The sequence below is a fragment of the Puntigrus tetrazona genome, chromosome 7, assembly GCF_018831695.1.
Source record: "Puntigrus tetrazona isolate hp1 chromosome 7, ASM1883169v1, whole genome shotgun sequence".
NCBI lineage: Eukaryota > Metazoa > Chordata > Actinopteri > Cypriniformes > Cyprinidae > Puntigrus > Puntigrus tetrazona.
In genome coordinates, this window is record NC_056705.1 from 25902063 (window position 1) to 25963010 (window position 60948).

Below are 60948 nucleotides of genomic sequence, written 5' to 3' on the forward strand. Positions count from 1 at the left end.
CACATGTCCAAGTCATCCAGCTGCTTGGTTGACTGACAGATACATGCTGAAAGTCCCATGACCCCGGAAAAAGGCCAGAGCAGCAAAAGAGGAATAGATTTCTCACCTTGTTGGACCTGCACATGGTTGTAGAATGTATGTGAGATACGGAGAAGAGACGAAATAAAGAAGACTGCTAATGACTACGAGAGTGAGAATGGCTGTGGTGTCTGGCACAGGAAACTGCGCGTGTGGCAAGGTTTTAATGATGCATCTGCTCATGTCAAATGATTCTGGACACATGGCAAACCCTTGACTGCTGGAAGCTTTGATGTCATCACACACACATATACACAAATGCATGCTGGCACACCCCCCACCCCCACCCCCACATAGACACACACACTCTCACTCACGCATACACACGCATGCTCAGCTATGTACCGGGCACTGGTTCACTTTGGCCCCCTCTGGTGCTGCGGTGGCTGATTTTAATGTCCCTGCCTAATGATCTGGCAGCCCTCGAAAGGTAAATGATAATTTGCCTTAAGTGGAGCCTTTAGGCGGAAAAGCCGTATAATACTTTTTCATTTTTTGAGAAAAACTTGAAAATTTGGACCTTTTCAAGATTAAGTTATCATTGTGCCATGACAGATTCGAATACTCATTATTTACAAGAAAGCATCCTACTCTGTTCAGATGATCCAGATGATCCATCATGAAAGAAGGCAATGGCGACTGAAGAAGGTTCAGCTGAAGCAGGACTGATTGAGACCACAGTAGGAATAGAGGGACTAAACACTGATTTTAGATAAGTCGTCCCCTCTGAAGACTCAATGTGCACTGGCTTTGTGAAACACAGCTCATTGGAGGCTTTATACAGAATATCTGACAGGAATTAACTGGGGTTTCATCAGTCATAAGAACTGTTGCTGCTGCTCTCTGTTCAGCTGTCCTTAGAAGTAGAAAGTAGTTTTCTATATGCCACTTCTGGCAATTTTTCAGCTTGAGATATCAGATGGTCACTGGATAACTCGTTTTTTTATTGATGTCAGTGGATACAGCTGTTTCTTTAGGAATGTTAGCCGCAAACAGTTAAACTGACACAATACATTACAGTTTCTACAGCAGGTGCAATAGTTGCAGCAGCAGCAAGCTCTGATCCGCTGCAACAGCACAGGACAGAGATGAAAAGAGTCGGGTTGGCTCGGAGCGGTCGGGGCTTGTCCCTTGGGGCTGGTAATTGGTTAGGGTGAAGGGGAGTTCAGGGCCTGCTTTTGTCTCCCCAGTAATGGGAGATGAGAGCTAAGGAGCCGGGCCTTTGGCAGTGGCCTATTGCCACTGATCAGTCGGAAGGTTGTAGGCACGTGGGCGCCCTCTTGCTTTTACAGGATCTTCCTCCTTTTCTCCGTTTCTGTCCTCTCTGAGGGTATTAAAAACAGCCAGATGCTCCGGTATCTGTCCTGAGGGGATGGAGGTTAACCGCTGGCTTGAGTGTTTTTCGCCCAAGGCGCGAGAACGAGAGGTATCCTTACTCCGCTCATCTAACTCGTATCCGCGTCTCTCGTGCCTTTCTATCACTTTCCTCATCTTTACATGGGCAAACAGCGTGCCGTTAAATATCTCTTACTCTTTCCCTGGGTAATGACCAAATTCGCCACTTAAAAGATGATGTTTCTCCTTTTTTTCCCACCTTTTTATTTCTCTTAAGGTTGGAGCTTTAAAGATAATGCAGCTTTTTAGTGATGATGGCATAAAGTGAGAGCGGAAATGTGATTCTGAGACATTAGGTGGTAATGCAGTGGTTTCGCTACAGCAAAGAATATTAGCCGTTTGATCTTTGAGTGATTCTTCGATAGGGGAGCCCCAGGTGCTATGCCTTAGGAAACATCTGAAATGGTTAAGAGCACTCTCTCTTTACTGTAATGGAGTGAAAAGACTGGATATCGTATGTGCATTTGGAATCTAAAATTCCTCCAGGAGCACAGACTAACTGGAATGTAACATTAACTCGTAGCTTGCACTCAAGAAGGCTTGACTGGTAAAGGCATTTTCAGTTGGGAAAACAGAGGTCTTGTAGTCAAGGCGCCATGGTGTTTGTCTGGACAGAAGGTGGACTATCCCTCATATCATCTCTTTTACTTCTTTAGCTCTTGCTGCACTATTTCTTTCAGATCTCAGTGGGTTTGCGCCCATCTGCTAGCCTGCTAACTCATCCTATCTTTCATCTGCATGTCCTGATCAAAGCTCATTAACACTTCTGAATGAGGGGGAGTTGTCCCGCTAAAGCTAACCCTGAGCGGTCTCTCAAGATGATCTGGACACTGGGTTCTCTCATGGCCTGTGATTGTGTCTCTTTGTTTCCAGACTTTGACTAACGGCAATAAAGAGGGCCACTTCTTTGAAATGTTGTTTTTCTTTCTTCGGCGGCAATCTTTGATTCCTCGGGCAAGCCATCCCACTAGTGCACAGCTGCTTGCTTGGCTTGTTGTTCTTGGCACAGCTCTGGTGTTAGCACGCCCGCTACCGGCTTTGTGTAGCACACTCCGAGGCCCTGGCACTTAAAAAAAAACTCAACGAGCAGCCGTCGAACCACCATTTTAAAACCAGGACACTTGACGAGATAAATGTATGTGGGTGTTGTGCAGAACTGGGTGTCCTCTTTCTAAGAGCACAAAGACCCCAAGGTTACCTGGAGGAGCCACTGATCCTGTTCCAGGATCTGAATTCCTGTTTCATGCCATTCCATTCCTCAACACTTCATGTCTGCCAGGTGCAGTTTGCCTGACCTTGGCAGTTTACTGAGATTATATGTTTACCAGCTCCTCTTGATAAATGCTGTCTTGTCTCCTCTTCCCTATCTTCCACATTCCCACAACAATGCCGCATTATTCCCCAGCCGTGCGTCTCTCCTTCACTGGATTACCCTGAGGATGGATACGCCAGAAGTGGAGTAAGCTAATAGCTTTGAGTAAAACACAGCCAGTGGATGTGTGTGTGTGTTTGTGTAGTGCATGAGGGAGTGAGAGAACATGTTTGTGCTCAGCCCATGGCTGGTCCAACAGATGTCAGTCATGTGTTTTTGATGGGATCTCAGTGAGAGTTCACCCAGTATGGCAAGATTGTTGATTAATTTGCTGCCTCACAAGTTTTGAGCTTGGAAAAGGTTTTGGCAGAGGCTAGTCATAGTCAAGGTGCTACTAAATGGCATTTTTACTGATTAGGAGGAGTACGTTGTGTTTTAGATTCTGCATTAATTGATCATTAAATGGCGAAACTAAAAAAGCAAACAGGTTCAGTGTTTTAGACTGTGGTACTGCCTGTATTTTATAAGGTGCTGTCGGTGCTAACATTACATCATGTCTTTCCTTTCTGTTAAGTGTAGATCGGTCAATACAGTTAAAAAAGCTGAGCTAACACCTAAATGCTTTAGAATTGACATTTGGGTGTAGCTTCCTGTCTTAAGCTTTTCTGCTCTGAACCAAATTTGAATTTAATGTTTTTGCCTTTTCCTTCCTGACACTCGAATAACTCAGCTGGAGACAAACATGATGTATTTTAACTTCAACATGGTGTTGGTTTGTTCTCATCAGAGCCTTAAAGTCACCTGTGTGTACGGGAGGCAGTATTTAGCTGTGTTCTGCCCCTGTGCCGTGATATTGTTGCTGGCAAATATGTGATGTGGGGGGTGGGAGTTAGATTTTGTGTGTGTTTGTATTTGTGTGTGTGTGTGCGTGTGTGTGTGTGTGTACGTTGGCGAGGACAGGGGGAGAGGGGCACGGTTACCACGGAAATGGATGTGTTGGCCTCATCAGAGGGCTCCCAGCTGGTGTGGGTTCGGAAGCTCGTCTTGGCAAGCGCACGGTCAGGGGGGAGTTTGCATCTGTGCAGCCTTGGCGCTCAGCTGGAGGGGGTTGGGGAGGTTTGGGGCTTCTTCCCCCCCACACGTCAGGTTTTAAAGGGGACCCACCCACTGCCACCACACAATCCCACTGGTCTTTACACTGGGAGCAAAAATCCATAGAGTTGTCCACTGCTGTTCTTCTTAGCAGTGTCATTGTGTCTCGTTTTCTTTCTTTGCCTGTTTGAGGATCAGCACACTTTTTCTCTCCTCCTTTCCCTGCTTTCTCTCCCTTATTCTTGTATTCTCAATCCTTGCACCTTTCTTCTTATTCTGTCTTTTTTCTGTATCTGGAGTTCTGGCTTCATTTAATTTGTGTTTAATATACTGTAATGCTTAGGTGCATATGCTTCCTATTTAGAAGGATTTAAGCACTCTCTCGCTGTCTTTCGCCTTCTCGTGTGACTTGCAGACTCTGGCTTGTATACAGTTTTAAAGTTTCTGTTTTTTGCTGTGCAGTACATTTGGAAACAGCAGTCATTCTACAGGTGTTTAGGAAGTTGACCTGTGACCTCTTGAAGTGTGTCGTGCATTTGTGTAAAGCTTGTGTAAACATGCTTAGGGTTGTTGAGACATGTGACCTCTGACCTCTCAATGGCCAAGAGTGTGTGAACTGGGGCAAAGGTCACTGATCTAATTATCTATTGTCCCTTGTTCTTCTAAATGAATATTCAGTATGTGGTATTGACAGTGAAAAATGTACTATGTGGGTAATTATAATTGGTAGTATCCCAACTGTACAACAACAACAATAATAATAATATTACAAACAATTATAGTAATAATAATAATTAATAATAATAATTTAAAATGTAATTAATTTAAAATATATTGCATGGTGTGATTTAATTTGGCTAATTAATCCTCATAATTCATCCCTATATAAATATTGATATATCTGTCAATTTTTTTCATGTTTAATATATTTCTTAAGGGAAACATGAAGGTGACAATTCCTTATGCAGTTTATTTGTGTTACTTACTTGCATGATTAATTGTTACTTTTTAGGTTATTTTCTGATAATTAATCACACTAAATTAACATGAATTTGACAGCTCTAATTATTACACATTTTTACATTCAAATTTTGTCTTGCACAGCTGCTTCTTGTGACATCCACTTCCTCCCTTTCACATCTCCTTGTCCATCCATGCTTTTTGTGTGCTCTAGAAAGAGACAACAGGCAACATGCAATCTTTTACCTGATGAGGGCTCAAAATAGCTGAACATGGCAAAGATGAACAGACATGGAATGCTTGAAGAACCTGTCTGTCTTTCCTGTCCACAGTCCTGTGGCTGGTTCCAGCGGTGCTGCCTGACTGCCAGTCTGACACGCTGTGAGTCTTTCTCACACAGTGACACTGGAGGGGACAAGGGTAGCTTTTGTTCATTTTCTGCTTGCCCGCATCTGCCTGCAATAGACAAGACCACTTCTGTGTCCTGGCATCTGCTGGCTTTGATATAGCGTTTAGATTCAGTTAAGTCCAGAGCAAAATGAGACGGGCAAGGGTCACGCAGGCCACAACTCTCTTAATGCAGTGCTTTAAATGAGTATTTTTCCTTGATGCTACATGCGTGACACCTTTGTGTTGAACAAATATGTTTTAATGGGGGTTTTTTTAGTAATAAAATATATATCAAATTCAAACTACGCAATTCCCAGATCAGTGTCCATGTCATTTCCTTGTTTGTCATTTTCATGTCTTATTTGACGGTCTCTTTCTATAAAATGGCAAAAAGTCAAAGCGGTTTACTTGAGTGTATGTTTGTATATTATGTATTAAAAACGTGTACGTATGTAGGTACCGATATGTGCTGTTTTGTTGTCGTCTCCTGCAGTCTCACACACGTTGACCTTTGCTTACAGTGCCCTTAGTGGCTTGCAACAGCCCGGCACAACTCTACATGAAAGACTGGCACTGCCTCAGAAATGCTGTATGATAGTTCAATGAAGAGCAGGAAAAGGCAAGGACATTTAACAGTCAGCCACACTGTCTCAGATGTCAATTTTTTTCCACTTCCTTTGTATGCCTCTTTCTTTCCTTCTTACTTACTTGCTTTCTTTCGATTTCTATTTTGCTTACTCTTTCTGTTGCCCGTCCTGTTCTTACAATCATTCATGGTTTCTTTTACTTTTTTGCTCTCTTTTTCTGTCTATTTTTCCTCTGTGTATCCCTTGTTTTTAGAAAGACAGACGTGTACTACTCTTCTTTCACACCCCTCTGCCCTGTCTCTGATATTGCTGTCCTGGGGCATTATAACATGTTCAACAGCATGTTACTGCTCTGTTTTATGCTCGCCCCCCACCAGCACAGCCAGCGCTCAGGATGGGATAGCATTGCCTGCTTAAACGCTACAGATATAAAAAACAGTTACATATGTAGCAACCTAGTGATCTCCATTTGTGTTGAGTTACAATAAAATGAGACCCAAGCTCCATTCCCTCATATGTCAAATATACACCATTCATTCGATTTTTTTTTTCTAGTTTTGAAATGCTCAGCTGCTTGGAAGCTTATTTGCATGCAATATGTCTGCCTTCTTTTTTCATCTTTCGTTACCTTTGCAGACCGGTTTGGTCTATCTCTCCCCCTCTTTTTTCTCTCTCTCTCTCTACCTCCGAGCTGATCTAATGATTCATGGAGCTACATCGAGCTGCTTGTCGGAGATCAATCATCTTGGTCGGAGCGTTCTGCCGATTGTTTGAGTAGGGGGCCATTAGAGAGAACTGTTTGGAAGTGTTTTGTGAACCTAAGCTGCTTCAAAGGTCAGAGAATCAGAAAAAAACAGAGTCTTTCTGAAAAGTGCTGTGTGTGTGTGTGTGTGTGTGAGAGAGAGAGAGAGAGAGAGAGAGAGAGGCCTTGTCAGCCTCGTTGTGACTCCGCTGCCCTTTGTTAGTATGAATGCTTAAACAGCTCGCCACGAGCTCAGAACCCGGGATAAATAATTTCCACTGTCTGTCATGCCGATCTGAAATATGCACGGCTACAGCTCGGGCGGAAAGATGAGACAAAAGGAGAGGAGAGGAGAGGTGAGCCGAAAAAGCTGGCATGGAGAACGGGTGCACATAAGAAGGCTGTTTTATGTGGCTTGTCAATACCTACTAATGAGAATCTCCACTGTGATTTGCATTGTACAGTTCGAATCCAACATATTGCTAACATGCCGTAAACTTCTGTGAACGGAGGCTCTTGAAAGTCTCAGAGTTCCGTTTTCGGGAACTTGTCAAAGCTGTTATAATTTTTCCAACTCACTTTTGTTGTGTAGGAGCAGCAGTTTCATTGTTTGACATCTGAAAGTTTTGTTGTGGGAGAACTTTCTGTGCATTTTTATGCACAAAAGTCAACTTTAAAGATCAAATGCCTGACAGCCTTGATGACCTTGCGAATGTGCAATTTGAAACCGATGTGCATTCATGGCAGAGCCACAATTGGCATTAAAGTGCAGCATGCACTTTTTGAGACAAGTGGAAGAAACTTGTTCATGATTCACATGAAGTTAATGGGTGAAAATGACACAAGACTCCTAACTGATTAAATACAGTCAGATGTTTTTGTGATGCACAGAGCCACTTGTTCCCTCTCTCTCTCTCTCTGAGCAAAATAAGTGGTGTTTGTCAGCTCGGTACTCTAGAAATTAAAAAAGAATTAACTTTTTTTTTGTTTTTTTTACTCTGCCTCTGTGGGCGCCAAACCTCAGCATAGTGTGTTTGATTGAGGAAGGCATGGCAGAGCAGACGTCCCCCCCACCCCTGAACTCACAGTGCCCTGGTAAAAACCGAGGGGGTGGTGGCTGCAGGAAATGTTTACATGTGATAGCTGGTTTAAGACCCAGCAGTTTGCCAGTAATTGGGTAAGCTGGCACAGCGGTGAAGACCTTTTGTTGCACATTCGTCTTGAATCAAAACCACTTTTCCACACCACAAAAGGGGAGCTGAATTGAAATCAGCTGTATTTGGTTGATTTAAGACAGTTTCTATTTCATGGAACCGCATTTAAGGCAGCTGTAGCCTCACCATCGTGCGTCTGCTTGCCAGGCATCTCCACGCTGTCCAAGTCCCATTCACTAAATCATTTTAAGAGACCGAAATGTTTAAACGTCCCCTCAACAATGGAGGAGCTGTCTCAATGTCTATCAGGATTGGACGGTGTGCACAGTTTATTGAAGTTCTGTATGAAACGAAGACAATCCATGCTGATAATTATCTTATTTCCTGTTTGGCTGGTTGCTTGAAAACTTAATGATGCTGCTATTTTGGACTTTTTTTTTTTTTTTTTTTTTTTAGTTTATATTTTTTATTTATTTATTTTTTGCCTCCCAGTTCTTGGGAAGAGAGAAAAGTAGGACGCTCACTTTGCAAGTATTGCACAACCCCACTTTCTTGTTTGTTTTTTTTTTTTTTTTTCTTAAAGGCACAAATTATTTTAAAAATAAACAAACAAAAAAGCATTTCTCAACTGGAAGAATATTTAATTGTTTTTTGATTACTTAGGATATGGCCAAGGGAATTCCTAGTTTTAAATATTTAAAGACATGCAATCCTGCATGAAGCCATATTTCAATTGGCGGTTAACTGCATTTTTTCCGCGCTCAATAATTATTCTCTGAAAACAGTCTAAAAACATCAAATACATAAATATTTGAATTTCTGTTCAGCGGAGAGCATAAATTAGAAGGAACTCTCAGGGTATCTTCGGTTCTCTCTCACACAGACAGCAGGGACGGAGAACGGCGGAGAGCCTTTGGCCAGAGGGTGGCAGCAGTGAGTAGCCCTCGCCACAGAGGTCTGCCAGTCTGATTATAATTTATGATCCATTTCTATTATAGGTGGGGTGTGCAGAGATAGTTACAGTAATAATTATCAGAGTGAAGCGTTTCCTAGGCAACTAGAATCTTTTTTTCTACTCCATTCATGCGGGCGTAGCAAAAAGTGAGTGTCTGTGTGTAGCATGACATGGCTAGTAGGCCTGTGCTACTGATATCGACACTTCAGCTGCTGCATGTGACAATTTTACCGAGTTCTTCTACTGCAGACTTCTCCTGGCTGTGTACAGTCCCCGCAGGCTGGACCACACACGCACTGGCTTTTTTCCTCTTCCCTCTTCTTACATATTTGCGAAGATTAACATTTAATATGCTCGTCATTCTATTTTGAAGTACTAAACGGCAATCTCGGCCAACTACCCTTTTTTTTCTTTTTCCTTTTTTAAACAACAAACCGATTAAGGGAATTACGTTTCTTACATCCTTTACGACTGACAATATTGCTGTAATTTTTCTGTACTTCTCTGTCTCCTTCATGTTGGCAGCGGCACCGCGAGTGTTATCCCTGTCTTCACCTCGGCAGCCACATCCTCTTGGGTCCTACACAAGCCCCCTGCACAATTACAGGACAGCCCTAATTCCTTATCATAAAAATCCAATGGTGTAATGTTGGAGGAATTGCTGTGTTGAGGCTAAACAATAGGCCTCACACACTACGCTTTGTGTCATTAAACTCAGCATGTAAGCTTTGAAGTGTCCCTTAATTCGGCCATGCTGCGCCTCTTCCGTATGAAGATATTGCAACAATATGAAGAAAACCAAATGAGAGAGTCAGAGAGACAAATAGAGATGTAGCCATCACCTTCACTGTGAACCGCTTTTATTTTCACTCCTGTTAGGTGTACTACAGAGATTACTTAGACCCATTACCACGGTTATGGTTAGGCGGAGCACCAGAGCAATAGAGAAACAGTGTTCTCCTGGTACCTCGTAGGCAAGTCAGATGTCTGGCTTCGAACCTGTGCAGTAATCCCACAGGGGCTCTAGTGTTCACATTTACCACAAAAACAATGCACACTTGAAAAGTTTGCATCACCAGAGAGCCGCTGCTGAGGACGTACGCTTAATTTCAGTCACATCATTTGAGTGGGAGGGAATAAAACTCTTACTGGAGAGGAAACATTATTTGAGATAAGATTAGTTCAGAGGACTTTTTTTGCTGATTGCTTTGATTTTGAAGAGAATTAAAGAGATAGTTCACCCCAAAATATATTTGTTGTAGTAGTTATTTATTTATTTACTTTTATTCATCCTGATATCCTTCTAAGCATATGGATTACTCACTGTTGCTCAGGTAAAGAAAAAACAAAAACAAAAAAAATGTATATAATGTACTTAAAGTGCTTTGATCTTGTACTAAAAATGATTAATAGATACATTTAAGATCAACTAAGTGGAATACTACATTTTTTAATGGCGCGATGATGTGTTAAAAACACATTTTAGTTTATATTCACATCGTCCCAAAATAGGATAGTTGAGTACACTTGGTATTAAGATGCATTAAAAAATTATTTTTAGTATATTAAGTACAAAATCATCCTGGGTGTCCATTAGAAAAATGCTTGAACATTCTGCTAAGTATCTCCTTTGAGGTGTACAGAGGAAAGAAAAAGCCATACAGGTTTGGAATAACATGAGGGTGAGTAATTGATGACAAAATTGTTATTGTTTTGTCCTATTAAAGGAAAGCTGGAAAGTCCAGCTTAATCGGCAAACTGTTTTGGAACATGGTTGCCGGTTTCTAGCTGGTCTAAGATGGTCATTAGGCGGCACAAGCTGCTGGACCAGCTGCTAGACCAACAAACAAACCAGCTACCCACTAGTCATGCCAGGTTAAGGTAATTTTTGGAACATTGTTGTCAACCCTTTAATCACTAGGGTTGTAATGATAGCGGAGATAAATGAGATAAATGAGATTTTCAGTTATATATATAAATCCGAAAATATATTTATATGCGTATGTACGTATATAAAAATATGCTATCAGTGAGATTTACTTTTAACTTATTTTTAGCTTATTTTATTAGTTTATTTTGTAAATAATAAATAAGTAAATAACAATGAGTAAATAATTACTCTATTAATCTATCTATCTATCTATATATCTATATCTATCTATCTATCTAAATCTAATAAATTAACAATCAACAGTTTGTTAATTTATATATATATATATATATATATATATATATATATATATATATATATATATATATATATATATATATATATAATTTATAAATGAATAAATTAACAAACTGTTGATTGGCACTTTCTACAAACTTTTTTTGTGGCAGCCCCCATTAAGGTACAATACCGGACTATTTACAATATTACTGTATGTATGCTATCAGCATGACATTATACATTTTAAAATATAGCGATTATCAACACTCATACTAATGAAGTACTTGGACCAACTAATAACGACTGCATTTTTACATACAGGGCTCAAACTCGTGTCACTGTAACTAAATGTGCCTTATGACATGTGCTAACCTAACACACACGTTTGGACATTGTCTTAGGTAATACAGTAGTTGACCTTGGCTTCCAAAGTTAGCGCTAAAAGAGAGACGTCATTGCCACGGTCTCCCTGAGTCGCAGCAGGGTACGTAATGGATACGTGGAGATCTTCTCGCGGAGATCTGTTGGGGACTGGAGAGGTGTGGGGTCTGTTTCACCTCCTGCCCCAGAGCAGATTTTGTGGTGATGCTGATGGTGGCTGGCATCAGTACCGCTGGGAGTTTGAAAGCGGATCCGTTACTCGCAAGGGGTTAAAAAGCTGACGGGGCGGGCTCTCAGTACCCCCAGAGTGTGTCATTGATTGAGGCACTTGGCTGATATGTCACCACCAGGCACACAGATGGATGAAAACACAAACAGTGCAGCCGCGAACACCTTATCCGAGCCGCCGCATATGCGCGTGTACGTGTCGTTTGTGTTTGTAGGATTGCCCGCGAGTGGTGATAGTGTGAAAATCTCTGGATACGACGGCGTAGTGTGTTTTGTCCACACGCTTCCAGTAATCTGTTCCACACAATCCTCAAGTGTCTTCCCTTCTCGTTCTCCCTCGTCCCTCCTCCCTCTCTCTGTTTTGCTCTCTCTCGTTCCCTTTTCTTTTGCCTCTCTCCACCCTGAAGTGCCCTTTTTAATTGAACAGTCATCTGTCGGCTGTTTTCCCTTCTCCCCTCCTCCCTTCTCCAACATCAGTCCATCCGATGGCTTCAGCCACTCTCTCTTCCCTTCTTTCTCTCTCTCTCTCTCTCCTCCATCATGCCATCTGCTTACAGCCCAGTGACTGGCAAGTACTATGCCATCTCTCCCTACCTCCTTTCATCTGTCCCTCCCTCCCTCTCTGCTGGCATTGTTTGTTTGCATGGGTTGCTGTGCCTTTAAGACCGCTGCCTGCGACTCGGGCCTAATATCATTAATCTGTACAAACTTGGTGTGACAGAAGCAGGAGGCACCGCAGATTGATGACATTTTATTGTTATTGCAGTGCTACTATTAACTGTTCTGCGGTTCTGCTCGCATTTTTTCCCTCTACCTCCACACACGCCTGGCAGAGAGAGACCAGGGAAAGAGAGAGATTTGCAAATTGAACACACTGCTGGTTTGATACAGAGAAAAACTGATTAATTTAAGTGTAAAATTGCTGTTTTGATGTTATATTTCAGCGCTTTTTTTGCCAATAAATGCAGCTGAATCATTGGTCTTGTTTTCTCTTAAGGCCTGTTGAAGATTACAGAGACGAGTGAGGAGCACTTAATTTGCAAACAATGGGGATTCTGTTGTTTGTCTTGTAATATAAACCTTTTATATACTTTTGAGAAATATGTATATTAATGCTGGATGTTTATTATCATGGACTGTATAACGCTTGATGCACAGTGCAGTTTTATTGATCCACAATACCTCTTACATTTGTACTGGCTCGAGTATTACAGCCTAAATATTACATCAACAGCTATATCTATTTATCAATGATGTTTAAAACTGAAAATATTGCTGTTACTATATTACCATTATTACAGCTGCTGTCACTACCATCACTGAGTTAAGTGCAACTGCCAGCACTGCTAAAATTGTGAAAACAACTGCGTAAAAAACACCCTGTTGGGTCTTTTAAATACCCATATGCTCACACTTAAGCCAAATATCTAAGCGTTTTATATATTTTTTAATGCTATTTAATTTGTATTGTTATTTTTATTTATTTATTATCTCCACAGATTTGAAGTTGAGTTTACAAAAAAAATTGCTGGAAATTGTACAATTTATACATTTTTAAAATCCATAAATATTATAATGGAAAAGCATTACTGACTGGTTTAAAATTTTTGACCGTTCTGAAGTCTTATAGTCTACTTTTATTAACTTTCACGGTATTGCTTGGCAATATGAATCACTATCCGCTTAGACATTCTGGCCATTTTCTTTGTTTCATTAAAGAAAAAAAAGTAATAATACAGTTCTGGAATGACATGCTAAATGAGTAAATGATGTCTAAACAAGATTCTAGTTGTTGGGTGTTGTGTATCTGCTGAAGTTGTGAGCATGACAGAACAACTCTTGTTTAGGGAAAGTTCAATTAGTAAAAAAAGGCTGGGCATATGTGTGTGCGTGCTTCACTGATACGCTCAGGGTTGTGCCAGGGAGTGTTGGCTGTACAAGGTCAGACCCAGAGCTCATTAAGAACAGAGGAGGGGGATGGGGGTCCCAATTCTCCCATTCTCACTAACCTTATTCTGTAATTAGCCATTGTTTCCTCTTAACACTCTGATCAGGGAGGGGAAGGACATGAAACCTATTAAAGAACAGAACCCAAGACATACAGTTACAGTACAGCGATCTCATATAGTATTTAATTTCACTTTTAGAGAAAGGTATTTGTTATTTTCAACATCAGGACCACGTTCTGGAGCTCCTAGTCCACAGTTGGGTGATCATGTTGCAGGCACTTTCCAAGACAAACATGTCATGTATGGCCCCCTCCATATGGCCTGTTGTGGTAGGTTTTAAGAGCCCATAAGATCCAGAGGCTTTAGTAAAAGTCAGGCCTGCTTAATGATGATTGATGGGTGCACACTTTTCTTCTTCTTCATCATGCTCTCACCTTTTTTAGATTCAGGTTTAGATACAGCTGACCTGCAAAAAGAGCTGAGGGTAGAAAGTAAATATGTGCATGGTGCATGGGACATTTATGTGTCCTATCATTTCATTTATGTAAAAAAAAAATTGTTTTATTATTTATCTTTTTGTTAATAAATAATTTAATATTTTTTGACACTGCAGCTTTAATGATTAGTGTGACAGGTTTAAACTTTTACTGTTTTTTTTAAATCATACTGAGGCAACATAATTAAAAATAATGATAACAACATTAACACAACAACAACAGTAATAATAATAATAATAATAATAATAATAATAATAATAATAATATAATATTATTATTATTATTAAAATAATGCACAAATTATTATATGCAAAAAATAAGATTATTATTATTATTATTATTATTAAGTAATTATATATTATAAATACTAATAAGAACAAGCACTAATTGCACCATGTAATAATAATAATAATAATAATAATACATTTGTGCTATTTTCATATGATTTTTTTTTCTTCACAAGAGAAAAACTGTAATTACATGAGTTTTCAACAACCATTAATTCATAACTCATAAACATTTTTTGTTGGAAAAAGATATATGGCAACGCATTACTGATTGATGCATTGCCTGATACAAGTCTGTTGTGTTGGTATATTAAGCAACTGATAATGTGAATGTGTTTGACAGCATTGCAACTTAGTTTCTCAGTCTCCTCCCTGCCTTAATCTTTCTCCTACTGCAGGCTGGCAGTGGTCCATCCATCTGATGAGAACTTCCCTCCTGTCCAAATCAACCTGCCACCTGCCCATCAATCAGTTCCCAGCAGCTACAGCTACTTTCATTTTGAGACTTGACAATTATACAAGTTGGACAACATCACTCATGTCTATCCCAGCATCAATGAGCTACAATCTCCGCTCATGAGCCACCTTTAAACCCCTCAGCAGATACGCAGCCTAATGTCATCTTGGCTGATGTCGAGACAACAACATTTACCAACACGTCAGCCTGGCATCCAAAAGCGTTCGCAATGTTTCTGAAACTGTGTGACCAAATTGCTGCTAAATTGCAGCCTTCACGAGCCCTATTGCATTGTGTGTCGCTGTCTACGCATGTCTGTTAGACGAAGAAGACTTTATGAGGCCGAAACGGATGAGGAAATGGACAAGAACAGTCAGTCATGTGGGATCGGAGATGCGCTGAGAACAACGAGAGGGGGACAGACTTGATAGGATTTCCGAAATCCATGCGGGCCATGATGAATGTCTGAAATTGGTTTGTCTGGAGCTTGATAAGTCATTTGTTTTCATTAGCCTGATGGTAGCCTAAGTCCATAGTGGTAGACTGATTGGTGTGTGGTTGAGGGGGCTTGGATGGAGATGAGGCCTCTCTCCTGTCCTACTCTTCATCCCGCTCTAAGAGAATTATCCCGGCTCAAGGGCCTGCACCCCTGTGGACAGCTCCTGATCAGATAGGCCTCTGACAGCAAAATATCATTCACTCCCTGTCGCCGCCATGCTCTCGTTGGAGCATGTCCATTAAATATTGACGAGCCGTTATCTCCGGGCACTGAGGGAGACGTAAAAATAACGCAAAGAATGGAAAGAGGGGACAGGGAGCAGGAGATAAAGTCAGACGTGAGCATCTCACCTTACAAATCCAAAACGCTGATCCCTCGTGCTACATGCCGCCGGACTGTTCTACTCTTAATAATTAGTCGCGTATAAAACCGATCTCTGACTAGTTAAGCACTCTTGGCTCGCATTTACCTTTAAATGTCAGGTGCTGGTTAAAACAGACATGTCGCGTGAACCTAATGGAAGGGATTGTGCATGGAACAATAAGGCAGACGCTCTGTTGCTAGGCATATTCGGTTAATAGGCTTGCAGGTGGCACTTAAATGCTTCTTTCAGCTGCGGAGTGGATGCTTTTTCCGCTATTGTCCCTGAAAAGGAAAAGTCACAAACCCTCCTCTTTTTTTGTTTTGTTTTGTAGAGCCTGAAGTCACCTTTCATAAGGCCTTGTCACCGCTCACTCACTATAAACACACGCTCGCCCTGCAGTCAAATCAGGCGCTGACATACTGCCGCTGTCACACCAAACATCGCCCACAGCATCAGGAAATAATCCAGCAGAAGAGACACTTAAAATAAGCCCGTGGCGCTACTGAGAGTAGGAGCGAGGGAATGTGTATTAGAAAGAGGGTTAAGTTGCCTGTAAACCACTTGATTCTGCGAACACAGCGTGTTGTGTGTTTGTCTGTTCGAGACGACGTTTGGGGGATGGGTTCACGGTTGCACATGTGACACAAACACATACAGATAGAGAGGGAAGAGCCACATGGCAGCGATGCTGGGGGGCCATATGAGGCTTTCAGGCCTTGGTTAATTGGGAGCCTTCACTATTGATTAGGAGATTAGGAGTGAGCGAGCATGGCTCCTATAAGCCAGCACACACTCAGCGGGAGGGAAAGGGTGCTGTGTGTGTGTGTGTGTGTTCAATGAAATGAAACATGTCTGAAATATGCCGCTCTGTCTGTAGTACAAACACAAAGCAGGAGGAAAGGGTTAATGTTTACCTGATCAGAAGCAAGCTGATTGATTTGGACTGCGTTCTGGTCCTGTTTAAACTGGAAATTTGTCAGGTTGATTGAATTGATCTGCGGGTGCCAACTAGTCCACCAATTAAAAGGTCATTCATCGGTTTCTGTTGGTTCCAAGTAGCTGGCTTGCCCGGCGAAGAATGGGTTAACCTCTCTGGCCATGACAGTATAAAAGCAAGCAAAATCAATAGGAGGAAAAATAGGAAAATGACATGCCCCTCCAGTTGGGAGATCTAATCTCCAATATCCATTTACAACACTAGGACTCGCTTTAGCAATTATAGGCCATCTCCACTGGCGGCCTCTCCTTTGGAGCCCTGTGGAAATGCCTTTAAAAATCTGCATTCAATACAGAAACAGTTTGTTTAATTCTCAAAAAGCACGTTCTCATATCACGGAATGATTTTGATTGAACATTTTTCTTTTTTTCTGAAAGTACATGTTCGCTTATTATTTTATTTTCACAGCTATTAGCTGTTCTTTTGCTTGATATTATATTCAAATATTGCCCTCTACTAGTTTAACCCCTTGCGTTAATACACATTGACATGACTGCATTAAAACCGTGACATATTCCAATTGGAGAATGCAGACCCTTCTTTTTTCCCCTTTTCCTTTTTTCCTTTCTGCTTCTCTCTTTCCTTCCCTCCTTTTCAAAGTCCTCTTAAGGAGCGCTTTGTAGTCGCCCGTCCCGTCTTATCAGCGCTGGCACGAAGCACTTGCCTCTCTGACTGTCCTTATGTTCTGAGTGAGCTCCTGCTTTTGTGCTTTCTAATGAACTTTGACCAAAATTAGACATACTCTTCAACTTTTTAAAGCGGGGCCCCCCTGAATGGCTCTTTTGTTGTGGCAGCGGCGCAGCGCTGGGCTGCTGAAGGAATGCTGGGTTTCTCACTCTCTTTCCTTCTGTTTCTCCTTCTCATAGACATGAGGAATTTGGGTCTTAGTCTCAGAGAGAGAGGCAGACAGAGAGCAGAAGGACCAAACTCCCTCAGGCACTTTAGTGGACGCCTCTGCTCTCACAGATTCAGCAGTGAGACAAACCACTCTTCATTTCTCTCAATCTCCCTCTGTCCAACACTCGCTCTGTCCTCACTTCTTATGTTTCATATCAAGTTTCTAAGCTTTCCTCTCATTTTTTTTGCTACAGTTTATATGTATTTGGGTCAATGATGTGCTGTTTACTTTTTCCCCTTCAGATCTATTAAGTAATTTAATAATGCAGTTTGTAAGATCTTACATACCACGATAAGCACACATTCATTTTGTAAAAAATCAAATTGCCTAACATTGTGGTCACCCTTTTATTTTAAGGTCAAATTCTCACGATTAACAAGCCCTCCCTCTTGCCTCCCAAAAAAATTCATAAAACTGAAAATTTTTGAAAATATTTTCAACCAGGCTGTTTTGGGTCACCATTGACTTCCAAAGTATTTTTTTTTCAACTGTGGAAGTCACTGGTGACCCAGAACAGCCTGGTTACAAATGTCTCAAAACCTCTTTCATTATAGCCTAATCATAATTTGTAAAAATAACTTCTCTGTAAAGACATGTCGTTATTCATCTTTACGACACAAACTCACAGAAAAACACTAATTTATTAGTAAATAATTAAAATATCTTCTTACTTCCCTCCCGATTCATTTGCTGCAGTTGTAATAATAATAAATAATGATAATGATAATAATGTAACAGTTGTTGAATATTGGTAGGTGCTTAACTTGTCATTTTGGCATTCTGAACTTATCCTTAAAAACACACACACACACACATATGTTTATGTGCTTGTGGTTGGGTGTGTGAGTGTATGTGTAAGTATTTATTTATTTTTTTAATGTTTTTTTTCTTTACAACTTTGTACTGTTTAATCTAGATTTTTACAAATATTTCTCCTTTTCATCTTCGCACACATCCTTATTAACCAGTGCCCCATTGACTCTCCCTCTTTCTCTCTGACACTGCTGGAGGTTTATAAATCAAGGTAATCGGGGCCTGTTTAACCTCCGTTAGGATGTCGTCACCAGCCGAGTCCTCATGCTGTTTTACGTTTCCGCTCTCCTCTCATCTGCCTACCCGCGTCACTACGCTGCTTTATTGCCCCTCACGCTGCGCCGTGTGTGTGTGTGTGTGTGTGTGCGTGCGTGCCTGTCTCACATGCTCACTGTCACACTCCTGATCTTTACAACGCTCCCAATGCGCTTGACACAAGACTGTTAGGCAAGGTGGCAAGGGAGTGAGGGCTTACAGCATTTAAACCACATTTTCACTTACACACACACCCTCCCCCATCAAACACACACTCATACCCACACACTCATCGTTGTTTGTGCTCCAATTACATATTTATGTTAGTCAAGCTGAGCAGAAGGCAAAGCGGAGGCACGTCAGTAAGTTTAGCAGGTGGGGGCCGATTGGTATCAACTCCCAGAGGCTGAGACAAGATAGACACATAGACTGAACCTTTTCCTCGCGCTACAACACACACACACCTCTCATCTTACACCTCCAGCGCTTCCGACAGCAGAAAGGGGAAGGAGACAAGCCGAAGCGGCCTAGTCTTTTCAGAGGCAGAGCGAATGTGTACATTGAGTGCCGAAAGTGGAATGAGATAGATGATGAATTTGCTTGATTCATTAGCATGATGAATGAGCGAGTGTTATCAGGCAGAGAGCAGAATCAGAGGCTGACTGATGTGTGTGTTAGGGATGCTAGAAAGAGAGTCAGGCCCTCAGGTCGTTGACATTTAGAAACCCCAGAGACCGGGCTGCCCTAGAGCCCAAAACACAGCGCGGGGAGTCAAACGCACATGCACACACATCAGCCTGCAACTTTATCAGGGGATCCAGTTTTTAACATGGTTCACGCAAAATTTAATAGGAACAAAAATATGCTCCTAAATTAGGGGCTTTCAAACTGGGGTTTGAAGGCTCCCAGGGGCCCGCAAGGGAGAGCTAGGGGTCTTTGGTAAGAAAAAAACAAGGTTAGTTGAAATTAAATACTGAGGTTAAAAAAACGGTATAATATTGTGGAATTATGTATAATTATAGATATCATTAATTATTATTAAATATAGACGTATGATATGATTTACACAAAATTTCTTCATTTTCACCTATTTACACACCGATGTATATAAATAAATTAGTTGAAAATAACAAAAACTAATTTGAAGTAAATATTACATCAATAGTACTATAGTGGGTAGGAAAAAACAATCATGGATTTTTTTAGATTTTAATTTGATATTTTATACATTCCGATGCTTTACATATGAAAACATACAGTTGCTTTTTAAAGTATAGGATGAGGTCCCTCGCACAGTGACGATTTTATTTGGGCCTCCCTGGAATAAAAAGGTTGAAAACTCCTGTCCTGAATAACAATGAGAAATCTTTAAAAATGGCATAAGCAGTTATAAATGAGCGTAATGTGCTGTTTATGGCCTGGTGCCATTTTTTGAGAGCACTGAATACAATTAAGAGAAAAATAATCTATGCTTCAATGACTCTTGGCTTTTCACATTGTCGTTATTAGTGTCAGATTTATTGTTTTCTCATTTGAAAAAAAAAAAAAAAAAGTCTTGAGTTGCTTGTGGCCACTGGCTACTAATATAAAAAAATGATAAGATGTGTGTCTATCCTCCATTAAGTGTTGAAGCTCTGTTGTTGCGTATGTCTCTTTCTCCTCCTCGTGCAGCTGATCGCTGCTCTAAAGTAAAGCACAGGGTTTTTTTGACTGTCGCTTGTCATCTTTACCGCTAATTATATAGAGAAGTATGGAGATTTGGATCATTAGCAATGCTAATAGTAGCATCCAGTGAAACAGACACACCTGGATTGGGGCGAGACAGCTGGGGTAGGTATGGATTATAGACACAGGTGCACTATTCAACAAGCCTGCCAGCATTAGATGAATGTTAAAGCATGCACTTTAAACTAAACAAAGATGCTAAAACTGGCCATTTTTTTCACATCGGGGTGAAGTTCAAAGTTCTCAGATGGTGTATCTCTGATTTTTATACATGTTTAGTAGTTTTCTTTACTGTTCTGGGCAAGTTTGAGAATTTATTTATTTATTTTTTAATCTGTTATTTTGTCTTAGATCATGCGTGTGTGTAAACGGCAAAAATATGTAACATGCAATTGTCTTTGCATCTGTTTTGATGCATTTTCAAACGTAGTTCTAATTTTTATACATACGCTACCAGTTAAAGGTTTGAGCGCAGTAAGATGTTGATGATATTATTTTATTTTTATTCAGTAAAGACACATTAAAATGATCAAAAGTCACGTTAAAGCCTTTTATAATGTTACAAATTGGTTTCTTTTGATGCATATTTAGAAGCACCATTTTTTTGATTGATACTAATAAGAAATGTTCCTTAATATCAAAGTCAGCATGTTCAAATGATCTCTGGAAAATCTAATATTAAAACTAAATGTTTCTTAGTATCATAGTCAGCACATTAGAATGATTTCTGGAGAATGATGTGACATTAAATACTGTTGAATGTGCACGTAACTCACATTCAACAGCATGTTGAAAGTTCATGTGACATTTGGTCTGATCTAAACACTCATATTGGATTCTATTTATTTATTTATTTTCCTGTCGCGGGACAAATAAACTAGATCTGGTCAAACATCATCAGTCTGAGGCTAGCAGGAATTCATATGTGAATCATGGAGGAATGCAAAGATGAACATTGTAAGTATATTACATGCATTTTTCTTTTAAAATAAAAATTCCCAGTTAGTTAGTTAATTAGTTTAATCATTTAATTTGTTTATTTATTAAAATAATATATATATATATATATATATATATATATATATATATATATATATATATATATATATATATATATATATATATTTATTTTTTTTTTTTTTGCATAACGTTCTTAGAAATATCATAAGAATGAAATCGCACAATTATACCTCTGTCTTCAGCAGCATTACTCTTAGGTGTTAAACGCGAATGTCACAAAGTATTACATCTCTTTAAATTTTCTTGTTCTCACGAATATCTCAAGATGCCAGCAAAACAAGAACATGCAAAATAATTCAATATTCGGTGATGTTCATGTTAAACACTTGCTACAAAGCAGCTAACTAATGACGCTACGTAGTGCTGTTGTCAGGCTAGTGCGTCTAGGCGGGATATTAATGCAAGCACAGTCGGTTATGTCTTAAGTGAACGTACACAGTCTGGAAATGAAATCGCACACATGTCAAAATGTATGATCTGTACATTAGGCCTTTGCGCAAATGCAGGCAAAGTGAATTGTGACGGTTCCTTACGTCTCGCGGAAAGGCAGTGTGACTAACAGCAGGTCTCAGAGGAGTGTGCCGAGCTGCGGCATGCAGGCCGTACCTGTACAAGTGAATGGGTAGAGACTCCTTTGACTTGGAGGAGGGCACATCCAGTGTCTGTTTACAGTAATGGCTCTTTTATGGTGGCAGGATGCTGGCTGCAGCAGTCAGGGCCAGGGGCACTACTCTCTCTCTCTCTCTCTCTCTCTCTCTCTCTCTCTTTCTCTCCCTCTCTCTTTTTCTCTTTTCTCCTTCAATGATAAATGGTCCTATCGCTGGTTTAAATTATTTCCTACAGATCTCATTTAGGGCCTTGAAGAAGAGATCCACCCTGTTTATTCATTTCACATTTGCACCCAGCTTCAATATCTTTGTCTATGCCTGCAAAGAATCACCCCTCGTCTCCCCCCCCACCCCCATTCTCAAGAAAAGGAGGGGAAAAAAGCAATTTGCCCAATGTACATAAAATGATGCTCTCACAGTTTTGATAACCTGCATAAATTATAAAGCGTAATTAAATATTATACCCTGTGAGTTGCCAAGGAGAAAGACGGAACGAGGGAGAGACAGATAGAACGGAGAAAAAACAGGAGGTTAGGAAAGAAAGAAAGGGAATAAGATGGAGGAGAGAGAGACAGCTGTGTGTAGTGTCTTCTTCTAATAATTGTTCTTATTGATTCTTCCTTAAGGTGAAATGGTTTAAAGATAACAATAGCAGGGAAGGTAAGAGCAGATATCAGAGCGTGGCGCCGTGGCTTTGTTTGGCTCACATAAATCAGAGGGGCTTTTGGCATTGTGAGATTGCCGCAGAGGTGGCCCATATATTTAAATGGAGTATTAAAAATTTAAATTGTTCGGCACATGGAAGGCGTGGATGTGTCTCTTGCGAGTGCACGATTGACCCAAAAATATATTCAAATTACCACAGCTAAACAGCATCTGCTCCACCCAGTGTTAGCGGGTGTGTGTTTGTTTTCTCTCTCTGTGTGTGTGTGTGTGTGTGTGTGGGAAAGAGAGCGTGAATGAACACTTTAAGCGTAAAAAACATATTCTGAGCTCAGCAAAGAAGAATTACTGATTCAGAGATATGTTCTGGTGACTTTTCAGTCTTGGCGGAGATTACAGGCTGTAGAGAAGCGACCTAGAAGTTGTTTCGTGGTAGATAACACCTAACGAAGGAAAATGGTGAGTTCGTTGAAAAATGCACATTAAATAACCTGTTTTAGTCACTGTGTTAGCTCAGCGGATACAGCTCGGCAGTAACAACACAGAAGCCATGGGTTCGATTTGTAGGGAACACAGTGTGCTTAAAAAGTGTGTAGCTTGTAAGCTGCTTTACGTTACAATTCAAAAGTTATATTAAATGAATGCTTTTGTAAATTAAGGGAAAACACTTATTTTGGAAAAGTTGAGTTTTACAGTTTTTGGATCCATTCAGCCGATCTCTGGGTCTGGCGATAGCACTTTTAGCATAGCTTAGCACAGATCATTGAATCTGATTAGACCAGAAGCACCTTGTCGAAAAATGTTTTCTGTAGGTTTAAATATTTTCTGTAGTTACATCGTCTACTAAGCCTGATGGACAGTGAAAAGTTGCGATTTTCTAGGCCGATATGATTAGGAACTATACTCTCATTCTGGCGTAATAATCAAGGAACTGTGCTGCCGTACCATGGCCTCAGCAGGCGCAGTGATATCACGCAGAGCTTGAAAACAGCCAGACTCTCTTGCTTGCACAAGGAGCGTGTCTCGCAAGCTGGGGACTATTTTCCAAAGGAGCTGCGTGATATCGTATCATTGCACCTGCTGCGGCCATGCTACGGAAGCAAAGTTCCTTGATTATTAAGCCGGAATGAGAGTATTTTTAACTCTGGGGTAGTTGGAGAATGAGCCTATTTTCAAAAAAGTGGAGTGTTCCTTTAATGCTTTAAAAAAAAAACATATATGACAATAAAGACCTTTCTAATGTTCAGAGGCACATTTTGAGCGGCAGAAATAGAGGTTGATACAGTAACGGCTGTACATAAAGCAATGCTCCGCTCACATATGCTGCTTTATCAGGCAAGATAAAAAAAATAAAAGATATAAAAATGACATATAAAAGTTTCTGAAACCAGTTGGTTTTCTTCAGTAACAGATCACTATATATATATATATATATATATATATATATATATATATATATATATATATATATATATATATATATATATATATATATATATGTATAAATATATTATATTTTTGTAATAATGCACAGTATTTTTAGACAAATAAATTCAGCCTTTTATTTAACTTAAATGGTTAAATAAAATAGTTAAATAGCTCCAGTAGTCTTTTTTTTTTTTGAAAAATGAAAAAATGTGTAGAAACCAAAACACAGCATTGGCGAGCATAAGAAATGTATTTCTGAACATCTTACCGTCCCCCAGTGAAAGTGCTTGCCAACTGGTAAATGTAAACGTATCATCCTGCCTCATGAATATTAATTAGGTGATGTAACATTAGCTTAATAGTTGTAACTGATTTGCAGAAACGCAGGTACAGTTAGTGGCTATATTAGGATTACCACTAACTTTGACTGCTGTTGCCAATGGTTGGCAGATGCCTCTGACTGGCTCTCATTTTAAGGTTATTTGTATCTAGACTGTAGCATAACCAATTACTAATTATTGCCCAAAAATGAAGTCATGAATATATAAACATTAACATCTAGGACCCATAGCACTGCACAGATCAGAGGTGGCAGTAATAGCTTTTTGGAGTAAAGAAAACATGACACGGTTCTCTCTCTGTGGATCGTCCTCGACTCCTGCCAGCGATCTCCTGCCATCGCGGTTTCCCACATTTAACACCCGGCTCACAAGCCAGGATGTGTGGGTGTCCATCCACGTCACTGTGTGAGAGTGTGAGTGTGTGTTTTCTGTAAGGGTGATGTAGGGAAAAGCAGTGAGTAACAGTGTGTAATATGGTTTTGTAGATGCATGAATCTGCTCCGTGGGTGTGTGTGACAAAAGATGTCCAGACGTGTTTACAGTGTGCCTCAAAAAATATGTTTGCCATTAGAGGACGCTTTATCTTTGCGTTAAAAACTGTAAGCCAGTGAAATGAAAATGACTTGAATGAAAATGACATAAATGAAATCATCATTTACTCACCCTCACGTCTTTTCAAATGTATATATATATATATATATATATATATATATATATATATATATATATATATATATATATATATATATATATATATATATATATATATAACAAGAATAGAGAAATATATCAGAATGTATCCAGTTCTTTTTTCCAGTCAGTGAAAAACTCAGGTACAAAACCTTTCAAAAGATACTAAAATGTACACCTTAGGTACTAATATGTATTTTTAAAGAACTAAATTTGGGTAACTAATATGTACTATTTATAAGTAAATAAGGCACAAAGATGAAGGTCTATCTTTAGGTTTTTACGGCAGCACCCCAGTGGCAGCTTTGTGCTTTTTCCCCTGGAAGCTTATGAAAGAGTGTGTATGCAAAAACAAAAAAACATAGATGTTTCAAGTTTTCCCATATGATTTCCGTACTGTATTCAAAGATGTTGCTTTAATAAGGAAATGTTTCAAATGTAAGTTATTCGGTAATAAATACAGCATTTTTATGAGACACAGAAAATTATGGTTTAGGTAAACATGAAGATTAGTAAATGATGTCATGCGCCAACTGCTCGGCCTTCGTTCCAACACTGTGTTTGATTTTTAACTCATAGAGTTGAATTACAGACAGCTACATCAGTGTAGTGTGTAACCATTCAACTAGAAAAGCACTAAGGCGCTTTTGAAAGGGTTTTATTACTGTGTACATTAAGCCTCACTGTGGCCCATAGTTCTTGGTTACAATATTATGCGTTTACATACTCAATTACTGGAATACACCACGAGCGTTCTTGTTGAGAGTTTTTACTGAGTTCTCATTCAGGTGTTGCACAGGACATTAAGTCTATAATTTTTAGCTAAATGTGCTCAAAACAGTACTCAGTATTCAGTATTCTGTACTCTGACAGATGGTCATTTTTTAAATGTAAAGAGGTAATCCTAATAAAAAATATTCCTGACATTATAGTAATATGCATGCTAATAAGCAACTAATAGGTGTAAAATTATTATATATATATATATATATATATATATATATATATATATATATATATATATATATAAAAATTAAAATATATATATTATATTGTAAACTTTTATTTATTTAAAAAAATAAATAAATAAAATATATATCTATATATATTTATGTGTGTGTGTGTATGTATAATATGTATGTATAATGTGTCTATACATTTACAATACAATTTTTATTTTTCACAATAAATATCACCGTACTGAACTTAAGATACTTTCAAGTTACACTTAAATAATAAAAAAGGAAAAAAGAACGGTAATGTTGTTTTTCTGTTCCCCAGTTTTGATGCTATTTTTGTTACGTAAGTGCTCTGGGCTTCTTTAAGCTAAAACAAACTGACACAAGCTGATGCCATAAAAAGATCTGGTTAATAAGAATTGTATTAACTAAATAAAAATGTATACCTAAACCAAAATAAAATAAAATAATGAAAAAACATGTATGAGCCTCTGCCACAGAGCTGATGATATTCTCCTGTCTTCTGTGCGTTTATTCAAATTTTACAGACGGGGGACTTTTTCCAGTTCAGCACCTCAAAACACTTCAGTGTGAGAAAAACACATTATGCCCGTGTTATTATACAATTCATCACCAATAATAGATTTGTTTACGGGGCCCTGACGCAATACGCTCACAGCGCTGCTTTTCCAAAATAATAATGATAATAGTAATAATAACCCAAATGCTGGGGAGAGGCTTGGGAGAGGATGTGCGTTCACAGAGGGGGGGAGGAGTGGGAGGGTGGAGAGAAGAGGGTACTGGGACATTTTCAAAGAGTGTTTAATGCGAGAGCAGCTCTAGTGAGGCCTGACAGGCCCCAGAAACACTGTTTGGATTGAGTAGCGTAATGATTAAATGATCTAGGCCGGTAAAGGTTGTAGATTCAAACCCCGCTGGACTATGACTATAATGCTCTCGAGAAGGCAGCATGCAGGCCGTTTCTGGAATATGCGCATTATTCATTTTTACACAGCTTTAATCATAGTTTTTGTCTTTTGACGAAAATGTGTTTTTTTTTTTTTTAATGAACGCACAATTATGGGCTTATAAATATACTTTTGGTTCGCCAAACATTTTAATCGGCAATTTTGTTGACAAGGTTACCAGTAAATGTGTGTGTTGTAAATTGCTTCTGCTAAATGATACTTCCTAGTTGGTCATTTGGTTTGTTTTGAAAGTTGATTGTCAGAAGTGGGCAGAGACGCGCACACACGCTGCTGCTTTTTGCTTCTAAGCATTAAATACAGTTTCTCTCGCATGCTTTCGGTTGTGTAAAAAAAAAAAAAAAAAAAAAAAAAAAAGACCAGTCAAACCACATGCGCGCGTGCGCACACACACACACTTCCACACAAAGCTCCTTGGAGGAGACTCTGGCAGTGATATGAATCTCTTAAAACCCTCCCTTGGTCTTTTGTCTCTGTTGAATAAATCAGCGCTTTAGCCTGACTTTAGCAGTTTAGCGGCGGGTAATTTCAGCACATTCGCCCCTCCCGCTCTCCTCCGAGGCCTTAAATGAGTTCTCAAGCTGCCGTTGAACATAGCATAGCGTGTTTAAAAGATCACAGGGCGATTAGCTACTCCTCTGTGCTCATGTCTAAGAGCGCTCGCCCGTGCTTTTAAACAGACTCCACTCATTCCTGAAATCCTGCAGCACTGTACCACTCTAACTGCCCTGGACCGCCTCACAGGGAAGATATAGCTTTTCCCATGAGCCTCTGTGTGTGTGAGATTGTTAAAACAGCCTGTCTCCACTGTGTGTTGACAGACGTGTAAGAGCTCTTGTAGCTCTGCCGTCAGTTTTGAAGGCTAGCCCCACAGTGACATAATCAGCTATGACAAGCTCATCAACTCAGAACTCCACCTGCTGCTCACACACACACACACACACACACACACACACACACACACACACACACACACACACACACACACAGAGACACACACTGCACAGACAGACCACATGTGCATGTGGATGGATTGGCCGGCAGTATCTTCATGTGCAGTGTGAAAATATGGAATTATAGATGTGACAGTGAAGTTTAAATACAGGACTGGGCATATATTTATATGCTGTTGTATAAAAGGCTTTTTTTTACTAGGGGTTAGATGTATTGGTCTAATAGAGCAATCAGATATATATTTATATGTGTGTCAGTATTTATAGGTATCATATTAAAAATAAATAATAATAATAATTATTATTATCTATTATTGTTATTATTATTACTATTATTATACTCTGTATGTACAGTCAATTTTTATGTATTTCATAATTAACCCTCAATGTTTTTGTAATATACCAGTATACCAGTATTTACTGGTATTTTTTCTTGTATGGAAAAGAGCAACTTTTACATTTTGATATTTTGTGTTTCAGGGGAAAAAAATACTTTTGAGTGACATGAGGGTGGGAAGATGATTTTCTATATAAAGCAAATGTTCTACAGAAGGTGTGACTCAAGTGGATGATCCAAATTTAGACATGTGAATATTCTGCCACAGTAGGAAAAATATATATATTTATTAAAGATATGATTATTTATTAATTTATAAAATGTATAATAGTCACATTCAAAATCCACTTGGCACAAAAGTCAGAGAAGGCTGTTTAACTGTGTACCTGTTGACTGTTTTATTAACTAGTTAACACGGCACATTAAAGAGTTTTTAAATGGCGTACACTCACTGTACATGAGATGAAGACCTACCTATCTAGAGTGGGTCACCTAATTGGTGGTGACATGTTCAGATCACATGACCAGCTAAATACTGTTTGGTTTCTCTCCACTTTCGCTTACTGAATAAACGAATCATGGCTCACTGCAAACAGAGCATTTTGACAGTGCCATCGAGATCATGATTTAAAATTCAATTCGCTAGGTGTCAGTATAAGACCAACACAACTATCATATCGGCCAGCGCAACATAAACAAAAATTACAGAATGCACCTTTCCAATATATCCGAGGACTATTTTAAATGAGGAGGGATGCTTGCTGAAATACTGTCCAATATTTCCCCCCTTATCTCATTGAGTCTGCATTCAAAAGCCATTATATCTAAGTGAAGGTCTTTTGATACCATCGCTTTTCTCTCAGTGACACATTTACTGTAGTTTGATGTACATATAGGACACCATTTGTATTATATTATTACTTCCTCCGCGTTATTACCGTCCCATTCATAAATGTTTGCTCGGTAAGTCAGAGGGAAGCGCGCTTGTCTCTTGGTGTGTTTTACCGTGTTTGACAGTCACACTCAGCTCATTCACTCTCTGTAACCTGATTTCACGGCTGCAAGTACACCATGCCCTGCGGCCTGAAGGGAGCTCTCACCTGAAAGAGAAAGAGAGAGAGAGATGAGTCCACACATTTGATGTGGTGTAATGACAGCAGTGGGCAGGAGTGTGTGTGTGTGTGTGTGTGTGTGTGTGTGTGCGTGTGCGGCCACCATATGCGGCCAGGTGCTGTTCCCGATCCCACCTGCCCTCGGCATTACCATAATCAATTTAACAGGACAGATTAATAATCAAATATTCAGATGATGATTGCTTTTGGACTTAAGCTAATCTCTTAATGCCAGTGACCGTCCTATTCTGTGTTTTATCAGCCTGTTGCTGCGGCCGTGTACGTACAAACGGCTTTTGAGGTGCTTGTGCGTTTATTTTTCGGCAGTATACTACACGTCGAATTGCTTTCCTTTTCCTTTTTCACAGCCCTTAGGTGCGTGCGTGCGTGTTTTGTGCGATTTTGTATAAATCTCTCAGAGCACATCAGTTATGCTTATGAATGCAAAAACAGCTCATTGACTCTGAATTGTTTTCTTAGCAGTTTGGTTAGGAATATAAATAGCGGTGCATCCATAGCAGAACCCAAACCGCTATTCATTTGGACTTGCGTGTTTTTTTGTTTGCACGAACGGAGGAACTAAGAGAGAGACATCTCTAACCGAGGCATTATCAAATGTTTTCACTCGAAAAATCCAATGCGCCTTTCAGTATTGAGAGGAAAAGAACATGTTCTGACTCTCACCCTGCCCGCTGGAATTAGTCAAAAGACCATTTTTAGTAATAAATTATGCATTGAAACAAAGAGATAGCCTCTTTTTTTGTTCCCCGCGCGCACGGGCCGTCTTGGCAAATGCCTTTAAAAAAATCTTTAAAATTGTCCATTCAACTCAAACTTACTGAGTGTAGCAAAAATGTCAAAGGCATAAAGTCAGCGAAGATTGAATAAAATAATGGGAGGAGACAGATTAGTCATGCAGAGAGCCCACACAGTCTTTCAGGCCGGCACAATACCACTTTTTATAAGCGCTCTATCTACACAATGGCGCCGTTCAATATATCGAGGATGATACATGGTCAGACGTGTAATCTCCCTTTGATTCCTCGCACTCATTCATTCCGGAACCTTTTCAGGACTGACACTGATGAGCTCCAGGCTCCCGCGGCTCTCCTCGCAGCCGGCAACCTTCTTTAAGAGTTCATTATGTAGGAACATGGAGGATAGGTGTCTTCCGCCGGGCCGCTATCTGATGTCGCGCCGTTCCCCCGTCATCCGTCGCTGGCGTTAACGACAGGCCCGTCTGAGGATCGACGGCGCTTTCGGGAACATTAGTCGGCTTTTGGGTGAAGATGGAGTAAGCCAACACGCCACTCAGAATAACACGAATCAATCAATCCAGCCCGGGCTCCCAAATATTTCAAGATGGAGTCATTTCATACATGACGGAGCTCAGACGGAAGACCGGCGGGCGCATTGATCACATATGGGGGATCGTTGTCGTCCTATACGTACCCGTTCCGGCTAAGCGTTTGGCGTGTGTGTGTGCGTGCGTGTGTGTCTCGTGGCGTTTGGATGATGGAGGAGGGGGAGGAGTGAATCAGTTTCCCTGGGAGACAGTGGGCTGAATTACTGACGGGTTTGTGCACCACTTAACCTAATCTAGCATATGATTATGAGACTCAGTCAGGGGCGCCTCCCTCATACGCTTCAGTGCCAGCCTCCTTCTGCCTGCCGGGCGTGGCATACACACTAACACACACACACACACACACACACACACACACACTCTTCCTAAAAATAAACCTCACCTCCTGTACAAGCGGCAGTGTTTGAGCCTACCTGAGCAGAGTGAATGAGGGCCGCTAAATATTATGACTGCCTTGTGTCCTGCAATAATTGATTCCCCCACCCCGCACACGCATATATATACACACACGCACACACACGCTGCCATTTACTTCCTCCTCGCTGTTCATTTTACAAATTCTATAACCTTTTAGAATTTCTTTCTGTGGAGAAGATTGCTGCCTGGCCTCAGATTCATTATGGTGATTGAATCCTCTTCAATAGAAAACTGTTTAAAGAAGAGAGAGGGAGAGAGCGAGCGAGGGAGAGAGAGAATGAAGGTAACATGGGTTAAAAGCTTGTCTGGGTGACATAATTCACCTCCACTGAGGCAAACAATCACATCGCATTGTGACCTTCATATGATAGAAAAAAGGCTGCTTTTTTCCACCGCCTTCTATCATCTCTCATCCGTCCCTTCATCTTCCTTCATCTTTTTTTTTTTTTTTTTTTGTCTTTGGCATCACGGGCTATTTTGGATTACAGATTAAATATCTAATTACGATCACTTTGCGGTGAGGAATATACTGTAACTTAAGCCCTCGCTTTAATCATGAACGCAGTTTAAAATCACCCTTGTGTACAATGGGAGATGATATACATATATAATTCTCTCTCATCCTCTACCCTCCCTCTCTTTCCCTCCACTTTCCTTTTTTACACTCATAGCACCTGGACCTACACTATTCATCATGTGGATGACTCCGAACATGAATTAGTTTTCTTTTTTTATGTCAGAGATGAGAGGGCCAGATGGTATAAAATAAAAAAGGCGAAAAAGGAAAAAAAAAAAAAAAAATGGGGAGAGCGAGAAAGAGGAAGAATCGAGGACATAGTCTGCACTCTATGTTATCATAGAGGCACATGCTAGCGTGGGATTAGGCTGGATTTTTAATGCTGTTTCGCTCTGAATTATAGCTTTTCACTTGCCCTCCTTTGTCATTTCTTTATACTTCAAACAAGAAATTGTCCAATTCTAATTAGTCGATATAATTGCTGCTGGATGAAGCGCCGCCAATCGGACCCCGAACTCCTGCAAGGTGGAGTGGTTTTGTTCTTCTCTCGTCTTTTCACTGACAGCCTGTTTTTGGCTCCCCCCTCCTCTCCTCTCTCTTTTTTCCCCTCTTTTTGGTGTTCTTTTTTCCTTCTTTTTTGAAAACAAGAAAAAAGGCCCTCTCGAGAGGTCCTGAGGTTACTGTCACGTTATTAGTGCATCACTTGTAGGCAATTACAAGCCCCTCCACATCCGTGTACCTGCCGCACGGCTCACTTTATGAGGGACAAGTGCCGACACGACTGATCCGTTTTTCATCCTGATTGTGCTGTTCAGAGTGGCATCATTTTAGATTTGTTTATTTGTGTCTCCACTTTAAAAACCTTTGTCTGTCATCATGAAAGTAAGCTGTTTTTATTCGGTTCTTGGCCTTTTTTTTTTGCCATGTAGCTGTGCAGTACAAGGAGTGACAGAGCGGTGACAAGGAGAAAGAATGGGATCAGGAAATTATCCAATAGCTTGTGTGAGCACCTTCACTCAATATGTCTAAGTATGTGCGCAAACTTCTAGGCCAAAGCTCCTGTGTAAACCTCTACATTAGTGCGCATGGAAAATGTTCACTGCGCTGTCCTCATAGGGCTATTGGAAGTGGGCTACTAAGGCTGAAGCCTCACATATTTTTTATTTTTTTTGCCAAAAGTGTTTTTACTTTGGCTTTCCAAGTTTTCATGACCAGTAATTATGTGTGTGTATAATGCATTCTATGGGATACACTATATGGGATGGTTCATCAGCTATAAATATATATATATATATTAATTTAGTCCTATTGACTCTTCCTCCATTTTTAATTGTGTAATCATTTTTGTAGGATACCAAAAGACAATATTTTGAAGGAACAAAAAAAACAAAAAATGGTTTATATAATAATGTCATTCATTCATTCATTCATTCATTCAGTGAGTCAGTTATTTAGGCCATAAACACTTTGTTCTGTAACAGGAAGGATGTGCACTACTGTTCAAAAGTTTAGGGCCAATGAGAATTTTTATTTAAAGAAAATAACATTTTTATTCTACTGGGATGCATTACATTTATTGAAAATGACAATAAACGCATTGCACATTGTTACAAAAAGAAGTTATTTTAATGTTCTGTTATTTAAATAATCCTGAAACGTTACTTTAGAGCCAAATAACATATGATAATGGCTGAAGTAATAACTGCTTTGAAATAAATTGAAATTATATTTCACAATATTACTGCTTTTACTGTATTTTTTATTCTTTTTTATATATAAATGCAGCCTCGGTGAACATAAGGGACGTGTTTCCAGAAAAACCTAAAAAATCGCATGCCTATATAATCTTGCTCTTCTTACTGTACTTCACAACTATATAAAATATAGAAAAAAGTGCTGTGTAAGAGGAGTCAGTGTATTTGTAAATGGCTAAGACCTGCAGTACAGCTGACGTTGTGGGTTTCAGGCCGAAACTGAGGTTAGTGGGACCTTTAATTTTAGCTCTTGTTATATTAAGGTTTACCTCATATGGGCTTAATGACATCTTTCAAATGTAGCCGACTGGCCCGGACGGGAACAGTGGTGTGTCTGTGCCGTCTGTGAGGTCAGACCTGTCATGTTAGACTAGTTGAGCTGAGTGGCAGGAGGAAGTAGATAGGATCCAGCTCTTGTTAGAAACGTCTTTCCGGTCTGTCCACGACGTCGGACCCACCAGCACAAAGCGCTCATAGTCAGGCCGGTGCCGTCACGCCATCAATCATCATTATAAATCCCGCATCGTCCCTGCTACATTAACTTGGCGACCTGCGCACCCCGTCTCAATTAAACATCTGATGAATATACGGCTCATCTACGCGGACTGTCAGCCACCCGTCAGTCAGCCTCCGACGAGAACACGCTTTTATTTTTGGACCGGATGCCAATAACGGCTCTGGGACTTAAACAAAAACATCTTCCTTCAAAGTTATTGTGAGCGGGAGGAGATTGTTTGCTCAACACTAAAGGGGGTTAAGGCAGGCTTTGGCAGGGAAAGAACGGGCCAACAGAGACCCAGAGCCCCAAATCAGGAAAGTTTTGAAGCATTGTTTTGAATCTTAACAAGAGGACTGAGACATGCAAAAATAATTTGCCGTCTTTTCTCTTTTTTCCCCGGCTTTGCATTCTATGTATCAACGCATGTAAATAGCATCTTAACACTTGATGCTATTTTGAAAAGCACTCGGCCCCTGAGGAGTTCTAGCGAGTGAAGCAATTTATCCACGAACAGGTGCATTTTTAATGCTTTTATACAATCAGATGAGCATTTTACATACAGAAGCTAGTGTTTCTGTGTCTTCTTTTTTGATTGCAGCACTCCTTTTATTCGTATTTTGAATTGATGTAGCCTTTCTAATTAAACTTGGAGAGAGATGTTAATTACCTAACAAGGTCACCTTTTTCTGCCACCATATTCAGCATTGCTCTTCTATACTCTTGCTCTCCCCTGTTCCACAGCCTAAAGGAGATTTGAAGAGCGGTGTTAATTGCCTATCCGTGATCCCATTTCAACTTTTGCATCTTACTCTTCAAGTGCCATATTTAGACTGTAAAGGAGGATTATTGGTATGTTGTGCCGTTCTGCGCCTCACACGATGTGTCCAGTCATCACGAACCACCGCTTTCTGTGGGAACTCCTCTATGACGAGAAGAGCGAGCGAGAGAAAGCGACGGCGCATATGGAGCACGATGGTTGTTATAAAAGATGTCAGCTGTAGCAGCGTGCAGCTGGTGGGCTTGTGAGGTGGGAGGACGTAACATGGGTGAGATATGGTCATTTGGAGAGAATGGGGTTTTATCATATGATATACCAGGATGCATGCGTCTGTAATTCATAATTTCATATGGCCCACATGCTTTCCTAATGCACAGAACTGCCTGCATATTTCTGATGGTTCTCGCAGGATGTTACATCACTCTTTAGAGGTCCCTAGGCTGCATTTCAAAAGACCAAACATAAATAAAATCCACAGAGTTTGTCAAAGATGGTTTATTTGGATCGAAAAGGCCCTGTAAAATCATAAACTGAAGAAATAGTGGAGATTACCGCAACGCTTTGTGTAAATGTGAGTAACTCGGGTGAAAGTTTAGTGCGAGGCAGCTACGTCTGTCTAATATACATTTTGTTATGTGTATATGTATCCTAGAAAATCACACTTAAATGCATGTGAGGCATCAGTCTTCATCTTCAGCTGATATTATAGCCTACAGAGGCTAAAGATGTTTTCTGTCTGCTGCTGTAAAACTCTACATTCTCAGCTGGTGGACTGCGACCCAAAAATGCCTTGGGCCTGTTTTGATCGAGTCATGGGTTGAAGAGAAAAATAGTTAAAGGCAAACAATTCCCAGAACTAGGAATGTCAAAATCAATGGTTGGTACTGCGATAAAAAAACAAATGTGTTAATGCCAGTATTTCTTTTGTAAATAATTAAACAATCATTTTTAGAAAATGTATTAATTAAATAATGACTGCAATTTAATATTTATTAAGGTTTATTAACTTCCAGCCAAACTTTCTGCTTGCAATATTGTAAATACTAATTAAATGTTTGGTCTAATAAAAGCAACTTCTGTTTTGTTTATGCAGTTACTATACAGAATTCATGTTAATAATTTTGCGTGTTTTTGAGCCTAGCAGTTCATGGCAATGTGAATTCATTTCATGTAGGATTTTGACAACTTTTTTGCTGTTTTGGATCATTACTTGTCTAATGTGAAGTTTGGGTCCTGAAGCAAAGCCAGTTTAGAACTACTGATTTATTACATTAAAATAAAAAAAAATAGAAGCAAAACAGATGAGTTTTAACTGCAGGTTTGCTTTTCACTTATATTATATTTCCTACGTTGCCTGTCAGGTGTTACGTTGCTGGCTGTTATGATGTGGTATAAAGGTATCTGTTAGGATGACGGTATGAAGAATGAAAACACATCAAAATATACTTGAACAGCTGTTTTATTAAGCTTTTTTTTACCTCTAAAATCTAAAACGTTGCTTAAAACTGCATATGTAACAGCATGAACACTAACTTGCTTTGCAACCTGCAGTGGAGCGGCCTGTTTTCAGTCAAGTGTGGAGAGCTGGAGAAACACTGAGAGATGGAGGAAGAAAGCTGGTAAAATGTAAATTAAGTGTGTAATGTGAGGCTGATGTGATGAGATTGTGTGTGGTGACCTCCTCCGGCAGGTCTCCATCCTTCGTCAGCCCGACTTCAGCCACCATCACCTTGGTTTTTTCCGTCCCACCGTTTATCTCTCTCTCTCTCTCACGCTCTCATGTGTTTCCCCTCGTGCGCAATCTCGCTCAGCTAGCAGCTAAATAAATGCAGAATAACAATTATTGAAAACACAATTAAAATCTGTTAATCAGATTATTTGTAGTGGATAAAACCTTTAGGATGGCTCTGACAGCTTGAGGAAAAAAGCTGTCCATTTTTCAGCAAAAATTGAAAAGATTATGATATGTCCATCCTCATGTTATAATCTCTTCATGGTCAGACCAAAAGATAAAAACCCCTAATAATTAACTTGACTTAGTTTTGGATAAAGGAAAAGGCCATGGGTGAGTAAGGGAAACACACTGTTACTCATATTTTGAAGGGTACGCTGGTCTGTTTTTAAGCATTCAAGACCTAAGAGGATACTTACGAATTAAAAAGGAAATAACCAAATTAAGGAATTTAAGGGCTTGGTGCACCTGCAGTTTGGACACAAATGCCTTCATTGAACTCCCGTGCATGTTGTCAATCAAGAGGCAAGAGGCAGAGAGGAAAAAAAAAATCTCAGCAGACCTCAGCTGGGTATTATTTGGGTTTAAATCCATGCTTTGTTTGGAGCAGCTGGTAATTGCGTATTGTGGGGCAATTAAGATATTTAGCATTAAGCGGAATAAGCCAGGTCAAGCACCCCACCCTCTCTACCCTCACCACCATCAAATCAAAGCAGTGGGCATCTCTCTCTCGCTCTTGCTTTTGTACGTATTGCAGTGTTTATTTCTGCTGAAAAGCCAGTTTAGTTCATTTGTGTGTAAGCTAGGCCGAGCGGCTCCATTTCTTTTCTTTTAGGCGGTTTTTAAAATATTATTATTATTATTAAGATCAGGCAGCGCACAACAACAGCCCAGGAATCTATTATTCATTAAGTGTAACCAATATAAAATTTAAAACAGTGTGTTTTTTTAGTTAAATTATGTGAGGTCAGCATAATATTCTGCCTATTACTTATATCTATATCATCTTTGCCTTAGTCAGCTCTATTTAAATATGCAATCATTTACAGCTTTTGACTCTATGTGTGTGCGCACCCAATTTCCAATATTCCTCTACGCACTTTTTATGCTGACATCAATGGCAAGCTATTAAAGACAGTATTTCATTATTGGTTCCTCGTCCCCAGTGGTTATTTACAATCCTATATATACTAAGCACTGATATTAAAGGAGACCATTTTAATGAGGTGCTATCTGCCTTAGCAATATGTCTTTCTCTGAATGAGATTGTGTTTAAAGATTTTTATCAAGAAATGGCTGTTCGCTGGGGTTATGTTTTGTCCATGAAATATGCATTTCATATCTCTTTCATTTCATTAACATAATTTAATTTGTGCTTTGCATTCTGTGCATAATACATATTTGATTTACAAAACAAATATTTCCATTAGAAAATGAATTTCATGCAGGCATAAGGCAGAACTGAATGATGTATTGTAAAGAAAGTAGAGAGAGCGAGAGAGAGGGAGAGAAAGAGAGTGAGAGAGAGAAAAAGAATTGTATTATCCTCAGAGCGCCTTGGCAAAAGAAAAAATACTCAATAGACTTCTAGTGCGTACGAGTGTGTGCGTGCGTGTGTGTGTGTGTTTATGGATGTCTGTACGTCTAGGGATATGTACTCATACGCCGTATACGCCTGTGTCTCCCGTATGTAAATGCACATTAGGACTGCTATACTTGCAGTGAGTATATTGCATTAAGTTTAAAGCAATATTACTCAGATTGATTTACATTGTTTGCTATGGCCGCCTCTCCCCTCTACGTTAGCTAAGTGTTCCGGTGGCAACGTGGCGCTTTGCTTTTTATTATCAGTAAAATATGGTGGATATTATAAAGATATATCTCTCGGCTCTGTAGCACAAAGGAAGAGCACACATCCATTTTCATTTGGTGCCAGTTTTAAGGGTTGCGCCGGAAAACATGCTACACGTAGTATTTCACAGCTTAGCGTATGATGTACATCCTCGGGGACTTTGTTTCTTCGCCGGCCCGTTTGAACGAGGAAGCTCGCCGCGTGTCAGTTTAAGAGGTATTAGCCGTTGCTTTAGTTTGCGAAATCGCTTCCTTTTAACTCCAGCCTGTGATAAATTATGAAGTCCACCCCTCTACATTTCCTTTCCTCCTCTTCCAAGGGAATGTTACTAGTTTTAATTAAAGCACTGCACCTTGCTAGTTTAAAGGATATCAGTGGCTGTGTGATAAGTTGCAGGAGCTCAGGGCTTTGGATAACAAGAAGCATTTTAAGTGGCCCTGACGAGTTCATATTAATTTGGCTTATCGCGCCTGTAAAAAAAATCCAGGTAGCATTGAGGCAGATCCCGGCTTTAATGAGCTCAAAAACGTAAAGTCGGTGTCAGAACACTCCACTTTTTTATTTCAAAGGGAGTAGGAAATAACTTGTCAAAGCTAAAAGCCAAACAGTAAGATCTATGTTTCAGAGGTAACTAGTATTAGCAGGGATTTCGGGCTCGTCTGACATGCCGTACGGAAGGGAGGGCTTAAAATAGAAGTCTCAGGTACGCCGGAGTGGGGCTTATACCTGCGCGCAGTCTCTGCTGCCTTCGCTGACGGTTAAAGAAGAGCGATGAGAGGATCTCTGAGCTTTTAAAAATCTCCTCTTTTTTCCAATTCCTCTCCCTAAAGTGTTGCAGGAGAGGTGATCGCCCGCCCGGCTACCGCCGAGTCCCTGCTTTGAGTCTGTGACGGGTGTTTTTAAACTTCGCTCGAGCGGGGAAAGAGAGACGGAGATCACACGATGGCTCTGAGGAGTTGACGAGAGCCTTAAGATGGTTTGGGAAAGTTAAGCCCCCTCTTGTCTCTATTCTCTTAGCAGTTCAAGGCCAAATCCAGCAGGAGTATGAATACATCAAGCGGATGTTTGAAAAAAAAAAAAAAAAAAAGAAGCATTCCAAGAAGATCGCTTAGGTTTTGCCTGTTGGAGGGCACCTTTTTTGGTGTCAAGGAGTAATCCACAACCGTGAACAATTTACCCTTTATCCTCGCACCTTAATCTGTTGTTGGTGACAGAAGGGACTGCGTTTCTATCTTAACAGATGGGGAGACAGGTAACTTGGCATGTTTGTTAACGTCGCCAATGGTAGGGAAGCAGACAAAGAGAGCGAGAGACAGGGAAAGATGAGAGGAGAGAGGAAAATCAATCTAATACTGCAGAACTATCAGATCACATGAGATGATGGATTCTTGGTCGCAGCATTCAGCCGCTGTCTGCCGAGCTGTGCAAATCAATTCAAACAGACACAAAGAGTAAACACACATTCTGCACCACAATAGGAAATTGAAGCAGAGCCTCCCTTTTTAAAATATGCCTCTACATATTTGTTTTGTGGATTACCATTCTGAAATGAAATTTGAACAGTTACTTAAAATAATATGCAAAAGATATTTCCTGTTTTGCCGCCTGCCCCCCCTCCCCAGTGTTTGTCGGAGATGTGGGATAGCTGCAACACTGGCGTCAGTGTAAACACCACATGCGTGTGTTGTCCTGGTGATTATTTTTCATAAACATTTTCCGAGGTTTATCCTTATTGCAGAAGGTTTAGATATCGTATTTTATTTGTTTTTGCACTGTTGAAAAAATATTTTTCGAAAGTCGAGCCTGTGTTTGTCTGCACGCCAGTGGACGCAGGTTGGAATGGACAGCGTTTTCCAGGGACAAGAGGCCACCGAAACTCTGCGGCGGAGTTTTTGCGTTAATAGGAGCCGTACGGATTTGAAACGGACCTAATTGAACTGTGCGCGCTTCTTGTTCACGTTACAGGCTGAACTACGGTTGTAAGGTCAAACTTTAGCAGACATTCATTAAAAGTCCTTTGACATTTAGTGAAAGATTTCTTCAGTTGGCCTACACGTCTGGTGCACAAAACATTAAGCGTGAACAAGGTTCTTGAAGTCATGAAGTACAACATGACTTAGTCAGGCAAAGCATTATATAAATCAATGTGACAGCTCTTAAGTACAGAACCGAGAACACAGAAGAATGGACATGCAAGAAACCGTTAACAGCAACAATTAATAATTATAATAAGTATATTTTATTACTGATGTGGAAGGAACGCTAAACTAAAACAGTATGTGCTGTATGTGCACCGTTGCTGACTATACTGCATGAAAAAGATAGTGGGCAGTGTAGTCCGATTGAGCTGGTTATCTTTACTGGATCAAAAGCATACTGCATTACCACTGTAGTCTGATTCCCTACCAAATGACTCTTAGGAGTTAGTTTGGTAACTTTAGAATAGGGAACACATGTTCCCTTTAAACAAAAAGTTTAAACTCCTAATTTGCTTATTAATAGTTAATAAGGCAGTTGTTAAGTTTAGGTATGGGGTTGGATTAAGGAAATATGGTCATGCTGGGTAAGGTTTTATAAATACAAATAAACAGCCGATATGCTAGTAAAATGCATGCTAATAAGCAACTAGGTAACAGTGAAAATTGGTCCTCAAAATAAAGTGTTACTGTTAGTTATTTTTGTAAATCAAACAACTAATTAATCAAAATACTAGCTGTGTCTCATTTCAAAGCATGCACCCTCTGGAGGTTGCATTTGTCAGCCACATATGTCATTGAGGATGTCTCATTTCAGAAAACTAACCATTATAAAGCTGACTGTTATTGCTTGTGAGAAATTGTCATATCTTTGTTTTTTTGGAGACGTCTTCAATGGCATATGCGACCCTACTGGGGGTGCAGCCTTCAGAATGAGACACACACACACACACACACACACACTGTTGTGCCTCTCAAATGCAGTTGAAAATATCATAATTAAGAGTTTCAAGCACATGAATGAACGAGTGAAGTCCTGGTTATTAGTGTGAAACTGTGAATTCTAGATGACGTGTAAGTTTTAATGTCATAAACCGTTATCTGTTATATAGATATTGATATAGATATGTTGTCAAATGATTAATCGTGATTAATCACATCTAAAATGTTTTTTTTTTTTACCTAGTAAAATTTATTATGTATGGATAAATACAATCCCTCTATTGCAATATAAACCTATATGTTTTATATTAAATATAATTATATTATAATATATGAATATTAATATATACACAAATAAATAAATATATATATATATATAAATATAATAAAAAAGAAAGTACACACATCATGCAGACAAAAAAACATTCGTTTGGAAGTAATTAATTACAATGAATCGTTTGACAGCCCTAATAGATATATGTATATTGTGATATAAACTAGTGTTTTATTTCATTTGGAATTCAGATGCAGTTATTCAGGTGCATTGTTCACAATATAATTCTTTTTGTTTATGTGTCAGACTTGAACGGTGATCTTAAATTCCTTACGATTCCGATTCTTTAGCTTTGTCTCCGATGGCGCTGTTAGCATCAGAAATCTGTGTCTCTAATAAAGCCTGTTTAGCATGGCGCATTCTGTTTCACTGGGCCACTCCACAACGTCCCCGGTCTGCTCGCATAATTGGAGAGATCCTTACGAGAGAGTGTGAAGGGCGGGGAACAAAAGCGGACCGATGACTGGGACAGTTGTTGGGGCCAGTGTTGACAGCTAGCAGAGCCGCGTGCTGTGGGAGAGAAACTGTGGCCCTGTCCGCATGCAGAGTGTACTGCATGCAGGTGTCAGGACTTAGAGTCTAATGAGCCTTAATTAGCCCATTTGAGTAATCAGTGGCTTGATTGGTCCTGTGTGCTTAAGTAAACCAGCACATGCGAAGAGTGCTGGCGGGATTCGGGGCGTTTCAAGAGCACTGATTCACTCAGGGTAGTTCGTCTAGGTATTACATTTGTATCTCTTTATAAACATGCGTATTTCTTCGAAGCATTGTTGGGAAATATGTTAATGTATATGTTAAATGTATTAAAATGTAGACAGCTTCATGTTGATGAGCTTGTCTTGATGGAGCCCCGTGTCTCTTCTCTGCCCCCAGCACTCACCTCTTCATTCAGCCACCACTTGACAGCGCAGGCTCTTCAGAGGCCTGCCTGATGCCCATCAGCATGAGGGACTCGAGTCTTCAGCCTCCATCATCACAGCACAAAGACATCTGGACGATTGTCAAGGACGTCACAATCTCTGTGATAGCTGACATGTCCCATGGGGCATTGCTGAAAAAGGAAAGCAAAGTTACTGTTGCGTGAGCAAATACAGCATGGATGGTGAGTGGAACATGTATGTAAAAGTAATACCATGATATCTTTGAGATTAATAGTCCTTTGAAAAAAAACAACAAAAACTTAAATCTAATAGTCATGTCGCTTTTTCTTCTTTTAGGTTCCATTAATGCAGTTATCTTGCAGTGCTGACTGGTGGGTAGTTGCTTTTAGAGATGCCATGTTTTTACACTTCCAATATCAATCTTCACTGTTACATCCACACTTTAGGGTATAACAGCTGTTACTCTATCTATCTTATCTATCTTATCTTATCTATCTATCTATCATTAATTTGTTGTGCATTACTAGTAGTAGTATTTACCTATATCACCCCGCCTAATATGCACCCTTTCGCGGTAGATGAGGTACGAAAGAGTAGGTGTCTTATTTTTTATGAATCAGCAGCATACAACACAGTGTAATCTGATTATACAAACAAATCTTTCAGTTCTTTTTAGTGAATCAAAAACATCCAGAGCTGCCACTGTAGTGCGGTTCCTAACCAAATGATTCTTATGAACTTTTTCGTGAATCAAACACAACTGACTAATCATTTAATGCCTGATTGTGCAAAAGACAATGCGTAGGCAAAAACTGCCACATTTTGTTCCTTCTTACTGTATGTAGAATATTTTTATTATTTTATTGTATATAGACTGAATATTAAATTCCTAAACTTTGACGGTATTGCCTTAGCGATCAGCAGATATACCTCTAAAAGGTTTTTTTTTTTCCTCACAGGGTGCTGTATACGAGCTAGCCCAGCATCTATAAATATGCTCTTCTACAAGGCAGGGACCCTGGATGACACTTGCACAGGTGCAAACACCAATCACAGAGATTCAGTGTTTGTCTGATGAACCATTGTTTCAACAATCTACTGCCCTCAAACTCAGCTTTTCAGCCTCTCTCCCCTGTGTGACGGTTTTCAGGAAAAACAAGATATTTTGCTCTTTAATGGGTAGCTAAAAGCTGTAGATTTACACTTGCACCTTTTATTTAGACGGTCATATCTTCTCCCCATAGCCCAAAGCATAAACTAATCCTGTATTGCGTTTCAATATAATGATATATAGAAATGGTGATTACCCTCTAATTCAATTGCTTGGTAATCAAATTGTAGTAATGGTGCTTATTTGGTACCCCAATTTATAGTTTTCCCAGAAATCATTAAGCAATTTACCCTTCAAATCTACTTTGAATATGCGTGAGCACAGACGCACACACGCAGACTAGTATTATGGTGTATTATATGAAGCCCCAGCTGTTTGAGATGATGATGGTAGCAGAAGGACTCTTGTGAGAGTCATGGGTAAACAGAAAGAGTCCTGGCTGTCTTCTTCTGGACACAGACTCCTTCCTGTTTGCCAGGATTGGGATAAAGATGCTGGAATCAAAAGACGGCACTGAAACATATCCAAAGTTTGAGCCACATGTGTTTACCCTTAACCTCAACAAAGCCTGCTTCCGAATGTCTGGAATATCAGCCTATCGGTACATTTTGGAACATTGCGAGGAAGGGCTAAAGTCTACAGAGCCTTTGCAATCACGCTTGTTTTGTTTGTGCCATTTACTTGCTGCGTGACTGCAGCATGTCAACGGCCTAATGTAATCACTTACTTTCTGTTTGCTTTCATAAAGGGTTTTACATGCATTAAATGCTGTAAGGAATCAGTTCGCTGGATAGAGTTGCTTAAGACCCTCCCATCTGCGTTTCTTTTCGAACTTTTTTAATATTGCATCACTTTCAGGCAATTATTTGGGATGCATTTACCGCGTACAGCTGGGGAGGGTTACCTTCTAATCAGCGTTACCTGAATAAATATCATCGTACAAGAGGATGCTGGGTGCTGTTGCCACTCTCATGCTGTGAAGAGCCCTCATAATACTACTGGCATTGTGGTTAGGCGTAACGTGCCATTCGGCACAATATCAGCACTGTGATTTCTCCTCGCTATAAGCTCTCTGTCTCAACTCGCCCAGAAGCCTACACACGGACAGTTCCCATGCTCTCTTAAAAGCTGCACATACAGGCTGAGAGTCCTCTACCGCCCAGGGCTGCGCAGCATCCACTTAGGCACTGACAGTGGCCGATAACCCAATCTCCAGGGGGCTTGTGGCGGAGACTGATCTATCAGGCCCACAGTGATGTGTCTGTGTCCATGGTGGGCATTTCGTTTCCTTTTCTCTCATTCTGTAACTGCCAGAACAGCTGTATGTCTGTAGGAAAGCTTTGCCTTTGATATGTTTGAAGTGAAGGCGAAACCACTCATTTCTCACTAGGAGGATGAAGAGTGAGCTGAAAGGTCTGTGTCTGCACTTCATAACGACAGAACAGTAGGAAAGAGCTTGGAGTGAGTGAATGCGTTCATGTGTGATGAAATTAGTTTACTGTTAGGGATGAGTGGACTGCTAGTTTTACTAATGTAATGCGAGGGGAAACTCATCAGGAGTCATACTAATTACGAGCTTTAGCACTGGAATGCGTAGATTTATATATAAAATGCATCAATATGTGATATATTAAATTAAGAATTTATTTAGTGTTGCAGGGACGATGAGATTTTGTATGTCAGCCCAGAAGTTAACATCGCCTTGGTTCTCTTGATCAAAAGTTTTGTTAACACTTCATGGTATGCATATAATATTAGAATACTAGAATATTAGTATTGTATTTATTAGTAGTAATTATGCATATGTTAATGCCATATTATACATGACCTTATTCTACATCCCTAATCTTACCCAATACCTAAACTTAACAACTACATTACTAACTATTAATAAGTAGCGATTTATTAATTTATTGATAAATAAATTATTCCCTTATGTGTTACCAAAGTTTTCCATTGGCTTTTGGATTATAGCGCAATATAGCTCCGTAACCAAGAGACATTATTTGATAAATTTCTATTAAATTTTGAAGTGCAATAAATGCAATCACTGCGAGCCAAGAAAGTTAGGGTAAACTAACTACACCAGAGTTGCATGCCTTCAAATTACAACCACTAAGAATTCAACATCTCTATCAACCTTTGTGTAAATTCTGTAAGTAAATAAATGAGAAATAATAATAACTTTGGAAGTAAATTATTAGTGGGCTACTACCGATGTGTTGATGTTACATTTAAAAAACCTGTTGACCTAAGGAAGATAAAACTGGAAGCAGAAGACACTTTACGCAACGGTTTTAAATACCAGACATCATTCATTTACAAACTCGTTCATGTTCATGTACTACACAACTTTATGACTTTTTATCCATTGACCTTAATATGTTTTTTTAACGCAGTATTAACATTGTTTAAACCATCAGTAATACAATAAAAACAAAGAAAAAATTAAAAAAGTAAATAGAAATGTAAGAAGTAAATAAACAACTTTGCCTCCTACTATACATTTTAAGTACTGTACATCATACATCATTCTAGACAAAAATGTTACAGTTTTCCCAAAAGTTTAATGATACGCTAGCATGCCCGAGAACCCCTTGAGTGACCCAATGGTCATCTTGTGCTGTATGCTGACTGGGGCTCTGACCCCACTGAGGTAGTGCATAAAATGAATAATATTTGGGGCTCATAACTTCACCACTGATTCCCTCCTGTTCAGTTCCATACTGTGAAAATCAAAATGCAAATACACCCTCTAAAGTTAATAAAAGACTAACCACGTTAACCACTAACCATGTTGTTTTATCTCTTGCTCCCCGTTTCACACACTAACACACAAAGGCATACATGAAATAGCTGAGTGAAACAAAAGCGGGAACCTTCACACCACTTGGCCGGCACATGTGGACAAGCCAGTGCCGACTGGCTGCTTCACTGTCACCGGCTGATAGCCAGGCTTTAATGGAAAAGATACAGCCCAGCCAAAGACTGGGAATCATTTCTACGATAAAGTTATATGTTCAGCCTTGAACAACTGAGAGATAATGTTTGGCTTCATTATAATTCCCAGTGTGTTTAAACAGACAGCCCAGAATGCAAACAAAAGCAGATGAAATTTGAAAAGTATTATCAATATTGCAGATAGCGGATGCCCTTTCCAATCAGAAAAAGCGTATCTCGCATAGCAAATTTATGGTTGACTAGTTCATTCGTTTCTATTAGCCTGTTGTATGTTTCTCTCTTCCTCATATATATTTATGTGGAATTTATGAGAGGGCCAAACAAACTGTCATTAGATATTCCTTTAATTCACTAAGCTGGCCTGCTAAAGGTAGCTGGGTGCATTTAAAAGGCATTAGTTTGCTCTGACTGATATTTTTCTGAACTCTCTCCAAAGGGCCATTCGTCACGTGCCCCAGCCATAGTCCAAGCACGCTTGTTGCATCGCTCTTGTGTGTGTGTGTGACAGATAGAGACCCGTGTGTGTTTCTGTGAGCAATTCTCAGTGCGTGCACCACTGCGGCTCCTTCACACACCACTCGACGTATTCTGCGAGTCTCTTAATAGCAAGCTGCTGGAGCAAAATAATTGTCATTTTCCAGCCACTGGGCCTAAAGTCATATAACATAATGAAATGTCTAAAAAAGCGAGGGGGTGGGGGTGGTTTGTGTATATATATTTCTACGCGGTACTCAGGGTCCGCTTCAGTGCACGGGAGGTCTGCTGAATCAAATGCTGTGCCACTTGAATAATTTACTGTGTACCTTGGAAAGTGTGTGTGCACGTATGTGTGTGTGAGAGTGAGCAAGGTGAAATGTCTAAATATTGTATATGCCCACTCCAAAGTGTGTTTGTGCACACTGTGATATATGTCCTGGGGATCTTGATACAGCATTCAATACAGTCCTGCTGGACAGATTAGGCTGCTAACAGAGGAAGCCAAGGTACGGCAAGAACCGGTGATATGTGCCTCAGCACTAAGTGTTCTGGGACAGGCTGATGGGTTGATTTAAGCTGGGGTGGGAGCAAGTGGAGATAAATGTTAGTGATGCTTCTCTCTCTCTCCCCCCGTTTTTTTCTACTTCAGCAGATCCATCAACTGCTATTGAGGGTAATGAGTAAGGCGTGGAGGTGAACACATTACAGAGGGCTGACCTTGCCCAGAAAAAGAAAGAGCATGTTAGATGCCCCATGAAGCCTGTCCCCCTCACCTGTAACGTCATCACAGGCTTAGTGTTAACTTTTGAGCTTCTTTTTTTCAATGACATTGCTAGGTTGGCTCCTTAAAAAAAAAGTGTAAACAGTGTAGTGCTTTCAGAGCATGAGTAGCCTGACACATCAATATTGGCTGATACAACATTTGGCAGGCCGTTTTTGGGAAACCTTTTGAAAGCAATTAGTATTTTTGCAAAACAATTTTGCTACTGCTAGCGCCTCAGAATCACTCATAGATGCTGAAATCTTTATATTATGTTGCAATTACGTAATAGCATGAGGATATTGGCAAATTTGTCTAAATTATATATTAAAATGATAGGCAGAACTTTTTATATTTCTTATATGTTACAGTAATGGTAATTGTGGGGTGAAATAAATGCACACTGCAAAACATCTTAAGAGTCTTAAAAGAGTAATGTACTTTATATTTATATATGCGTGTATAAATTTTGATTCTAGGTAAAACGTGAGACTTTCCTTACTATATGTGACCCTGGACCACAAAACCAGTTTTAAGTAGCACAGGTGTATTTGAAGCAATAGCCAAAAATACATTGTATGGGTCAAAATTATACATTTTTATTTTATACCAAAAATCATTAGGATATTAAGTAAAGATCATGTTCCTTGAAGATATTTATTAAATTTAAAAATAAAGCCTAATTTTTGATTAGTTAGATTTAAAAAAATATACTTTATACCTGTTCTTTTTATTCTCGGATTACAGATTTTCATATAGTTGTATCTTGGCCAAATGTTATCCTTTCTTAAGAAACCATACATGAATGGAGAGATTATTTATTCAAGAAAATTGACCCTTATAACTGGTTTTGTGGTCCAAGGTCAGGGTAGGGTGTGCAAGGCATGGTTCAACCAAAAAGCTTAAAACAAATACAATATTATACATTAAAACATATATTAAATGAAAATGTAAAAAAAATAATAATAATAATGGTAATGATAGTGTTGATACAATAGGATACACTCTTGCTTTGTATACCCACATGAACACAGCAATGGAAAAAGACAAACCAACAAACAATGAGTTGAGTAAAACCTAAAGTAATTATATATAGATGTGTATTATATGTTTTTATACAATACATCAATATGTGATATATTAAATTAAGAATTTATTTAATGTTGCAGGGATGATGAGACCCCCCCCACACACAGAAAAAAAGAATCCCAATATATAATTGGGTTTCAAAGTTTTGAACGGATCCTTTTTTTACATTTTTTTCTTCTGATTTTATATGTGATATCAGGTCACAGATCCACATTGAAGCCTTAGGCACATTCTTTAGCTTCCATTTCAACAATATTCTTTCCCTTGCTAATAAAGAGGCAAAAGCAATAACATTTTTCACATTGTTAGTCAAAGATACTACATGTTCTGGTACTCCAAAAATAGCAATTTCAACACAGGGCTTTATACACACGTTAAAAGCATCATTTATTCTTTTGAATATAAACACCCAGTAGTTTCCGGCAGGACCAAAACACAGGAATAAAGTCAGCCTCATCAACATTAGGACAGATTTTAGGAAGTCTTGTGTAATGGCATGGTGACGAATCTTAAATTGAACGAGACCGAGGCGTGCGAAGGAGGCTGATCCATTTACTCACTGTATGTATGTTTCGTATATTCATATAGTACATAGCTTCATGACAAATGCAGTTCACTGGTTGCTGACTTTGACGTCTGTGTAGTTGTGTGGGTTTGGACTGAGAGGTTGTGGCTCTAATGGAGACACAGGTTTATTGACAATGAAACGGTTTGGCTGTATCTGCAGTGGGCTGCCTGCTGCCTGTGATATACTGGAGCCAGAGTCTAGTCAAGGCTGACATACACCATCCAGTGCTGACAGCAGCAGCAGCCACACACACACACACACACACACACACACACACACACACACACACACACACACACAGACACACACACACAGACACAGCTGCTCTGAAGCAGCACACAATTCTAAAACACTGGCGTACATATACACTCATATATAGACATGTACAAAGATTTCAGTTCAAGCTGGACAAAGTTCCATGTGTTAACTATATATTTGAAATATACCTTTCTTGCGTGTCAGAACACATCTGTCAGACTCAGGGATCCAGAATATATTTCTTTATAAACATTTATGCAGAATACATCACTATTCAGTTATTGGCTGATATTTACCTACATGTTTTTTTATAGTATATGTCAATATTGTATAGATATTAGTCGGCATAGGTAAGTTGATACTTTGCTACTTTTAGCATTGAACTTTAGCATCACTTAAAGTTCATCTTTTAGAGGACTAATTTAGCACTTTTAAAAGTGTTTTATATACAAATATGTTTTCAAACTGTATATTCTATGTAAAGTGTATGCTGTGATTCCTAAATCGCCTTGTATTTCTGTTTAGTGTTTTATTTGTAATTCATATTGGCTAACTACTATAGGATGTGATCATCAGCCATTTATTGGTTCTTAGCCGTGACTCGGGAATAATTGTTGGTCAGAATTTTTATATAGCTGCTTCACATATCATTTATTTAATATTTGCTTATGCCAGGTTTCAAGCAATGTTTGCTTCATTTGAGTTGTTTTTTTGAGTGGCGGGGCATAGAGAACAAGTTTTAGCGTGGCACTGCCTTTTAGTAATTATTTATTTATTACACATTATTAAGTAATGCTGCTGCTGTTGTTGTTATTACCAAACACAATAATATGCAAAGCAAAGTCAGGATTAATGACAGAGTAATGGTTAGCAGATGTTTATTGCAGGCAGTATGTGAAGGATGCTCGTATCTTTTACAAGTGTTGTGCCAGCTTTATTTTCTTTAGATATAACAAACGTAAAGGCTAGCTGTGTTTTGTGCCGGCTGCCCTTGTAATCTTTATTAAAGGTCATCTTTTACACGCGTGCCTCTCGCTGGGTGTTCTTCATATATATAGTCTGTCTCCATGTCAGATTAAAAAGGAAGTAAGGGCTTGCAAGAAGAATAAAGAACTCTTTCCAAGAAGTATTAGTTCCTTTTTAATTTTAGCGGGATGAGGAACCCAGAATTTAAATGAAAGAATCGGTTTTCATCCAGCTAATAGTAATCCATAATCCAGCCAACGTGTCTTAACCACAATGTGGTTGGTCTGATTAACTTTAATGCTTTTCCTCTCAATTTATTGAAATGTTGGAATGAGCACATTTGGTTTGGAAGTCTCTCTCTCTCTGTGTCGCTCTATCTCTCTCTGTGAGTGAGAGAAAGATAGACTGTGAAAGTGAACGGGAGGAGGGAGGAGGGGGTGGAGAGGGAGAAAATATAACTTTAAGAGCAGGATGGCGGAGTCATTAAATATGTTTCATTCCCTCAGACAACGGGGGGTATGTGAGCCCATCGAAGATGCATTTTAAGGATAGTGTTGGCTCTTTAATATTTCAACCAAAAAAAAAAAAAAAAAGTCATCGAGAAAGGGCAAAAATGCTGGTTGAAAAAAAAAATAATTAAACAGGCGAGTTTCATTTTCTGCCACACTTCAAATGAATTTCTGTAATGATCTCAAAACCTGTGAAAGGCAAATCCAATCAAACAATATCTAGTGGGTTTCATTTTCCTCTGCACAGCGATGACCCCCTTTGTCAAAGGGTGAGCCGAGGAGACTGTAGGTCGCCATAGCCATCCAAATGAAGGAGACAATTTAGCGTAGTTAAAGCTATTATCCCACTAGTGTGTGTGTGTGTGTGTGTGCGCGCTTCGACGTCTGTGTCGACACTATAGCTTTAACATTTTGGAGCTTTGATATGAGTCACTGTAAATGATGCCACAGAAGGTCAATTGCCGAGTTCAAAATGGCTGATGGAGGGAGGGAAAAATATTGTGTTGTTTTTCTGCTTTCAATCCTCCCCGGTCTCCCCAGACACAAATATGCATTTATTAAAAAAAAAGAAAAAAAAGACAGAGACAGAGAAAAAAAAACGAACATTTATTCACTCGGCCTGTGTCATTAATACAATACGCCATAAATAAGGCTCAGGTCTCTGTGTTTGAAGAGTGTGACATGAGCCCATTGTTTTTACTCTTTTTACCTTTAACCATTTGGCGGGTAATCACGCATAAGGAGGAAGAATAAGCCACGAGTGAATGAGCAGCAATGGTCCACTGACCTTTTACTGCTCATTATTGGACAACCGGAAAAAAACAAAGAACAAAATCTCCTAAATCTTCAGGGAATCTTGAATCACTGCTCAATGGCCGTGATTTTTTTTTTTTTTTTTTGATTATTATTATTTCTGCAGGCTTTGTGCTACTCAAGATATTGTTGCTTTCAGTGTGCTGAGGAGTGGGAGTCTCGGGACGGATGTTGGAGGTCTGACTCTGAGGTTGCGGTAATCTTTGTCACCGGGGGGCAGTCTGCTGCATTTGGCCTTTAGGCCTGCAGGTGTGCAGTCCTCCATGCTCTTACAGGAAGCACCGGGAGACTCGTTGCACAACTACGCACGCCCCCGTATGTATGTATGTAAACGCTTACAGAGAGAGATAGAGAGATGGTCTGTGGTTCTGGAAACTTTCGAGATCACATTACTAGAAGTACTAAAACTTCATAATATGACAGCACACACACACACACTGGAAAATATGCCAAACAAGCATTACACTAATCACTACTTTGAAATAGGGAGGCTATTTATATATTATGCATTGTGCACTATGTGCAGTCCTGGGAGAGAAGAGAAAAGAAAAATTGATATCAGATGAAAATGAACACTCTGTAAAGCACATTAACTATCTCAGGTTTGGGAGCACATGCTGACTGCCAAATGGGACACCCCTGTGGAAAGCAAAATGGTCTCTCCCACAATTAATGTGGCGCACCTGTGATGGTTGATAAAGACTGCCGCACTGTGCACAGGTGTGGAACATTAATTCTGGGGGTGTTCCTTGAAAAGACGAGCCCCCCTCCACCTCTACCACCAGCACCTCTCCGCCCTCCACCCTCTCCTCCCCCACCTTTGGAGAGCGAAAAACCGAGAAAACAACGCTGCCGTTCATTCGGAGTGATCTGTGTGCAAAAGTATGCAAATGAATATGCGGCATGCTAATCAATCCTGTCCTTCACACAGACTGAAGGGGAAGAAGGAATATGGAGAACGAGGGAGTGAATCGGGCCTGAGAGGGAATATGGGATGGGGGGAAATGAGCTGGGATTCGCTTTGTTCAGCGCGTTTGTGTTGTCATATATGTATATATTGACCCATGCGCACTTGGAAACTTTGTAGATGTTTACTGATAAGATAGATCCGATGGTGGAAATTTCCAATGTGATGCCCTCCGAGATGCATTTCAGATGAAGAGGGACAATCACGAGGTGATTAGAGGCGTATGTGGCAGTGTGCAAATGCAGGCTGTTCAGGCCACATACACTACAGTTTGGTGTCTGTAAAATATGTAATGTTTAAAAAAAAAGACATCTCTTATAATCAAGGTTGCATTTATTTAATTAAAAACAATACAGTGAAAACTGTATATTGGGACATGTTTGATATTCTAGCATTATATATATATATATATATATATATATATATATATATATATATATATATATATATATATATATATATATATATTATACATACACTGACCCCAAATGTACAAAAACTTTATTTTATTTAAAAGGAATTATATCAGAATATCATACTATTCAAAAATAATTTAACTTTTACTATACTGTACTTTTACATTGGTTTACATGGTTACTGTGGCAAGCTTTACACAACATCCTATAGGAGTGATCTAGAGATGTTGTAGTAAAATGTTTGTAGCAAAAAAAATTGCTCGAAAAGTGGAAAACATTAATTAATTGCAATTCTTATATGGGATGAAATTAATTATGACACTGTATCTGCTTTTTTCTTAAAGAAATTGGTAATTCATGCAGTAACATTTGGGATAATCTGGAGACTGCACATCAGGACGGAAACAAATGCTTTTCATTGCTAACTTGAAAAGCCTAATTTTAACTGATAGCGAACAGAAATGCAGACAGTATACACTGTAAGTAAAAAGATTTTCAAAAGGTACACCTTTGTACCTCATTCAACCCCTAAAGGGTGCGCATTAATCCATAGTACCTTATGGATAGTACCTTATTTGCTCTGCCCCAGTGACAGAGTGCATGTTTTGTATTTTAGCATTGCATCAATAAAAGGTTACACATTATTTCAAGTCCACTTTGTCAAGTAACTCCCAATAGAGTATTAGTAAACTGTTCTAAGAGTAAGTTGACATACAACTGCAAAGTTACTTATAGTCAGTAGAATGTGTGTTGAGGACCCAATGAAGTCACATTATTTAATGTTAAAATATTTATTTGGAAACGAAGACTGGCGTGCAGTTTAATCCACAGCAGGCACTTCTCAAGTATTTATTTTTTATTTATTTATTTTTTTTGTTAAATACCGCTTGAGTAACTAAGTGACCCGTAAACAACATTTTAACATAATTTTGGATAATTTCCCAGACATGTGCATTTAAAACTGTCCAATCATCCTCCATAGACTTCTATTAAAAAAAGACCAAAAGCTTGCCTGAAAAAATAGCATATGGCAGCAGTTGCTAAGGTAGCATTGATGTCAGTAACATTTTTAAGGCAGGCTACATTTTTAAGGCAGTCGACTGCCAGATTGGGCAAAGACGATGTTCCACTGGCATTAGTTACTTTGCATAGACTGTAGCATAAGAATAGAATAACTTGGATTTATATCTATTTTGCAGAGACTTGTTTATGTGGCCAAGTGTAAATTGGAATCTGGATACCTAATCAGAAAGCAATTAATCGATCCAAATACGTGAAATAATACACAGTAAATGTCACCAGCAAAGGATTAATGTGAATGGGCTTCTGGTTGTTGTTTTCGATGGTGAGATGCAAAGAACAAGTGCGAGAAATTGAGAAAAAAGGGGTGTGTGACTTTGTTTTTGGGCCAGTAGATGTCCCCTAACAGCAGTTCACTGGCATCTAAACTCTTTCATATGTGAGAGCTGCACAGAAGCAGTGTTAGCCCTCTCAGGATCATCACACACACATCAGTGAGTGTGTATGAGGAAAAAAAAAACAGATATACATGTGTGTTTTTGTTGTACGGTGCACTCGGACGCCTGTGGTTATTAGTAAATGCATCGTGTTGGGGGGTTAAACCATACATCAGCAATGTGTGAATTTTATCAAATAATCAGAGTATTGAACCACTGCCTGCCCACTACAGTATTGACTGAAGAGTGTGAAAGGGGTAATAAATTACTACACAGAGAGTGGGAGCGTGTGTGTGTGTGTGTGTGTGTGTGTGTGTTTGCGCGCACGTGTGCGTGACAGATTCTGTGGTGATCTCAGATGTCACAGAGCAGCAAACCACAACCTGCTTTATAGCTTTCCCAACCTCTCAGCATGAGCATCTGCAATATTACAAATGCTAATATAACACTAAACTGATTAATAATTAAACAATTACGGTCATGAATCAATAACTTCTGCACTTTTTTTTTTTTTCATTTGTAAATTACAGCAAATAAACAAGGACAGAGAATTACAAAGTCAAATTTGCAAAGGGAAAAAAGTCATATCCGTTTCATCCGTCTATAAAATTAGAGAGGAAAAAATTAAACATTAAAAATGCTCTTTGTGAAAGTTTTCCTCTCTTCAATTAGCAAAAGTAGACCACTATCTGTGTTTTGAACATTTTTTCTAAATAAAGAACGGTTTAGTTTCTTTTTTTTTTTTTTTTTTTTTTTTTTTCCCATCTCAAATGCGGTCTATTTTGCAATGAGAGCAATAGACAGGCTCTTTCCAAACAAACTCTCGCTGTGTGAGCCGTCCCCAACGGGATGTTATTAGACACTTGTGAACCGACATAATAGCACCGTCTGTTTCCAGTTAATAAGTATCATTGCTTAATACAATACACTTGCCAGCAGAGACAAGTGAGTCCTGACATGTAATAAAGTGGTGTTACATAGATTTATTTCACAGCATTAGGCTCTATAAAACTTCCATGACTAAAGCAAATGAAGGCACTTTTAGGCAGGTGCTGATAAGATGATATTACGGCTGTTTGCATTAGCTGATATTGTGCAGTGTGCAGTTGAGCCTTTTTGTGTGATGAAACGAAGTCATTAATGCGAGTGTGGTTTTTCACTGTGTGTGTGTGTGTGTGTGTGTGTGTTTTTTTTTTTTTTTAAATGCCTTTACAGTCGCTTTCGCTCGTCCCTCTACGGTGGCACTGCGGTACGTTCATGGGGACAAGGATAAAAACATAAACAAATCGCAGATAAGAAATATGACATGGATATCAGCATGCAGAAGAAGCTGAAAGCTGGGAACGCAGACAGCCAGATTAATGATAAATTACAAGGACTAGCCTTGTTTATAGTAGTAATTTTCCCTCCCTGCACCTGCTCGCTTTCCCCCTGGCCTAAAGCTGCCGCTCACTCTCTCCCCTCGTCTCTGTTTCTCCCCTCCGTCGCACCATGCACTCATCCTGGCAGTGCATGGCGATACCAAACAGCCTCACATGGAAGGAAATAAAGCCGCATGCTTGAGATTATGAAACAATTGGGTAACACTTTACAGTAAGGTCCCATTAGATGTATTTTACATACATTTTAATATACTAAAATGTATGTAAAATACATTAATTTCATGCTAAGTATACTACAAAAACATTTACGTATTTGCATAGACTTAATAAATATGCTTAATAAATAAAGTGGAATAGTGCAAATATGCAAAACTTGCAAGAACTAATTTAGTACTTAATGCACTTTAATTTTACGGAAGTAGTGCTGAAGTCCAACTAAACATATACTGAAGTAAATGATTGTGGAAATACATCGCATTTAAAGGACCATATTATCCAAAGTTCTTACAGTCCTCATCAATAGTGAAATTAAAAAAACAGTTGAAACTTAATAGTACTCCAAATAAAGTTTAATTATAATTTTTATATCAAATACTCTTTAGCGATATGCCAGTAGATATTTGGTAAATTTTAATTATACTTCAGTATAATGTATTTTTTAAATTCCTTTTTTTTTTTTTTTACCAGGGCATATAACCATTAATAATCTATTATAATATTTGTTCATGTTAACTGATAAAAACAAAGTTGTTCATTGTTTGTGTTAGTTAAATTTAATATTATTTACAGATGCAACTTTTGATTTAACACAATAATGTATTAGTAAATGTTGAAATTAACACTAACTAAGATTAATACGTGTTTTAATATTAATGTAAGTTAAAGTCATTGTGAAATATATTATTAATTAGCATTAATAAAAGGCTAATATTCTAGTAATATGCATGCTAATAAGCAAATAATAGCTGTAACTGTAAAATAAATGGTTACCATATTATTATAATTATTAATAATAATAATGAATATAGCAGTATTTATAGAAGGATTTATTCATGCACATCACTGCATGCTTTTCATTCATTTATATTCATTCATTTATTTTTTTTTGTGCAAACTTCAGTTTAGGGACAAGTTTTCATTATTAACTATTAACTATGACTTTCGCCTGAAACTTCTAAAGGTAGCTGTTAAGTTTAGATATGGAGTAGGATTAAGGGATCATTAATATGCACTTATATACAGCCAATATACTACTAATTTGAATGCTAAGCAACTAATGCTGAGAATTAGTCCCTAAATTAAAGATTTAGTTCCAGATGAATCAGTTCCAAATGAACAACATCAAGGCCCATCCTACATTGTTTTTTTTTTTTTAAGAAGCAGTTTCACTTTTATATACCTCACATTGTGGTAATGAAATGTCTACCCCAACTTCCATTTGGAACCTCAGAATAAAGCATTACAAAATATTTGATCAATCAAATATCAAATTTTTAATTGCTACTGTTCAGATCACTAGACGCATTTGCTTGTGACGAATAGAGAGCGGCGTAAAGACCCGCGCGTAAGCAACCCGTACTGCGGCTAACATTGACGAAATGCTTCATTTTAATACCAATTACACGTGCGGCTCCGCAAAATACGTAAATAATGCGAGTGCCGCTCGGGCCTGAAGTGCTGCATTAAATGCAGAGAGGGGGCTGAGGGCAAGAGTAGTCAATATGAAGTAGCAGAGACCAAACCCCCACACCTCATTACGCCAATTGTGAATGTTAATTCTAGTGGCTTTATTAGTTCGAATTAGGCAGCGAGAGAGAGACTTGCTCTTTCATTGTTCATTACCGTGTTTGGCTGTGCCTTGTAACTTGCAGTCACCGAATGGTCAGAAGAAGGAGGGGGTGACTGCGGTACGTCTGAGTGGCTATTGTCTAAATCGTAATTATATTTTTATTATAAGCAAGCTCCGGGCTTCCGAGTCTATACAAAGCAATTTCCAATAAAGAGCGCTACAGGCAGAAAGTGTTTACATACAAAATGGTAAGAATACACTAACAGCGTTTGGTGTTAATAAGCTATAATCACTCACCTAATTTAATCTGGTTGCCATGGAAAACAAATGACACTTGAGGTCTAAGAGAACACGGGAGGAACTGAGCGCGAGCGCCGTAGGTGTGTCTCGCTTTTAATGAGAAATTAGAAAAGATTGGTAACACCTCCCTGTCTTTCCGGTGTAACGTGCAAGCACCTGCCCTGTTCGCTTTGTACGGGGGGATAGGTGTGTGTGAGCGAGGGTGCGGGACAGCGTGGCTGTGCTCCTCAGAAATAGAAAATTGAGTGGGAATTGGCCTAATTGTACGGAATGATTGATGCCAGTGGAAACCGCATTAAAAACACGAAATGTTCCCCCTGTTAGCCACACACGCCATTCTCCGAACAAATTTACTCCCCAGACGACGAGAGCCTGTGCTTTTAACTGCACGCGAGAGAGCAGAAGGGCTCTCTAGCTAACCATGGGAGCATGCATTTACAGAATAAGGGAATCCAAGCACAGGCCAAGTCGATAAGGGGGGCACCTGCCGCGCGCGTGCGTGCGTGTGTGTGTGTGTATGTGTGTGCGCGTGCATTCGGTTGCTTCTCTGATGGACGGATGTGAGCATGGGTGAACGTCCATCTCTGTTGCTCTGTTGTTCGGAGCGGTGTGTGATGAAAGGTGAGTGATGATAATCAGAATCAAACCTCCCACCCACACACATACAGACGGGGTCTAATAAGTGGAGGTTTATTCACGGCACACAACACATGCAAGGACGCTTTGTTTAATAAATTGCGGATATATGGCGAACATCTGGATGTCCACGTTTTAAGTATCCGTCCTCCACCGCTGAGAAGCGAGGGTTGCGCTCTAATATAACAGTTTAGCACTATATCTCTTTAGGTGGCAGGAACAGCCCCTGCACGGAGCCGCTGATGGCTGGAGAAATAGTTCAATTGCATAATGTGTCGTTTTAAGCTGTATACATTAAAGATCCTCTGCTCTCCCTAGGGTCCCTGTGCTTAATTTATCCATGATTCTTAGCTTCGGAGTGCATTGTGCACTCAGAAACACTTTGATGCTTTAATGTTTTGGTCCTTGGTGTTTTTGACCAGACTAGGGATGTATGATATGTCTGTGTCATGTTGGTTATTGGTTTATTGTTTTTGTTGGTAGGTATTGGATATAGACTACCAGTCAAATGTTCTGAGTCTGTAAGAGGTTTGTGTGTGTGTGTGTTGGTTTTTCTGGTTTATGGGGACACACATTTGTTTAATGACATGGGTATGACAGAGGTATTACAATTTGAAGGTGGTTTATGAGGACACTGCCAATTCAAAAGGGGTAGGTTTAGGTCTAGGGTTGGTGTAGGGCAATAGCTCATACTGTTTGTAGAGTATAAAAAGCATTACGCCTATGGGGCGTCCTCATAAACCACAAATACCAACGTGTGTATGTGTGTGTGTGTGTGTGTGTATGTGAAAGAAGTTTCTTATGCTCACCATGGCTGCGTTCATTTTAATAATAGCATAAAATACTGTTACGATTTTAAAATAACTATCAATAACACACTTTTAAAAAGAGATAACTCTGTGTCAAATATATATATTTTTTTTATTATGTTATCATGTTTTTATTGTTTTATTAAGTTAGTTAGCTGTTTTTAGTTATTTTTAACCTAGTCAAAATAACCCAAATGCAGGTTGATTGAGATTAATTGGAATGCACAAAAAAAAGAATAGTTAAAAACAAGTTAAAAGTCTGTTTTCAAGGAACTCTTCACATGCAGCTATAGTTCCAGTATTCAGTGTCACATGATCCTGCAGAGAACATTCTAAGCTGATTTGCTGCTCATATAACAAGTCTTATAGTCAGTGTTGTAATGAATATTTTTTGTGGAACATGATGCATTTTATTCAGGATTCTTTGATAAATAGAAACTTCAAAAGTTCACTTTAAATTAACAATAGTGCTGTCAAAAGATTAATTGCATCCAAAACAAAGTTTTTGTTTACATAGTATAATGGTGTGTACTGTGTATATTTATTACGTGAGTGTGTGTGTATATATATATATATATATATATATATATATATATATATATATATATATATATATATATATATATATATATATATATATATATGGTAAACGTATTTATATTATGGAAATATAACTTTTTTTTCTTTAATTGTTTGACAGCACTAAAAAATAATTTTGAAGAGCGCATAACAGTTGATATTAGATATTTAATGGTGCGTGTTCCTTTTCCCAGCGTTCCATTTACATATCTTTGCTATAATAACTTTTCCTTACAGTTCATCTTTAAAAACGCAAAAAATGTAACAGCGTTAAATATTATTGTTGCGAGCTTTGTGGGATATCGGTAGGTTTAGAGCGGTTATAGCTATTGTAGCTGTATTTGGTTTTCATGATGTACATTCCCGTACCTTCCTCGTATTGCACTTTCTAATGGAGTTTGTGCATAAACAGAGTTTGTATTTAACTACTCTCTAATAATAGATGTTCAGCATAGACATCACTCTGGCTGGAAAACCCACATTGTGACCGCTGTATGTCCTCCAAAAGCCCAATGGACTCGGTTTCCTCTGCTGTTTTATTTAAGAGAGGGAGAAAAGCTCGTGTTAATCTTATTGGCCCCGCAGATCTGAATCTGGACGCAACACATGGGCAGATGTGAGGTTTGTTAAGAGAATGAAAAACAGTCTGAAAGAAAGAGGATGAGGTGCAAAGATAAAGGGAAAAAACAGCAATGGTCCTTTTGACCGTGATTGTGGTTTCCCTCCATCACCCGCCGCACAGATGCCTATCAGTATCCACGCTTGTGCTAT

At 39.2% G+C, this 60948-nt stretch overlaps 1 long non-coding RNA gene across 1 annotated transcript; it reads left to right on the forward strand.

Moving 5' to 3' along the window:
• The first annotated feature begins 42365 nt into the window (after positions 1-42365).
• LOC122348250 lies at positions 42366-43489 on the forward strand. Its single transcript, XR_006251289.1, has 3 exons — positions 42366-42551; positions 42667-42701; positions 43290-43489. It is a non-coding gene; the product is annotated as an uncharacterized LOC122348250 (long non-coding RNA).
• The last annotated feature ends 17459 nt before the right edge of the window (positions 43490-60948 follow it).